This window comes from Physcomitrium patens, chromosome 4 (assembly GCF_059467195.1).
Source record: "Physcomitrium patens ecotype Gransden chromosome 4, ASM5946719v1, whole genome shotgun sequence".
In the NCBI taxonomy this organism is placed as follows: domain Eukaryota; kingdom Viridiplantae; phylum Streptophyta; class Bryopsida; order Funariales; family Funariaceae; genus Physcomitrium; species Physcomitrium patens.
The window spans coordinates 12,555,462-12,617,465 of record NC_143413.1 but is presented as its reverse complement, the minus strand read 5'-3'; the positions used below and the strand labels follow the sequence as shown (position 1 = coordinate 12,617,465).

The window sequence follows — 62,004 nt, the reverse complement described above, 5'->3', positions numbered from 1 at the left end:
ATGTGGTGCCGAGCATAACTTCTGCCAACTACCCCACCTCATAGTGGTTTCTTGGACGAGCATTGAGGGGCAGCAGGTGATGTCGGGTGTGGCTTCTTTTGGCCACCATGCCTTGCCATGGATGGTGATGCCCTTAGGAGGTATTACTAGAAACAACTTTGTTGTAAATAATAATAGAATATTTTAATTGTGAAAAGAAATTGTGGTTGACTTTTAGATATCCAAAATTAGCAAAATATTATTGCATATTGCATTCTTAATCCTATCTCTACTACTTGCTTTGTTTCTTGTAAGTCTTATATATATATATATATATATTTATTTATTTAATTCCAAATATTATATTTTTTGGGCAACAACATTTTTGGATGGTATTTCATATTTTTCCAAAAGTAAATTCTTTTGGTGCCACAAAAGTGGTTTATTAAAGACTCTTCATATAGACCTTATTAATTATATCAACAATATCCAAGTTATTACATAAATAGTTTATATAGGCATTAGTTTACAAACCTTATTAATTATATCAACAACATCCAAGTTATTACATAAATAGTTTATAAACATATGGTATAATTGAAGCTTAGGTTATTATGAATATGGATCCTATTAAAAACATTTAAGCTAATTGAATTCATTCGGTAAATAAAAAAATATTAGTGCTAATTAAATATCATTAATTGATTGCCTAAGAGATTTTTAGTAGTCATTATTATATCAAGTTTTTTATACTTTATCAATATTATTCTTCAAAGGAATGGCGAGTATACTCTTTAAACACTAGTAGAAATGATATTAGTAAAAATCACTAAGTGACATTAAGTATGATAACTAGTTTTAAGAAAAAATCAATAACTATCATCAAAGTAAAATTTGAAGTCAATTTTAAGCCTATAATAGTTACAAATTTAATATTTGCAACAACCACTATCATGCACTAAGTTACTCTTATGTGTACATTTTATTGTTTATTTATTTTCTAAGAATCTACCATTTTTAAGATGAATATTTAAAATATATTTTTTATAGAAAAAAAATGAAAGTTTTAGACTATTAGAATTTCTTTGCCTATCATATAAAAAAGAGATATTTCCATAATTGACAAGGTTTATTAGCAAAGTAATAATACTTATGATTAAAATATTTTTATTAGTAACTGTCATTGATGTAGATTTTTGCAAATAAATTGTACTTGATTAATAAGCTTATCCATCAAATATAAGTAGAATATTAATATTAGAATTATTTATTTTAAATCAAACACTATACTAATAAACATGCAATATCTTATAATATATAAAATTATAATCTTTTAAAATTACAATATCTATTATTTTAATTTTTTAGTATATATATAAGTGTGTGCAAAGACATATTTGTATGTGTATTCATAGAGCTCTAAACAAGAATTATGCATATATATATATATATATATATATAATTTATTAACAAAGTTAAAGAACTTTTTAATATCACAATGTTATTATTATCATATTTGTTTAAAAAAAAACTTTATGCAATTTAGGAATATGGTTTTTGAGATGGATTGATAAAAATAATAAAGGCAAGTGTATACCAAACCAATAAAAATGTGTATATTATTAAAAAATTGTAGATCATTGCTTTATTCTTTAATGGTACTTACTTAAGTTCTTCAAGACTAATGTTGATAATTATTGGTAGAATATAATTGTTATATTGTATAATGATATAGATAAATCATTATTTAGTATGCCAATAGTGCCATCTCTCAAATAGGAAGATGAATCTACTATTTTTAAAAGTCTTGTTTTTAAAGATATAGATTATTGTAGGATTATTATATAATTTAAAATAGTACTATATGTACTAAGAATCTAAGTTTTTGTAAGAAAATAATTAGAAGATTCTCTAATATGCTAAATATTTTATAATTAAAATTGTATGTCAAAGTTGAGAGACCTTTAAAACTAATTATTACTTGAAGAAAGTGATCAACTTGCTTTAAATTCTACAAAACTTTATAAGTATTACAATACTTACTTTTGCTAATTTGTTGTTTTCTATCATTAAAAAACCAAACTGTTAAGATCCATATATTAAACATACAATTATTTTTTAGTTAGAAATAATATATTTTATATTTTTTTTTATCAACAAGTATAGTATTATTTTAATGTGCAAGGTTATGGCTAATAGAATTTGTTTTTGTTAATTATGGTTTTGAAATTTACTTTAAAAATTAATTTTGAAACACATGAGTATGATTTTAAATATTTTTTATGAATGTTTAGATTTAAATCTATTATATTTTTTACATATTTGATTTTTTCAAAATTTTTGAAGAAATTAATAAAAAAATTTAGAATAAAATTTTATATATACAAAATACAGTCTATTCGAGCTGGAAAAAAATTAGAATTTAGTAATTTTCAGTTTTTAAAATACATTATATGACTAAAGTGGAATGTATATTGGTAATATTAAAGATAAAATTAAAACAATATATATTCTTAAAGTTTTGAAGCTTGAAAACAAAGGTAAATTAAACTCTACAAAATTTGGTAATTAATTGAAAATTTATGAAACTGTGAGAAAACTTGTACAGACATTTACTGTACACTAAAAAAAAATAAAAACACAAGCAAATCATACTGTTGTAGAAATGACAACTAAAATGCTACATGTACAACACCTCAACCATGAGTTTTACGGAAGAGCAATGAGTAATGTCATTTATACATGTCAATTATTTTCTCCAAGTAATTCTGTATTGTTGATGTTATAATACATTCAAAGTGATAGGAAAAAAATGCATTTAACATACAACAGTTTTTGAATAGATTACATAAAAAAAAAAAAAATATTAATGAATTTGAATTGAATAGAAAAGAAAGCTTGATACAAAAGACCCAAAGCTTCTGTTTTTTTTAGTTATTGTGAAAAAAACCAGTCCGTATGTGCTGATGTATTTGGAAGCCAAAAAGGTTACCAAGAATCTTATTGCACAGCTTTTGGAAGACTGTGAAAATCTGGGCAGCGATATGTATTGGGTTAGTGTTGTTATTTTTTGGCAGAGAATGTGGGTTAGATTGTACCACACATGGGACAACCTATTTTTTCTTCAGAAAATGGCTATAGTTGGCTTCAAAATGTGTCCTTCCAATACCCTGTATCACTTAATGTTGTCACCAGCCATTCATATATATATACATATATATATATATATATATATATATAAATACATATCCCCAACTCTAGTGGTAGCCAAAAAATTCCACACTCAAACAATTCATTCTTCAGAACAGAAAGAATCCGTCAAGTGATGATTCTATTATTATTATTTTATGAAAGACAATGCGAGGGTAGAAGAGGTACACTCTCAACCGCAGGATCCATTCATTTGTGCATGTATTTTGATGGCTTCAACGTACTATTTTCCTATTGGCAATCTGTCTGTGCTATTTCTCTGAGCTTGTACTGGATAAAGGAAAAGAAAAGAATAGAAATTATCACACAGGTACTTCCTTCCTTCTCCTTCGACACTCATTTATTCATTTACTTATTGGTCATGTGTGTATGTGAGAGCAGTGTATCAGACTCAAATCCCGCATTGTGTGTGGACACAAGGAAGGAATGACACGGAACGGAGAGAGAGGGGGACAGCGTTGTTGTGTAGTAGGTCAACTTATGTAACACCCAACTGAGAGAGATAGAAGAGATAGATAGACATGGATAGATAGATAGATAGACTCATAGATTCTTCCATTGCTTCAACAATCAAGCAGCTGCTGCTGCTGCTGCAGCAGTAGTCTTCTGTGCCCACACTGCACCGCAAAAACAACGTGTCTCAAGGAATACAGCCTCGTACACCTGCCACCACCCCCAAAACCATGACAAACGAAACACACCAAAAACGAACACTGGAGACCCTCTGGGTGCCTTTTGGTGCATCATGACAGCATTCCGAGGCACACGCACCCCGAGGCCACTGCGGAAAGAAGAGGAGAAGACTCTCTGTCTCTCTCATCTGACCCAGCCACACAGACAAAACACATAGAAACAGATAAGGAAGAGATAAAAAAACAGAGCCAGCCGAACCCCAACAGCACCAACGGAGAATACTCTCTTGCTCGCAGCGAGTGACGTGGTCTCTCGGCTGCGCTTGCCATGAGCTCGATCTTCGATACACAGCAGCCAGCTTTCCAAGGCTCTCTGCCAAGCTTGATCTACCCCCTGTCAATCTTCCAAAACATTATCGGGCATGTGTGCAAAAAACCCGGGCCTGCAAGCGCTTCGTGTTTGGTTGCACGACGAACTAACTGCAAGTCCAAGCCCAGTTGCAGGCGAGTGCTCGCACTGGTAGACTCAATCAAGCACGTGCGTCGATGCCTTGGTCAGTCCACTCATTCGACAGGGAAGCTCAGGGAATTCAAAGCCCTAACCCCTGCACCATTCCACCAAGGATGCATGAAATAAATCCATTCTTTCATGCATCCACTCATCAATTGATCGTCGTCCCCCTCCAACTCCCCTGTAAGATTGCCGTGCTTGTGTTGAAGAAGTCTGTCATTAATTCTAGAGCATTCAATGGGATTTCTTCTTCTTCTTCTTCTTCTTCTTTATTTATTTTTTGTTGTGAACTCCAGGCTGGTCCTACTAATAGTGTACCCGCTGCATATATTTTTTGAAATTAATCCAGATCGCAGAGGAGATAATTTTTTTTTTTCTCTTCCCTGCGTAATAGTTGATTTTTCATGATTTTTGGTATAGACATGTATGTAGTTTTATTCTTTTTCTGAAGTTACGATATGGTTAATTTCTTGATCGTATACGGAGGAAGGCTTAGAGAACTCTGCAGAGTTGCATTTAACCCGGTATACGATCAAGAAATTAACAATATCGTTCCTTCAGAACCATAGTTCAGCAGATAAGTCCACTAATAGTTCAGCAGATAAGTCCACTAGATTTTTCAGTACATTTTCGTCCAGACATGTGCTGTTCATACTTCAGACACTGGAGAATGTACATGCTGTCCTGCAGAAGCCAAGATTACCACTGTTGGCTCATACATTGCCTAGGGAAATTTACTCTCCTCGCTGAGATCGTTGTCAGATGGAGTAATGAATGCTGTTCCACCTCCGCAGGTGCACATCTTTCACTATCCTATTTGACTTCAAGTCTCGATTGCAGCTTGAATGAGTGTACACATTTTTGTTGAGGTAGATCTACACTTGAATGCGCCTGTTGATGGATCTGAGATGTCATTTTCCTCAGTATAACTGTAGTTGTGCATGTTTAAGGCATCACCACATTGAAAAACCTAGTGAACCAAATTGCTTCTAATCTCTTTTGCCTAGCTTATTATTGTGTGACTTGGTACCGTCACCCTGGACAGAATCGATGCTACAGAAGGCTAAGCATATTGCCGGTTCGTACGTTCTTCACATTCTGCGGGTCTTTGAGTTCAAATCAGGATCTGATAACTGCCAGTAATACTGTAAGCTAATGTACTTCGCATCATAAATTATCTGCACAAAGTCTTGATTCGTTTTTAATCTAATGTGCATGGAAAAGAGTGCAGTAGTATCATCGTCTTTCTCGCCAGGGAAACATGTTTATCCACAAAGAGCTTTCATTTGGAGACTATTTTAGTGGTGAGAGAGGAAACGGGCGACAATTTTTTCGGAGCTACAGATACCTCGGTAATGAACCTTGATTGTGTGCCTTACTACCCTTTTATGTCAACGCTTTCCGATCTTGATGATATTTGCAGTTCTGTATTCCGCTGCTGGAATGTTACTATCAGAATATACTACGACACTGCAAGGTTTCTGTTTCATTCATGTAAACAATCCTTCACGATGTTCTTCGAGCTAGAAGCCATTGATTGAACATTCAAATGCGTCTATGTTTGGATGTAACCTGCCTGCACGCATGAGTAAGGTCCAGAGCAGGGTGCAAGGATGTTCGAGTGAATCCAAACTTCTATTAGTCACGTCAACGTGACTGGTATTGTTGATGATTGATTCTGCTCTGTAGACTTCATTACAGTGAACGCAGTCCTGCTATTCAAAATTCGTCATCAGTCGCCGATAATTGGGTGTTTGTTATTCTATGATTCTCATGATCCGTATTTGTATTTACAGTTTTCTCTGGCTAGGCAGCCACTTGATTGCATCTTGTTGGAATCCGAGATTGACTTCGCAAAGTCAAGCTTGTTCAGGTGCATCACTGGCGACTTAGACATGCAATTACTGGTTACAATATCATGTGTTCCGACCTTAACCAAGCATTCCACCAAAACTTTGATTCATTACTTCACAGTCAAAAGAAAACAAGTTAGAAAGAAAAGAAAAGAAAAGAAATACAACAACAACAACAACAACAACAACAAGGAACATCAGGGTCAAGGTGAAGCATGCCTATTTGTTTGCTGCAACCAATTTGTAGTGACAAGAATCCTAGTTCTTTTGAAATCTTTCTAATTTTACAAGTTCTTTGAAATCCTGTTTATCTGGGAATTATAGAAATGCGTCAATGTTTTACACGAAAATTCTTTCTGTGTATTCTAATTCAGGGTATCAATAATAATAATAATAAATAAAAACTCATTGAGAAAGGGTCGAGCAAAAATTGACGCATCACTTGGTGCCTTTACTGAACAGCGTTTCTATCCACATCTGCATGCAAACATTCTCCGTATGAACAAACTATGATTAGATGACTGATCAAGGAAAATTATCAAGTGACAAAACATCGGCCATGCTCTGGCAGCATAGCATTCTAAGGAGATGATAGATCACGAAAGTTGTGTAAGCACCCATGTAATTGATGAATACGAAGTTGTTACCTTCCCACCCTAGGTATGGAAAAGATCAAACTAACCGTCAGAATCAGAATGTGCAGGCAGGCTTGTGAAACCGTGAATCGCTAATTTGAAATATTACAAAGCTTACTTCATGATGTATTGAGCGTGATCGTTTACGAACAGTAAATGTCAAGTTGATTATCCGAGCTTGGTCGTCAGAGACTCATCCCTTGACTAAACATTTTGCTTCCTAAGCTCCCACAGCAACAGATTTAATGTTCGATTGATAGAATGCGCTACCGAGTGAATAATCTCCATTGAAAGGCAGTTAGAAATTTTGATAAAATTCTGAATCATGTATATCTTGCGAGTTAATTACATTCTAATGCAGTACTCTAGTTCACGAACATGAAGCACAACGAATCAGGAGATTGAATCCGAACAAGCACGTGACACCATCGCCTTGGTCATTGAAGACTATAATCTTTGATGCTTACTCAGAAAATGGGAACTCGTGTTAAGAGATGGTTTTGCCTCATGACGACCGGTTCGAATATGCTGCCTGAAATATCACATCGTGCTTTTCGTGGACGAAGGAGATGTGTTCTCGTGCGTGCACACTGCTTTGGCGGCGACGTGAGAGGTCATTGATCATGAAAGAACTGTGTAACAAACTACAGTCGTAATGGCTTAGTGCGTGACCCGATGCTGATGTATTTAGTAACTCCTGGTATTGATTTTCACTGGATTGTTCCAGTTTTGGTGAAAGTTTGCTTGTATAGGTCTTGAGTGCAGGCCGATTTGGAGTTACTTCGTTTCTGGCAACCTGTTACCTTTCTCATCATACAATACAAGTCCCGAGAAAGAAAGTGGCTTACAACGTTCACCGCGCAGAATCGGTCTCTGCCACACAGCACCTCCATCATTCGCATTGTCTGAAGTTTCATTGTTCTGCATCGCAATTTTGTGTGATTCAGTAGAATCACATTATCCTGATTTTTGGGCAAAAAGAAGGAATGCTGAAATTCGACAGATCTAGCTTAGCAAACACAAAATATTCGGATATACATTTTGAAAATATAGCAACGTGTAAACTGAGCAAGCCACAATGAATCTACTTCGACGAGACAAATGTTTGCATCGCCACCACTAACATGGGATTGCAGTTCTATTCACTCGCGGTTGATGCCTAGCATCTTTGCAACTTACAGATCTTGAAAACATGGATCTGAGGGAACTTCTCTTGATCAGGAGATTGCTGCTAAACGTCTCCCCAGCATTTCTTAGCTTCAACTTCTCCGCATCTAATTCCGAATCGTCATGAAGTATTTTATGCGGCGCAAATCCGGTGCACAAGCCTATCAAAATGGTAACACATACGACGAAAACAAGCGCACTCACTGCAATGTTGAGAGTCCCTGTCCCTGCGATTGAGTTCTCCATTGCGACTAATGCCCTCGCCATCTTTAGCACGAAGCTCCTGGATGAAATTCAACAAGAATTTCATAGACCGAGATGCGAACTGCACTCTGAACTCCCACAACCAAACACAGACTCTTCTCCTTTTGTCAACACTTGTGCCTCTGCAGATCATCTACATGAACATACGTCATTGAATTGTAAGATTCAATGCAAGAAAGATTCAGGCCACGCTCTCTTACTCCAACACTCATTCACAAAAAGCTTCAACATCAAGAGTCAATTTGCGCCGATTGAACAAGAAGCTTGGAGAGCCTGCCTATGCGCTCCAAGCCAATTACTCTACATGCTGTTGCAGATTCCAGCGCTGCGCTCATTTGAACAGCAATGGGTCAGCGTCTAGTTTTCATGCCTAGTTGGTTCTGAATTTCACATGAGGAAATCCCTCAACGTGGATTCTAGCTGTTGTAAATGCTTATAATGTTACGATGTAATAATAAAAAAATGATTTTATTGCTACGTCATCACTGTTCTTATGCTCATTCAATTGTCTTAATTTTAATTTTTGATTTTATAAAGCCTTACATTTTATGCCGATTGTTAATGACGAAGGAAATTTTGATAGTTACGAGTAGATTATTTTGAAATATTAGAATCATTGCTTCTTAATATCAGTAAGAAATGATAGAATTCTCATAGACAGGATAAAGCAAGAAACTTTATCATAAGCAATAACTGTGTCTTCTAAAAGTGTAATATATGTGTGTGAGTATATATATATATATATATATTTATACATACATGTATAGTTGTTTAAATAAACAGAATATTATTTCATTTTGAAGAGTCCATTCACACCACAGTTTATATATATATATATATATATATTCATTTTTGCAAGGTCATGGAGGTGGTTGTAGACATGTGAAAGTCTCTTGTAGTTTAAAAAGTAATAAAGAATGTTGGTAAGAGGATGTTTCTATTTTTATTCTAATACCATAAATGACCTTGAAGTCATAACCGTTCAATGGTTGGAGGTGGCATTTTCAACTACCAAGAGGGCACATGATGAAACAATATTATTTCAAGTATAAGACACAAGTTAACTGTTCACCTATCTTCGAAAAAGCTAATCAATTGTGTTAATAAATTATATTCATATAATGTGTCGAATATATATAACTATATATATAGGATGTTAATCTGGTACATAATTTGTATGTGGGCAGCATATAATAAGTTGGTGACAAGTAACAATTTCACAAATTTTTGATAATTTAACCAACATTGGTAACAAATATTCTATTTAGGATTATAGACTGATATGCTTTATGTACCATTTTGATAATAATGGTGACATTTAAAAGAATATCAATATAAATATTCAAAAAATAATGGGAATTTGGATTTTTTAAATTTTAAGCTTTTATTATCTTAGAAATGATAATAGTGTTGAAAAATATATCTATGTGTGATAACAAGAGTTTATATAATGACCATTATTACTCAAAAAATAAAATGCATGGAAGTATTTGGCTCATTACCTACATGAATCAATAAAAACACAACTGATTGATAACAACATCAAATCAAAGCACCATCTGGTTACAGTTTTAATATATTATCATTTAGACCTATCTACATGTATTGATATCCTTTCATATGTCACCATTGTTTTTGTTATCTATGTATTGTCACCTATTTTATTTTTGAATTTTCTTTTTTCTAACCGCTGTTATTGATGACATCTTCTGTACATTCCATGAATATGGTACTTGTTTTCATATTCCATTTACTTTTTGAAATTAATCAATCGGAAATTTTCTCAGCTTTTTCTACCAAAATTCCCCCATCTTCAATTCAACAATACATCTCATTCTTCCCCTTGAAATTCATTTATTCTTTCTCAAGTGGAAGTGTCTTTTCAACTGTAATCAGTGCAATCTTTTTTGCATTTTATCAATAAAAAAAATTAAAGGTTTGATGTAGGAGATTTAGTAGAATTCAACTTTTGGTTGTTTATAGGATATAAAACTGGTGACTATGATATATATATATATATATATACATATTATAAAATACTACTAAATTATGTAAGGATGATAATTTGAGCTATTAATAGCATCTACAATGTACAAGTCAATTTCCAACAAAATATTACATATAAAAAATTATATATATATATATATAAGAAAATGTTAAATAGATCAAAGTTTTTACTAAATTGTCTTAACCATCATAAAAAATAATTATGACATCTAGATGTATTTCTCCACTATTATTTGCAACCAATAAAAATAAACCTTATTCATCATGATTATTATATTCTTCATGAAGGGTGGATCTATTTAGTAAAAATGTGAGACTATTTAACAGTCTCTTTTACATATCAAAATTAAACAATAATGATAAGTCTTCTATTTTAATTAGTCATTTTTCAAAAGAATATTATAATATATATTTTTTATATATATAATATTAGAATCTAAAAAAGAAGATTATAGAAAAATTTCCATTAATTACAATAGATATCTTAGTTAAAAAAAAATACAAAATCATATGCATAGGAAAATTAACATATAATAAAGTTATTTTATTCTAATTTGAATAAACTTCCAATTGAGGTTCTATCAAATTGAGCATTAAAATTGCTAAACCTTCTAAAAATAATCAATAAGATATCTTATACATCCATTCAATAGGACATACATTATGTTCTAAGGATATTGTTCCAAATCTTTTTGCATCTTTTAAAATTCTATAGTATGATGGACATACATATTTATATTATAAATTACCTAGATTAGAGGAGTTAATAGAAATAAGTAGAAGTAAATAAATTTGATAATATCTTGTGGATAAGCTTCTTAGAAACTTTATAGATGTGGATTTGACTTTCCGGATATTGATAGGTGATTGATAGATTGAAAACTTGGCCAACAACTTGGCCACATGTTGCACATATTGGCTACTTGTGGTATATATATAAACTTATCTTGCAAGTTAGACATATATTCTACAAGTTGGATATGTATTGGAAGTCTTATAAAAGGTCATCTCATAGATTTAATTACATAGTATATATAGAAGTAAAAATGAGATATTTTTTATTTTTGTCATTTTTTTTATTTTTATTTTTATTTTTTTGAATAGTTTGATTTCAAGAGTCTACATTATTCTTGTCTTTAAAAATAGTCATTTCAATTTCTTCTTAAATATGTATAATTTTTTTTTCACATCTTTATTTTTATTTTTTAAGTTTTTATCTTTTCCATTTTGACAAGAATGCTAATTCACTATACTTGCATTTGTCTTAGAAGTAAATGGATTATTTCACTTCTTTTATTATATTTTAAAGATTACATATTATCTACCTTCAAATTAAATTCTTTGTTTTTTTAATATTGATTTCATAAAAAAGAACAAACTCTATTTATTTTATATTAGAAATCATAGATTATTATATTGTAATTATATTTATGGATTTATTATAATTATTTATTAAAAAAATAGAAGAAAAAAATATGGATGCTACATTTGATAGAAGTAGGAATATATTTGTAATTATTGCAAATCTTCATGAGCTTGTCAGCACTTTTAGGGTGGAAATTTTATATATTACTAATATCAATCATAGAAATATTATTCTTTTGTCTATAGATAAAGTCAACAATGAAGTCTAATGTCTCTGCTAAGAAGTTGTATAATTGAAAAAAATAAATCAACCTCATAAGTGAATTTAAAAAGTTTTTTTACTATAAGATGAGAAAGATAAAGATTAACATGTTAAAATAGTTTTATGGAAAAAGATCAAAATTTAAAAGATTTCTACAATAAGTTAAGTCCTATCTAAAATCACATTCTTTTGAATATCTTGATAGATTCATTCAAGTTGGATTTATAGCCATATTTCTATTTAAAAGTGCTCTCTTCTAGTATGAATCTTTGATTGAAAAAAAATTGCAACTTCTATATGATCTAAATTTCTTCTTTAAAGTGTTTATGGCCACATTTAGAATAAGTGATCAAAAAAGATAGTAAAGATAAAATACTTATTTTTACAATAAGGATTGTAGTTTGTTATTATTTATTCTATCAAATTCTAAAATCTTACTTGTAATGTAGACTAAAATAATAAAGCCTTTGTTAATCAATTTTAATATAGATTTAAAGATAATTCCAAAATATTTTTTTGTTAAAAATATCAAAAATAGTCTCATTGAAATAATTTATTACTAAAGCCATTATATGCAATAATTGATGTTTTAAAATATTTCATAAACAAAGATTTGATTGAAGAAGAATAAGTTAAGATATGATAATAATTCCTAAGTTTTTAGAAACTTACTTATCAAGGCCAAAGCCTATAAAAATTAATATGATATAATTTAAATCTCTCACTAAGTAAGAAAAGGCTCAATATTATTAAAATAGATTTTATTTTTATTATGGAGAATCTAAGTACATTTTTCAACATTGTCTAAAGAAGCAATATAACTACAAAATAAAATACATGGTTGTAAAAGAAGATGATGTATATGAAAACGTATTTTTCAAGCTACTACAAGAATCATACAACAAAAACTTTTTGTAATACCTATTAAAAGTTATATTTTCTTTTCAAAATCCTCACCTCATTTTATAATAGATATTTTTTTAGGACCAAAAAATCAAAAAGTCTTTATATTGTTATATTTAAAAGTCTTGGCTTCTTAATAGATAAAGATTTTATTAAAAAAACATAAAATATTTTTAATAGAAAAAATTAAGCCTATCCATATAGAAGTCATAGATGGACATTTATTATCTTTTGGAGATATTTTCTATTAAATTATTCTTATAAATATAGCAAAAAAAATCTAAAATAATTTAATAATATTTAATGATATTAGATCTATTTCTTATCATATCATCTTAGATTTATATGGTTAAAAAATATATAATTTAAGATTTAATTAAACTTTTTATAATTTTAATTTTTCCAAAAATATAACCAAGACTTTTACTAAGTTAAAAGTCATCATTCTAATACAATAAAATCTTTATTTATAGATACAAGTACTTTCATTTGTAATGTAAAAAGAAGATCATTCTTTATTATTTATGTTGTATATATTGTTAATAAAAAATAGGCTTCAAATAATATTTTTATTTATAACAAAGAATATTAAGACGTTTTAAGAAGAAAAATGCAAATATTGTTCCAAAGCATAGTCTTTGTAATAGCTTGATTGATCTTTAGAAGGAGCTCAACCATCACTTAGACGAATGTATAATTTATTACAAAATAAGTTAGATGTACTTAAAGAATGTATTGATAAGAATTTGGCCAAATATTTTTTATACCATTCAAAGTTTCTAATACAAATATATATTTCATTTATAAAGAAAAAAAAATATTATTATAGATTTATATAGATTATTCAAATTTAACAAGATTATTATAGATGTATGTAGATCATTGAGAATTGAATAAGATCACTATCAAGAATAGGAACCTTTTATCTTTGATATCAAGACTTTTTGATTAATCAAATTGAACAAAAATCTATACCAAAATAGATCTATAAGGAATTTATATTTTGATATACATTAAAGAAAGAGATGAATAAAAGATTATATTTTAAATTAGATATGGGCATTTGAAATATAATGTCATGTCTTCTTGATTCACAAATGTGCCAATTTTTTTTCAACATTTAATGAATGATGTTCTTTAAGAATTTTAAAATTATTTGTTATTTTTTTATCTAGAAAATATTTTAATCTACTATAAAAATAAAAAAGACCATAAATTTCATATTTTTTATGTATTTAAAAACTTTAAAATACAAGATTATATGCCAAGATGAATAAGTATGTAATTTATATGATTTTATTTATTTTTTTATAATACATAATTTTAAATGGAGGCTTTAAGATAGATCCTAAGAAGTTGAAACCATCATAGATTAAAAAATATATGAATAATAAGAAAAATCTAGTATATTTAAAAAATTTCAATTAATATTGGATTTCTATCAATTTTTTTTTTTTTTTTTTTTTTTTTTTTTAAGTTTCAGCTTTGCTCACATGTTTGACTTGCAAAAACAAACTTGATTAGAATAAAAAAGTTGAAGCAATATTTGAAGTGTTGAAGACAACTTTTATAACAACTTTATTTTGTATAGTATTAATTTTGTAAGCCATTTTAAATCCAAATAAATATATTAAATTTAGCTTTAGATGCAATATTATTTCAAATAGAAGCAAATATCAAATTTCATCTGGTAGTTTTTTATTCAATAAAATTTTCAACAACTTAGATCAATTACAAGATTAATGAAAAAGAGCTTTTTTATAAATTTTAATTCCTTTCAAAAATGGCACTATTATTTGAAAGATGCTTTCAGTTATTTAATAATTCATATAGATCTTAAGAACCTCAAGTACTTTATGTTAGCATGCCTTTTAAATTTTTTCCGTCCACTAAAGCATGTCATTATCAAGATCTGTATTTAAAATCACTTATTTACTAAAAAAACAAAAAAATTATCTGATATTATTTATAGACTTTTTTATCTTATCGTCAAAGAAGAAAATTTAATTTTTTATCAACAACAAATTATTTTATTTGAAGCCAAAGCAATTTCAACTTTGAGCATTGAAATCAAATTTGATTGTTGATTTAATATTTTTTAATCAATTTCAATCAAATATATCTTTAGATCTTCTTGTTTATGATATTAAAAATATTTTAAAAAAAATTTATGATATTTTTAAGTTTGAATTCAAAAAGAATCTATTTTATTTTGAAGAATGCTTATATATTCAAAAAAATAAAGTACAATTGTGTATATTTCAACCTTGTCATAAATTTTTGAATTGCAAGATATTTTAAATATAAAATGATCTTAAAATTAATCTTAAGATATTTTGATGGCCTTAAATGTAAAAGAAAGTTAAAGACTTTGTACAATTATGTAATATTTTTTTAAGATAAAAAATTACTTGTCATTATTCATATAGACTTTTTTGATTGGTACTTATATTAGAACAATGATGATTCTTTGTTTCTAGGGATTTCATTATTGATCTTTCAATCTCAAATTTATATGATCTTATATTTCTGATAATAGATTATTTTACCAAAATTATATAATTTGTACCATATACAAAAATTAATACATATAAAGAAACAACTAAATTTTTTTATGACAATATTTATTGATATCATAGAATAGCAAGAAATATTATATTAGATAGAAGAATTCAAATTGTATCAAGGTTTTAGAAAATCTTTTTTAAAATATTGAAGATAGACAAAAAATCATGTTTAGCTTTTTATATCTGAATTTATAAATAAATAGAATAAGGCAATCAAGATTTGGAGCAATATTTGAGATGCACCATAAATTACTATCAAGATGATTGAAAATTTCTTTTGATGTTTGGAATTTTTTTTTATAATAACATAATATATTTTTTTTACTTAGCAATTACATTTCTATATTGATTATTATTATTATTTATATTTTTTTTAACTTCTCAAAATTTAATAACTTTATAAAAGAAAATTTTAAAAATTATTTATTAGAACTACATGCAATAATAAAGGCACAATTAATAGAAATTTAAGAACAAAATAAATATCAATACAAATATTCATTGCAAGAAATAATCTCAATTTCACATTAACAACAAAATATGGTTATTTTGTTGTAATACCAAAACTATTTGCCCTTGTGACAAGTCAAATAACCTTATATTTGAATTATTTTTTAATTGTAAAAAATCAATCTAATTACATATTGATTACATTTATCAAAATTTATTAAGATCAATTATGTATTCCATGTGTCTCTTCTTAAGCCATATATGAAAAAACATATACCAAGAAGAAGATGTGTACTACTTCTTTTTACAGAAATAGATAATAATTAATAATTTAAAATAGAAGATATCTTAAAATTAAAGTAATATCAAAACATATTCAAATATCTTGTATATTTTTCATGGATATGATATTTGTGAATGTACATGAGAGTCATTCAAAAATCTTACAAATATAGCAAAGAAATTCAATATTTTTAATCAATAATATTCATTAAAACTAAGATGAAGAGTCAAGAAATTTTTGCCATAAAGCAAAGTATGTTAAATAAATATTATATTCTATCTTATTATCATTGACATACATATTTATTTGTATAATTATTTAAATAATTTGAATAGGTAAAAATAGATAAAAATATATAAATTTGATAATATCTTATAGAAAAGTTTCTTAGATGCTTCATAGATATGATTTCACATTTATATGTATCTATAGGTCATTGATAGATTAAACACTTGGCTAAAAAATTAGCCATATGTGGTACGTATTGATAGTTTGTAGTATAAGCTAACTATGTAACACATCTACATGAAACTTGCCTTGCAAGTTAAGATACATGTCTCACAAATTAGATACATGTTGGAGGTTCTATAGAATGTTACTACATAGCTCTTAGTTAGATATTATATATGGAGGTAAGAGTGAAGCCTTCTTCACTCCTATCAACTCATTTCTTGCTTCTAGTGTAGTTTCAAGGATTTTTAATTTTCTTATCTTTTGGCAATAACTATTCTATTTTATTATTTTTTGAATATATACACTTTTTATTTTTATTTTTTCATCATTATTTAAGAAAAGTCTCACTTATTTATTTACCTTCATCAAATTCTTATAATTCATAGATTGATATGAGTATATTTATAATACTAAAGTTTTATTTTTTCTACATTAAGAGTGGATTATTTTTCTTTCTTGATGAGACATAAGTATATTAAAAGTTACAAATTACTCACTTTTAAACTAATATTTTTCTTAAAATTTCTTTTGATTTCTAGTCCTTTTTTTTACTTATCTTAAAAGATATTTGGTATTTTTTTTTAGTATTATTATAATAGAGCTTGTTAAAATAAAAAGTGCAATAGGATGAATAAAAAATAAATTGAGAGAGTTAATACTTGCAATACATCAACTCAATTTACTACTACAATGAGAAACAAGATTGGCAAGAAGTGAAGATATAGAAATAATTAGAACTGCCTTAACAACTACACAAAATTGTGTTACTTTTCCTATGGTAGAACATTGTTCAAGCATTAAATAACCAAGAATTTTCTTACTTGAGAAGTTTAATAGCATAAGACTAAAGTTTTCGGAATTCATCAATTAAGTAAGATTAGTGATTAAACTTCAATTCTAAAGGTATCCAACTCTAAGATCACAAGTCAAGTTTATTAAAACACTACTTCCAAGTTTTGCACTATCATAGTTTTTTCTTTTCTTGAATAATGTGATTCTACATTGGATAATTTGGAGGCTTTTTTAACAAAATTTTAATCCATATATAGAAAATATGATATATTTATATTATAATTAAGAAGAATTATATTTTACAATAAAAAAATTGATCTATAATGTTATATATTTTACAATTTTAATAACTTACAATTGATATGAAGTCAGATGATATTACACTCATTAGCCAATTTCTTTACAAATTAAAATTTGAAGTAAAGAAATTAATGCTCAACTTACCTGTTTCTCAAATATTGAGTCAAACAATGGACTTTGCTGTGAGGTATGACAATCAACTTTTGAATTTTAATCTTAGAGTCACACAAATAGGCCTCAACATCTTTAGAATTCAATAGCAACATCATCATCTTTTCAACACATACATTCAAAAATGAAAGACATGAAAATTGATGTAATATGTTTCAAATTTCTTATTGAGCAAGAAAAGATTCATTATTGTAAAGAAGGATTATGCTTGTATAATAGAGAATCTAAGTACACTATTCAAAATTTCTTAAAAAACCAATGCAATCACAAAATTAGAAGTATGGTTATTAAAAAAGAAAATATGTCAAAAAACAAGTTTGTTCAATTACAACAAGAATTGTAAGGTTGAAATCTTATAGAATATCTAATAAAAGTTTTATTCCTTCTTGTAAATCCTCTCCTTATTTTACAATAATGTTTTTTTATGACCTAAACATCACAAGGCTTCTATTTTGTTAGATTTAGGAATCTCAATTTATTTCTTAGATGAAGAATTTGTAAAAAGATACAACATAATTTTAATGAAGAAAACTAAATTTATTCATGTAGAAGTCATAGATGGTTTTCTATTATTTTTTGAAGATTTTACTCATAAAATTCTTCTCATAGAAATTAATGGTCATAATAGCTTTGTAATATTTAATATAATTAGATCTTCTTTTAATTTAATTATTTTAGGTTTATAATAGCTAAAAAAATATAATATTTTAATAGATTGAATTAATTTTAGTCTTATATTTTTTCAAAGTAAAAATAAGAGTTTTATCAATCAAATCAAAAGTCAAAAGTTTAATATATCCAAATCCTTATTTATAAGTGCAAGAGCTTTCTTGCATGTTGCAAATGAAGGATTTTTTTGTGTTAATTATACCACATCTATTCTTAATGGTGGAAAGATTTCGTGTCGTATTTAAAGCTAATATCAAGATTATTAAGTTATCATTGAAAAAAAATATATAAATACTCTTTCAAAATATTATCTTTATAATTGCTCAAAAGAGAGCTCAACTACAATTTTGACCAATTTGTAGTTTATTACAAAATAAATTAGCTAAATTCAAGAATATATTAGAAAAAATCTTATCGAGAATTTCATATGCCATTCAAAATTTTTATCAAGAGCTTCTATCTTATTCATATATAATAAATAAATAAATAAATTATTATTATATATATATATATATATTTAGATTATTGAGAGTTTAAAAAGATTACCGTCAAAAAAAGATGTCTTCTATTTTTTATATCTAAACTTCTTCATCAATTAAATAAAACTAAAATCTACACCAAAATAAATTTACAAGGAGCATATAATTTGGTATGCATCAAAGAAGGAGATGAATGGATTACTATGTTTTGAACTAGATATAGATATTTTGAATACAATGTCATGCCTTTTGAACTTATAAATGTGCCAAAATATTTTTAACATGTAATAAATAATTTCTTTTAAGATTTTTTGAATGATTTTATTATTTGTTATATAAATAATATTTTAATCTACTCTAAAAGCATAGAAGAGTATAAACTTCATATTTGTCACATGTTACAAAAACTTAGAGATGTAGAACTATACACCAAGGTGAAAAAGTATATATTTCATATTATTTAAGTTGACTTTTTAGGATACATCATTTGAAATGATAGTCTTATGATGGATCTTAAGAAAATTTAGACTATTATAGATTAAAATGTCTTTAAAATAGTAGAAAATGTCAAATATTTTTTAAAATTTGCTAATTATTATTGGATCTTCATCAAGAATTTTTAAGTTGTAGCTCTACTATCGTATTATTACACAATTATATAATAAAAATATAATCAAAAATAATTTTTTAATTAATATCTAATCATTTTGATTAAATAATATTTTAATATATTTAAATATTATTTTTATAAAAGCCACTTAATTTAATAGCTAGTAGATTAAAGGTTGGTTAGTAATTTTACCTTTTAGGCTATAGAAATTCTTTTAATACCTTAGAAAGACCATAAATTGATAAAATTAGATTAAAAGAGATAAATAATTAACATGGCTGATACTATGGTGAAGTTTAGGATAGGATTGGGCTAAAAAATCCCTAAGATAAATTAGATTGATATCCAAGGGTCGACCATTTGTGGGACAATGTTGAAATCAGACGTCTAGCTTCTAAAATGATCATTTAGGATAAAATAGGAGATCACTTAAGATAAGCAATTAGGATTTGTGAGCTAGCTTTTAGCTTATTCCAATGGTATAAGGCTTGATTCTTTAGGATTTCAAATGACTTAACAATTATTATTCAAAACCAGGGTTTAAATTAAAGACTTAAGATTTATACAATATAATTAGGGCTAATACTTCTAGCTATTTCGTGTAATTGGTATCACATCTATAGTTTAAAATTTGACAATGCTTGGTTGATTGAATGTGCTAAGTGTGTATAATTTTTTTTTATTAATTTAATAATGTAATTGAGAGATATCTGGGTTTTGGTACAAGAAGATATTAGAAGTTCGTTGTTTGGGGTCAGATAGGATTTCTATGATATCTGAAGATCTATTAGTCAGATTAAAGAGAAATTTGGTATGGTATTAAAAGACTTTAATATCAAGCTACATATCAATTTTGAATTGAAGTTAATTGTTGGAGAAGGAAAAATCGCTACTAGATTATTTACAACAACTTTTAAGTTGATGCCTAAGTAACATTGATGCAATTTTGGGGCTTTAACTCACAATTTGTAAGTTGGATTAGATTGAATTTTTTTGAATATATAGAAGACTTATAGTAGCATTTGTATGCAAAATTTTTTTATCAAATAGATGGTCAAATTAAAAATTACAGCTCACCAAAGCTCACTGATTAGAATTAAAGCTTGCAAAGAGAAATCAAAATTGCCTAATGATAAAAAATAATAAGGCAATTGGGATTTATATATGATTGAAGTTATTAAAAAGAATATTTTTTAATACATTGTACTAGATTTAAGGAATTTTGAATTAAAATTCAAATTGTATTCTTTATATATGGATGAAACCTATTAGGATTTTTTAGATACTTATAAAATACAACTTCATTTTCTACAGTCAGATATCTAATACATTCTTAAACAAGATAATACATATTATGACACTTCTTATAGATTTGACTTATAAAGACAAATTTGAGTAGAACAAAGAAGTGGAAGCAATATTTAAAACTTTAAAGATATCTTTTGTTTTTGCACCAAACTTATATCATATTGACTTCTCTAAGGTATTTTTTTATAGAAACAAATATATTAGACTTTACTTTATATATTTTATAATTAAAAATGGAAATAAACAACAAACTTTATTTAGTAGTTTTTTATTTAAGAAATATTTTAGTAATTAAGATCAACTATAAAATCTACAATAAAAAAAACTTCCTTCAATAAAAGATTTATTTTAAGAATGGCATTATTATCTAGAAGGTACTTCTAGTAGAATCATTGTGTATACAAATTATAAGAATTTTAAGTATTTTATGTTAACACATATTTTAAATTATTGCCAAGCTTGTTAAATCATATTTTTGTTGAGATTCAAATTCAAGATTACTTATCAACCAAGAAAATAATAAGATTTGTCAAATATTTTTTTTAAACAATCTTATCTTATATCAAAAGAAGAAGATATAGCTTTTGATTAACAATGGACTATTTTCTTGAAGCTAAAGCAATTTCATCTATAAGCAATAAAATCAACATAAACTCTTGATTCAATTTTTTTTAAGAAAGTTCAATTAAATATGTCATTTGAATTTTTTTTTTGTCATATTAAGGATAATTCTTCAAAATCTAATGATACTATTAAATTTGAATTTTAAAAAATCTACCCTATTTTGAAGGCTACTTATATGTTCCAAAAGATATAGTACAATTACATGTTCTTTAAGCTTATTATGACTTTAGAGCAAAATGATATTTTGGATACAACAAGACTTTATAACTAATATCAAGAGATTTTTAATGGCCTGAAATGTAGAAGGCAGTCAAAGATTTTGTATAATCATGTGACATTCGTTCAAGATAAAAAAATAAAAAAAAAAATAAAAAAAAAACTCCTCATCATTGATCTTACGAACTTCTTCAACCATTATCTATTCTTGAACAGTGATAATATTTTATTTTTAGATTTTATTATGAATCTTATGGTCTCAAGTTCTTATGAATTTATATTTTTGATAGTATATTATTTTACCAAAATAGCACATTTTGTACCATGTACAAAATCAATTTTAAGTAAAGAAACAACTATATTTTTCTTTGATGATATTTATTACTATTATAGATTATTCAAAATTATTATATTGGATAAAGAAACTTAATTTGTATCAAGATTTTAAAAAAATCTTTTCAAGATTCTAAAGGTGGACATTAAACTATCTTTGGCTTTCAATCTTCAAACGAATGGAAAAATGGAGTATATAAATCAAGTTCTGGACTATTTGTCTTTGTGACAAGTTGGATTACTATAAACTTAGACCATTTCTTATATGTAAATAAATAAATCTAGTTGCTTATTAATTATATCTACCAAAATCTATGGAGACTCATCTTCTATTTCATATGTCTCTTTTTAAGTCATAGAAGGTAGTGAATATCTCAAAAAAAAAAAAAAATGCCACCATCTTTTATAGAAGTAGATAATAATCTTGAGTTTGAGGTGGAAGAAGTCTTAGACTTAAGGTGATACTAAAATAGATTAGAATATCTTGTTTATTGGCATGGATATGATATGAGTGAATATATATAAAAGTCAATTAAGAATCTTGTAAATGTAATAGAGAAGGTCAAAATTTTTTATCAACAACATCTATCAAAACTAAGTTGAAAAATCAAACAATTTCTTAGTATAAAAGAAAAGTTATTCAATAAAGATTACATTCCATGTTTTATTTTTTATTATTTTATTATTTTATATTAATGGTATTAATAAGATAGAGAACCAATAATCAATAAATTCTAATTAAAAATTATTGTTTGCTGACTTATCACATAAGTCATTGTGATTATCACAACCTTCAAGACAATGCAATAGAAATAAAGGCCTTCAAGAATATCATATTCTTTCTTAAATAGATTGTGAAATATAAGACATTCGATATCACAACCTTAAAAGAGACTCCTAGTGATTGATGATTTTATTGGAAGTAAAAACAACTCCTAATAGTATTATAAATGTTTTGTTTGAAAAAAGTTATAAAGTCCTCAATAATGATTAAATAACAAGGTGATCTATCTACCTTAGAATGAGATATTATTAATGGTTGAGAAGACCTATCAACTACATTTAGATAGAATAAAGATTAGAATATGTAATAAATATAATTTTTTACATCTTAAACTTCTTCAATATGTAATCATTACTTCTTGTGGAATTCATTCCTAGAAAAGAGGGATTATGTCATCAATATATATATATATATATATATATATATATATTTTCATAATTATCTATATAATATGAATAGATAGAAGTAGGTAGAATAGATTAATTTAAAAATATCTTATGAAAAGCTTCTTAAATATTTTATAGACATGATATTGTTTTTATACGTATCTATAGGTGATTAATAAGTTGAACACTTGGCAAATAAGCTAACCATATATTCTATGTATTGATAGCTTGTAATATAAGTTAATCATGTGGCGCACATATAAGAAGCTAACCTTATAAGTTAAGATAAGTGTCTCACAAATTAGACATGTGTTGGAGGTCTTATAGAATGTCACCACATAGCTCTTTGTTAGATAATATATGTGAAGGCAAGGATGAAGTCTTTCTCATTCTTGTCAATTCTTTTCTTGCTTCCAATCTGGTTTCAAAGATCTCTAGTTTTTTTGTTTTTTAGCAATAGCCATTCTAATTCCTTTCTAATATATATACTTTTTATTTCCATTTTATCATCTTTCTTTGAGAAAAGTTTCACTTATTTATTTTCCTTCATTGAATTTTTGTTCTTAATACTTATATCCTTCTTTATGGTTCTATATATTTATAGGGCTAAGAAAATAAAAAAATCGCGAGCTAATATATTCAACTTATAAACTATTATTTATTGAGTTATTGGATGAGGTATTGAAATTGTCACAACCTACAAGACGACATAATAGAAGTAAAGATCCTTAAAAATAACATATTCATCTTCCAATACATGGTAAAGTATAAAACGTTTACTATCACAACTTTGAAAAAAACTTCTAATATTATATAATATTAATAGAAATAAAAATCACTTCTAATGGTATTACAAATATTTTATTTGAAGAGAGTTTTTAAAGCATCAATAATAATCAAATAATAAAATAGTCATCTTATTCATATATATAATATTATTAATAGTTAATATGATCCATTAATTAACTTTAAAAAAAACAAAGATCAAAGTATGTAGCAAATACAATTTGTTGCATCTTACACTTTCTCAATATAAGATCATTGCTTCTTATAAAACTCCTCTTTAAAAAGAAAGATAATATCATAAACATATATATTTATATTAAAATTTACTTATATTAGAAGAAAAAATAGAAATAAGTAGAAGTATATAAATTTGATATTATTATAGAAACAATCTTCTTAAAAGTTTTATAGATGTGGATTTGACTTTCTAGATATTGGTAAGTAATTGGTAGCTTAAAGACTTAGTCAATAATTTAGCCATTTGGGACATATATGAAAAACTTGCATTATAAGTGTTATTCAAACTTTAAGCTCTATGAACAAGTGCAAAACAAAATTTTGTAACAACAACAACCAAAAACACGCACTAATCAATAAACAAGCTATTTTATTACCAAAATTCGGAATTATATGGTCTTTGGCTCATTACAACTTCATCTTGAGGTTTTGCTATCCTTGATACATAAAAAGAATTGTTAATTATAAACAAAACTATCAATTAATCTCTCTCTCTCTCTATACATATATATATATATATATATATATATATAAGATACAATTGTAATAGTTTATGAAAAAAATCAAATTAAAAAATTAAAATATTATTTGTAATAACACCTAAGTAAAATAGAATAAGTTTTAGAAAAAAAAAATTGTGTAATACAAGTCAATATAGTATTGATGACAATTTAATTTGTTTTTGTAAAATACTTTAAAATTAACTTTTATATATATATATATATATATATACATTGTTAAATACATATAGTGATGGTAAATTAGATATATATATATATATATTATTTAAGATTTTTAAATTTAATATGTATGTAATCACCAATGGTTTTTTTTTAAATTATAATTTAAACATGGAAGTTGATTAGTATTATATAAATCAGGTTACCATAATGTTATATAATAATAAAAATAAATTAGAAGTGGTTTAAGCAAATTAAATGTACAAAAAAGATACCATAAATAAATCTCTCAATATAAACAACTTTTACCTTTTAAACTACACTTTATTCCTTATAAAAATGTACATTGTATCTCCCAACATTAATTTTCTTGTTTTGATTTATTTTTAGTATTCAAGCTTTAATAAAGTAAAGATATATATTTTTTTTATACACACACACACACACACACACACACATATATATATATATATATATATATACATACATACATACATACATAGATCATTTTTTTAATGATGATTTAGGTATTAATTATTCTGCCATGAGTACTAATTTAGTTAACATTTATAGCTCCATTATATCAAATAATTTAACCAGTTTTTATAGTAGTTGAAGGACTGATTGTATGACAATTATATTGTGGTAGTTTTGCATGGGTTAATCAATTTGCATTGATTTGCATATTAAAAAAAATTAATTTTTTATAGATCTAAGATCATAATTATTACATTATATTTTAAAATAATAAAATTTTATAAAATCAGAGGTTGAATCCAATGCAGCATTTTTTGTTATTTCATAGTGCATCTTGAACTCATAAAAAACAATTGTTGCTGTTTGAGATTTGTAGAATTTTCTTAACAAGGCACTGTGTTTACCAAATTTTAAAAGTGCTTTTTACTATCAAATTTTTTTGTAAGCTTTGAAATTTTATATCCTTGTAATATTTTTAGAAAGAATCTCTGACATGGTCTCAAAAATTGGTTATTATTTCAAAATAATACCTAATTTTTGTATGATACAATTATCTAATTAATAATTTTGAAACTTTAAATTTTATATAATATTTTTTTGACTTAAAAATTCCATATGCTTTCTTTGGTACAAATAAATTAAATTGTATACTGAATGTTTTCTTCCTTTCAGTAAGGTAAAGCAAGGCTTTTTAACAGTTTCTAGAAAATCTCTCTTAAAAAGCTCTATTTGACATTGATAGTTGCTATATTTTTAAAAATTTGCATAAATTAGAATGTGCTTACCTTAAAGTATCAATAGTTTATTATAATGTAAAAAGAATAACATAATTTTTTTTAATGATTTCTAATGTGGAAAACATAGATTAATGATTTATATTCAACAAAATTATTTCCTTTTTATTTTATATTTAGTACATAAACCAATAATCTGACATGGATATGTTTGAAAAGTTAGAATATACATTGAATCTATTTTAAAAAATAATAATAGCAGAAAATCAAAATAATAAGAAATTTTATATGTTACAAGCTAACTCAGACTCTAGAAGAGGTTTAGAAGAATTTGTGTTAAATCAATTTATATTTATTTAAATTATTACTTTTAAATCTTTATAAAAAATACAATATATATTTTTAAAAAAACATGATTATTTTAAAGGGTTTTTAAAAGTAATTACAAGAATGTATTTTTTTTTTAAATTGATTAAGAGTGAATGTGTATAAAAATTGGCAATTTTGCATATCCATCTTATTTTATATGTATTTAGCCTAAAATCATTTTTTATTGTATAAATATATATATATATATATATGTATATATATATGAAATGTCTCATCTAATTATAACATCTTTATAATTTCATCTATTTTTTATAAAAACGTTGTATGTTAATTATCACAATTACAAAACATTATATTAAGAAGAAAAATTAGTATTTATTTTTCAAACGCTTATATCAAAAAAATATCTGATAGTAATTTGATACAATTTGAAGGATATTTTTTTAAAAAACCATGTAAAAGATAGAAAAAACCTCCAATGATAGAATTCAAAATTATGAGGCTATTGTAAATTCAAAACATTCTTATGTTTTTTTTGTCATGATGAAAGGGTCAATTTAGTAAAAGCTTGGTTTACTTAACATTCCTCTATATATTTACACACAAAAAAAGAAGCAAAATAAAGTGGAGAAGGGAGGAATGGGATGAGGAATCAGAAGAAGAAGAAGTCCGGGCTCAGGCAAAACAGATTAAAAGCAGAGGACTGCCATTCTGCTCTTGCATATACATTCTAGGGTTTGCTCTGATGTGGATGGGTGGGTAGGAGGTGCCGACCTGGAAGGAAGGGGGGTGTGGGTTTTGCGGTGGGTGAGCAGGTCGGATGACGGGCAGTTGGGCAGAGAGTCTCCTACGAATTAGGCGAGGAGGAAAGATGGAGGGAGGGATTGGTACTAGGGCCAGGGGACCAGGTAGAAGGTTTGAAGGGCGGTGAGTCCTTCACTAACTCACTCCAATTACAAGTCACACTGTTGACGCTCGCACAACTGACCTCCTCACTCAACATTACCTCCGCAAGAACAATTAATCCCCTTTTTATTTGGTGCACATCTTTCTATGTCATGTTGATGTGATCCATTGCGTTTGTGTAGAGAGATCTTCAATCACTTGAAGTGTTGTTACTTCTGTTATTCTTTGGCTTTGCTTTGCCTAAAAACAAAAAGAGGCATTAAATCATAAATTCTGTGTGCATACAGTTTGTGCTAAAACACGACTTTATAACAACACACTGGAGAATTGACTTGTATACGTACATGTGAGTATTACATCGGAACAAAATCATGCCTGCATTATCCTTCTCATTGATTACTAAAAGACAAAAGTGTAAGTAAGAATACTTGTTTTTATTCTTGTGCGAGTGACAGAGCTTCAGCGAACTGTAGGAAATACTGTCCAGAGAGTGTGTTTACCACATATTTTTTTCCTTTCAGCATTCTAAATTATATCTATACATAAAAGCATCATTTCCAATGAAAAATTATATATTATGTCATTAAAATTCTAATAATAATAAAATAACAACAATTTGGTGCATTAAAATTTTTAAAAATTTTACCCCTCCCACAGATACATAGATATAAAGGAATAATGAGCCTTCACTTTACTTCAATTGTAAAACCTCACACTCCCATGCAAAGAAAATAGTTGAATGGGGGACCTCACGCCCTATTCCTACAGTGTCCATTCCCGCTGGAAACAAAGCTAGCAACCCCCCCCCCCAATGAGCTGGCAGCAAAAAGCGCCGAGCTGGCAACGGCATTTCATCCAATAACACCTCAGCCAGACTCCTGAGGGTAGAGGCAAAATTTGAATGCCACGCCCAGCAAACCCTGACCTTCCCTTCCGTCGCACTCTCCCAGCTCTCCCCCCCCCCCCCCCCCCCCCCCCCGCCCCCGCCCTCTCTCTCGCTCTCGCTCTCTCTCTCTCACAGTACCCACCTTCGCTTTCGCTACTTCCAAGCTTTTTCTGTCACCCTTGCTTCTCGCAAGCGACCAGTATGTAGTCCCCGTGCTTGGTTTGCCTGCATTGCTATCCCTCAGCCTCTACTTTCCTAACATCGGGTCTCTCAGCATCAGAGGCCCTCACATGATGCACTCTGCGGCTATGTGGACAGTCCAGAGCGGTACTGCTGCTGCGAGGCTCTGGCACTCTGCGGTGTCTCCTCTTGCCTGCTCGAAAGTGTCAGTGTCAATTGTTGCTGCCAATTGGGGTGCGGAGTCGAGGACGGCGAGTCTGCCCGTGGAGGCGGCGAGGTGGCACTCTTCTTGGCTCGATCTGAGAAGATGCGAGGAGCGCGTTTAGAAAAAGTGATGGCAATGTTAGTAAGGTGGCTCTAGGGCGGGGAGAAGGCAGGGGAGCAGGTTTGGCGCGTGTGTTCGTTGGCGCAGCTTGGGATATTGAGAGGGATGGAGAGAGAGAGAGAGAGAGAGAGAGAGAGTGTGTGGCGTAATTTTACGGTGATAGGTCTGCGGTGGCACTGAAGAAAAAAACGAAGAGCAAGAAGGAAGAGGCTTTAAGTGTACTGGATTTTATGATTGTTGTCGGTTTTGCTGGTGGAGGAGGTGGTGTTGGTTTGGGCCTTTCACGAACGGGAGTTTGCGCAATGTATTCTGAACTTGATTTGTTTGCTTGAACTGGACCCCGGAAGAGTTCATCTTCCGTGCGCAGAGGATGTCCTTGTGCTGGTTTGGATTCCAGTGCGGTGTCGCCTCGAGCGGTATCGGTTGCGGCACAGCTCGTTAGCTGTTCGTAGGACTGTGGTGAACTCATTCCCATCTCGAGTGGTATTGTAGCTAGGCATGGTGTTATGGCGTTGAAATAGGGCGGTGAACTAGGTTTGGTAGCGATGGGTTCCTTTCTTCCGTATTGGAGCTCATGACGCCCAGATCTTGAGGCGATGGTGAATTTACAGGGATGTAAGGTGGTTTAAGGCGCTGAGAAGCGATGGTACGGATCGTAAGGGTTTCGCGTCAGATATGCTCCGGGCCTGTTATCTATAGACGATGATTATTCCCACGGGGTTCGCAGACTGGAGGCATTTCAGGATTTGTGTGTCGAGCAATCAAACTTTGGCCTCGATCGTGGATCACTTGTTTTAAAGAAGTAGACACATTCGAAATACGTACAGGCATTTCCTGTTGACTGGATAAGGGTGTGGTCGTATTAAGACAATGGACGCCTCGCTGAAGGACAGAGAGAGAGAAAAAGAGAATGCTGATCGGGATCGGGAGCGTGAGAAAGAAAAGGAGAAGGAGAGAGAAGGAGACGTGGAGGCAGCGTTGTATTCTAATTGTCTCCTCCTTGGACTTGACCCTAATGTGCTTGGGCCTGGAGCTGGCATGCGAGCTGGTTTATTCAGGCACTCCAATCCCCGTCTTGGTGAAGCACTTCTCCACTTTCTCATTTGTGCATTAAGGGGTCCAACGCTCTCGGCCAAGGTAGTTTTCTCTTCCTTAAGTCTCATTTCTCTCATATCATGCGTATTTGTTACTCAGCCCTGTAAGTTCTGATATGGTAGGGGTCCTTGCTGCCCCGGTTGTGGATGCTGAATATTCAGCTCGAGTGCTACACTTAAAGGTTGATCGTCAGTAATCCCCTTCAGAAATTCGTGAAGCTGCACAAGACGATCGGGCGTAATGCGTATTGTAGTTCCACTGGAGGAATGTACTGGGAATTACGGGTCTAGATTGCGTGAAGCCTCCGCCGATTAATGAATGATCTCTCCAATTGTCTTTCAAGAGTGATCGTAGCAATTAGCGTTTTGTATCTAGCAATTTGACTTCTTTTGGTTTCTTTGTTTAGACTTTCTTTTTTCGAAATGTTTAGGGTTTTTTAAGTCTCCGCAGTCCAGATAGAAGTAGATGCTATTGTAGTATTGATACACATTCTTTTGATTCTTGTGGGAATATCACTCCCACGCTCTTTAAAGCTGAATGCAAATACCCTCACATCTATTTGCAGACACAGATATAGTTTTAGCTTCGTGAAGAACTGTTGATCTTGTAGCCGACAAGATGCTATCAGTGCCCTGTCACGTCTACAGTTTAAAACGCTTTTGTTTTCTGGTCCCTCGTTTAGAGAAAATGTAAATGTTGGTCCTTCATGTATATTTCGTTTCTCTGAACTCTTCATGTTATTCTAAGTTCACAGTGGGCCTTGGTTACGATCAAACTGGTAATTGAAAAATGATTCTGTGGATGATAATTCCTTTATATGGCTATTTTTCTGATTTCAGAAATGTTCATTGGCAGGACTTTGCTGGAGTTTGGCCTATTTTCGATGCTGCACAATCACGTGATTTTCGAAAAGTAAGATTTCGAATTTTAGCGTTCACCATACCAGCTCGTAATATCCCTCGGTTAAGTACTTTTGATTCTAATTGTTCCGCGTGTTGTGTTTGGTGCTGTTTCTAGAAGTAATGGCTTTTGAAACATTCACTGCGCCTCAGTTATATTTTCCAAATAACCTTCTTCTTCTTCCTCACTTCGTTTTTTTAAAGTGTGTGTGTTCTCTTTTTCGTTGTTATTAATGTTGTGTTACAAGTGGTGAGTTCTTTCTTGATTATTGTCATTTGTTATGTTATGTGGCTTTATTATAGTAGGCTGTTGACGGTAGTGTTCTAATGCAGGTAGTTCAGGGCTTGATTAATGAGCTGGAAAGTCAAGGGGCCTTACCTCGGAGCAACTCTCGTGTGTCTTCTCTAGCGACCTGCTGTGGCCAGAGGTATAGTCTTCTGTCTCTCTTTTTAGACTTCGTTAGCGATTATTAACCTATCTGTATTCCACTCTATATTATGGTAAATGCTAAGTAAGGTGTTGGATGCATCAGATTTGTAGAGCTTTTGTGGCATCTATCAGCACATGCATTGCGAGAAGTTCATCGACGAACATTCCCAGCAGATGTGGCGGCTAATCCATTACCAGCTTCCTTGACTGAGCTTGTTGGTCCAAATACTCGACCAGCTTCTCTGCTCGCTGTCACGAAGGTATTGGAAGGGGATATGCAACTTTAATTGTGTAATAGTACTGCTATCTGTAGACTGAGAGGCAGTTTGCAGTGTGGTGTACACTGGTGTTTAACTTGCTTTCAAGCCACGCAAATCATCTAACATGCTCACCACGTGCTTTGACTACAGGCTCGAATTGCGTTGGAACGCAAGCGATTTATGAAAGGAACAGTACTAGCTGTTCAAAGGCAGACCAGTTGGTCTAGCTTGGCCCATGATATGACAGCTGAACACCGGGCTCTGTGTGCTGAAGAGGTATACGGTTATATTTTAGTTAAAATCTTTTTAAAGTAATGCAAGAAACTGTAATGTTTAAGCTATCTTTCTCATTTTGAAAGTATGGCATTCCTTTGTTAGATAAATGAGAGCTTTTCGCAGAAATGTAGTTGCCCGTCCTGCGTGTTCAGGGTTGACACATAGTCAATTCTATTGTCTTTTTCTGGTTGCTACTTAAACTCATTTTTGTAGGTTACGTCTTCAGTTCTCTTTTTGATTTCTTAAATCACCTCGATCATCGGCTCTTTTTTGACCTAAATTCTTTGTTAGAGCATAGATACCTGGTTAAAATATCTTTTGTATTTCTGTTTTCGTTACAGCATATTTCCTGTCCACTGAATTTGTCTTGGAATCTGCAGGCATTTCAGCATCAAGAACTGGAGAAACTACAAGAATCCAACCATGCTGATTTTTTACATGATGACTGTGTGGGTGACACAGCTCCCGTTGCTAGAGCTTCCCAGTTGTGGAAAGGAATTTTATCACACTCAGGTCTGAACATATTATTTAGTCACAAGTCAGCTAAGCTAGCCATAATCTGCACTCTTTTGTCCCACTCCCACTTGACTCTTCAACTCCTTCAGACAACATTTATCCTTCACTCTTATTTGTACCGGTCTAGATTTTTATTAAGAGCGATGTATGACACCTAGATTTTTGGCAGAGGGATGTCTCTGATACAATATGGCAGCGCATGAATGCTTCTGGTCTTCTAGCGGCTATCTTAGATTAGGATTATCTCTGATCCTAAACCTTACTTATTAAGGACCTTGAAAATGACTCTTAATTCGTCCTATTTCATTTAATGTCTTACAGAAAGAGTAGCAGAGTTAGCATCTGGGCCTATCGAGGATCTTATTGCTCGTCGAGAGCACAGGTACTGAACTGGCGATTTACATGACTATTTGATGAAAGTCCTTCGTTGTCTTATTTATGTCTGGCCTGTTTTCGTCTGTGCTGAAGACATCTATTCGGAAACCTATGCCAGGGAGGTTTTGATGTTTGTTTGAGCATGTTATTTTACATGCTGTGAAATGGTTATAATGGTTCACACAGTTCACTAGTTTTCATTCTTTAGTGGAAAACACAGACTAACTGGAGCACATACATTCTCTGGAATGGAGGATTTGGAAAGCGTCAGGAGGTTTCTTGATTACCTCACGTAGGAGGGTGTTGGATGTTTCATAATTTGACACATTTTGCAGGTACCGAATTGATGGAGCTGTTTTGCGAGCTGCAGTAGACCTTGGATCTGTTAATTTGCCCGTGGAGTCAGCCCATAATTCAAATGTTGAATATGAAAGCCAACGGTCTAGGTTTGACATTGGAGTATCAACAGAGGATGAAAAGTCTACTAAAACTCCACCCCCTGTGGACGTAGGTGAAATTCTGCGTCGCTGGACCCATGCATTGCAAGCAGTTCATAAACAAACTCTTCGCTTGGTAAGAATTGCTTATGCACTTATTTGGTGTTTTTTGTTCTTCCTAAAAAGAAACCGTGGAAGAGTCAACTTGACTTTTCTTCTGTATGCAGTCTATCCTATTTTGATGAAAATATAATCTTATTTGTCTAAATTTGAGACTTAGACAAATAAAAAGCTTTATTTGTCTAACTCATTACAGTTCTGGTTGTGTGACTTGTTCTTGATTTTCTATCAATTTATTTTTAGTTGTTTTTTTATAAATAGTTCTGAGTGCTTGATGGCCGTTGTGTATCTTGTTTGGGTCTTGTAGGCCAGATCAAACAATGGGGCAGGACCTGATCTTATGGTGGAGTACGCGCGTGGGGAAGACAGTGTTCATGCACATACTCTTCGCACAACTCTAGCAGAACACAAACAGCACTGTTGTAACCTCCTGGTGAGCCTTACATTTCTGTCATTATGGATCTATCTCGATTGTAGATTACTTTCGAGTTAGGATGCTCAGAAGGTCTGCAATGAGTGGTCGTAACTTTTTATGAGTAGACTTGTTCTGGTTCACTTTGACAACATGGATCAAAGAATAATATGCAGTTCAATACCTGCCCGTAAGATGATCAGCGTCTTAAGACGGTCTCTCTTGGATCTTATCACCTCATTTCATGGCTGGTAAATCTGCAACAGACTCTCAAGAACCAGCTGGAAGCTTCTATGCCAGGAATGGAGGCAGCAATTACTACTCTGCGGGAACGGGTGGATGGTCCCGATGTAATGGCAGCATCTCGAGCTGCACAAAACTCTCTTATTGGGTTTCCAGAGACTCGACAGCAGACATTAACTCTCAGAGTAATGGGCCTTGCATATCTTCCCTTCTTGTCCATGTTCGTAATGATAATGCAGACGTCATCTCGCTAATTTTTTCCTCTTTTCTTCTAACATTTATGTCTATCTTCTCAGGATGAAGATGCGGAGCAAAGTGTACGCGAATCGGCGAACCCTTCCAATCTGCCTTTAGAGCTTATACCTCCGAGTCCAGCACTGAAACTTCCTTACATGTCTCCAAGCGCTATTGGAGGTTTTACACACTCAAAAGCTGCACTTGCTGGAGTCACATCTATGCGTTCTTTAGATGTGTTACAAGAACAAGAGGGTCTGGAAGGCAATGGTGTACTTTGGAATGGTGGAAATGATCTTGCTGAAGGTATGGCCTGTTTTTCTACTTAGATGTATACTCTACTGTTCTTTGCAGCGAAAAAGATGGAAGGGTTTGCGGCAAGATGAATGTTACATCTAAAGATTTGCATGTCGTTTTGCTTGACCTACACCAGATTCTTTTTTGAGTTACTTCGTATCTATCTAAATTTTCAATTCTTTTTCGAAACGTCCGGAAATTAGTGCTTAAGTTTTTCCCTGCTTCTATACATCAGCTGTGCAACTGGGTTTAATATTTAATTAAGTCTTACATAAGAATTATGGTGTGCAGGTATTACCTCCTTGAGGCAAGCAGTTATTGAGGCTGCTCTTCAAAAGCCTGTTCCTGCTGTTGCAGACACGACACAGCAGCCTACTTTTGCAGAACATTATTTTACTCCAGTGAGTCCCTTTCAAATAAATGCAAAAAGCAACAGGGAAGTGGTCTTTGTGGACATGAACACTAATCAGCCAGCAAGCTACATTGGAAAGGGTTCCATTCGATCCTTTCTCCCTAGTAAACATGTAAAAGATTCGGAGGAGGGGAATGGTTATCAATCAGATCCGCAAAAACTTGTGCAGAGAGGAGAGAGTCCCATGTCTCGCAAAGGTCTCAATGGGAGGCAGCACGCGGAAAATGGAACTAGGGAGAGTTTACAAGATCCGCCTCGAAGATGTCACGTAGAACCACGGATGGAATTACATGTTCCTGATCTGCGTCCGCTATCACCACCCCTACTTTCGGATTACAAAACTTTTGACAGAACGTTTGAAGGAACATTTGACGGAACATATGATGACCTGCTGGGTATGTTTACCTTTATATCTGTTTGAAACGCTAGCGGTCAGGATATGAGCAGCAGATTGAATGCGTATATTTTGCAGCAAAGCATGTTTATTACTGTAGATGATTGTTCTAATTTTTTGATATTTCTATGCAGCACCCATGACAGATCTGGATACTGCTTTTATGAACATCAGTGATCAAAGAGAGAAAAGTTTTCTATGATGGGAGCTTTATTCAAGTTATGGCTACGTGCTGTCGCATTAATTGCCACTCTAATCTGTCTACTACCCATACCCTGTATTGATCTGAATTTCAATACATGATTTGAGGAGGGAGAATGAAGCCGTTGGTTTCCTGTACTCCCTTACAGCACTTCCCTAGTACCATTCTTGTAACAACAATTACTTATCAGTTTCTTAACAGTGGTGCTGGGAAGACGAAGCGTTTGCCATGCTTAGTTACTTGCGACTTATAAGTAAGAGGGAGCTGCATTGAGGAACGCCTGGCTTTGAAAGCGATCGTACATAAGTTTTGCGCTGTTGCAGATCGGTGCCTATCTAATATCGCATGCAGTGGCTTCGTCTAAAAATCAAGCCTTGTAAGTTGCCAGGGAAGCTTATCGCGGATGTCGTTGTGCAGGCAAATTTGCGTACGCTTGTCCATGAGAGGTGTTACCTTGATTTCACCTTAAGGCACATCGCATCTGGATTATTATGGGCAGTCAATGTTGTTGATTTTCGCCGATTCGGTGTACAATTCCTTGTATTGTAAATGACAGGATTACAGATGTCCGAGGTACAGGCATCTCTGAGATTGCAAGGATTGGACAGATTTCAGACAGCCTATCCGAGTTTTGTAGAGCATTGATCAGAATACGTAACTGTCGTATCCTGGTTCAGAAGTTAATATGTAGATGTTAACAACTTATATTCAGTATTCCAGCAATATACATACACAAGATGTATGTAACTGGAAATATTTATTGGTCACTACTTAATCTCTTGTATCTGTTTGAACATCCCCATGTTTACACGTCAAATTTTCAGTCACTGTCACCATATTGAGAAGGCATCACATTTTGCGAGTATTGTCGCCGTTGCTTACAATCTTCTCAGAATTCTCTGAATGATCGAATGCTCGTTCTCATTGAGTAGGGGAGGTAGTAATGGATTATGCTTCAATCCCAGCATCCGCTTCTTCATCAAGGAACGGATAATCCGTATACCCTCTCGCAGTGTAATCACCATAAATCGTACTCGAATTCAGGGTATTCAACTGCGCATCCTTGGCAAATCTCTTGACCAAGTCGGGGTTAGCTATAAACGTCCTCCCATACCCCACAAGGTCCGCATATCCAGAACCGATGGCCTCATTCCCAGTATCGAGAGTATGGCCCCCGCTGACGAGCAAGGGAGTTATCCTCCTTTTAGTGACATGAGCATACTGGGGCGCCCATTTGAAGTTGTCCTTGATGAAACTGAACTCCGGCTCTGTCAAGTGGATGTATGCGAGGCCAAACTTATCAAGCTTGGAGTGTAAGTAGGTGAAGAGGGCTTCGGGGTTCGAGTCTGGCCCTACACTATTGTAAACGCTGAATGGGGAGATCCGAACTGCTGTCTTAGAGGCACCAATTTCGTCGACAACTGCTTGTGTGACCTCCATGAGGAGCTTACAACGGTTCTCTATGGAGCCCCCATAGGCGTCTGTGCGATCGTTAATGGTGTCCTTGATGAATGCGTCCAGGATGTACCCGTGTGCGCCATGGATTTCGCACCCGTCAAAACCTAATTCACATTGACATTGCTTTCAGTTTCCAGTCAAAAGGGTTTCAATGAATTCGACACTGTTCCCATGATGCTTACCATGGTCTTGAAGTGGAAGCCATCCAGTAAGCAGCAATCCAGTGATGTGATGAGGAAATTAATCAAATAGCAAAGAATCTGCATGCTTGCAATGAAACGAAATAAGTCATGAAATTTGCTGTAGAGATTAAAAAGCACATATTTATGGCATGCATCTGGGTAGCAACGAGTTGTAATCATATGCAAGGGAGATACCTGCTTCTCGAGCGTTTTTTGCCCCATTCCTAAAGTACTGAATAATCTGTGGAATTTCGTCAATGTGAAGCGGCCGTGGAGCGGAATACATTTGCTTAGTCGCTTTGCCATCTGCATCTATGAGAGTTACCCTCCACGGCAAGGGTACGGAATTGCTGGTTGGGGAGATTGGGGCAGCATTTCCGGGCTGCAACTCTGCTCCATACACACAAGACTTTTAGATACTGATGACCAGTCTATTTGATAACAGGACCTGCTTTGTGCAGCAGCTGAAAGCTTGTTGAGATGATTTCTAAACTTACCTGTATGTGAAGCTCTGCCAACATGCCATAGCTGGAGGAAAAAAATGGCGCCTCTTTTATGCACTCCTTGGGTGACTGCTTTCCATGACTCAATCTGCTCACTAGTGTAAATCCCCGCAGTGTTCACGAACCTGTTACGGCACAGAAGCGGCGTGAACACGGGATCGATTCAAATAACAAAAACAGCACGCATCACATCACGAAATCATGAAATGCTCATGCTAAGTCAAAGAGTTTACAAAAATGAAAGATTGACATACCCATGGCCATTTGCGGCTACACAAACGCCTTCAGAAATAAGAAGGCCTCCTTCGGTCGCTCTCTGGCAGTAGTACTCGGTCATCAACGGCGTGGCTAATGTATCTCGTGCTCTACACCGCGTCATGGGACACAGTACCATCCTGCAACCTCTCACAAAAATATCTCATGCTTGTCAGCCAGACTTGCTGTTGAGAGTTTTACCCGAGCGCGCGCATTCTGCAGGCTGTGTTGACGTCACGTATCATTATAAGAAGCAATTCAGGGTTATGGACGGGACCCATTTTGATCACCTGTGCTGCAGCTGATGGTCCCCAATTTGAATTGGCTTCATCAGTTCCATGCTCGCTGCTCCCCCATTGACCGCGTCTCCCATAGCTTTCTTTAACTCGTTTCCAGTAACCACTCCTCCCAGCTAAAACGAACGCAAACCACTCAATCAAGAGAGATTGACCTTTTTTCCATCGAATCCATCCATGATGCTACAGTAGTCACTCGCAATTGACGCCCTAGAGGACATCTCAAAATTAAGGCACAGAACCGGCGCTGAGGGAAAGAAAAAACACGAGGCGCCCAAGCAAGTCACGAATTCGTGCCAACTACACCAAACTAACGTCCTTCCCTCAGGACCGCCGTCATCGAGTGCACTTCAACGAAACCTCGGTTCCAACCCGGCTGAACTTCCAAAGCTTAATTGCCATCTCACAAGGGGCAATCTCCAGGCGTTCATAAACTCCAGCTTGATCGCAGGTATAGATCGCAGGTATATTCCCAACCGCCCACGTTTGACACAACGCGACTACATTCACCAAACCCCCTCCTGGCAAGCGTCGAGGTGGTCGATCCGAACAAGCACGTTGCGAAATTGCTCGACGCATACGATGATATTTGTCGGAAGGAAATCCTTTCGCAAGGACCACGAGTAAACCTCGTGCCATTGTGGAGTAATACAGCCTCTCCCCTGTTTGGCGACTGACGACGCCTGGTCCCTACCTCCTGGCCCACTTGCTGCAGAACGAGTAAGTGCTTTATTACTCCAAAACACGCCACAGCCATGGCCAAGTAGCTTTTTGCTTCTGTAGCATCATCGCCTTCCTTCGCAGCCTCGCCGCGTCGCGGTGGATTTCTCTCCCGGCCCCGCCCTGCGGACCCCGCTTCAAAATTGCCCGTACTTTGTACTTGCCACATCTCAGATAGCGACCGTTCCCCGGGTGCGCGCTTCGCGAGCATCGAAGGTGGCGATGGATCGAACGCTTTGAAATATCTGAGCCACGGTCACAGGGTGCCTCGGAGACCGAGCTTGGGATCAGAAAACCAGACACGAGTCATTTAAGGCTCATGCTGTACAAAAAAGATTCCTCATATCGAATATGGACAAACACCACAACAATGATTTTGCAGCATTTGTTCCGACTTGAGCGGCATCTCAGATGAATTGGGTTATTACTTTATGGATTTTTGGATCCGTTAATGTCTGACTTACTACGAGAACCAGTGGTCAGTAGTGTGCAATTTAAAAAATCATAATAGAAAAATCACGTCTAGGATGTTGGTGTGTGTTTGGGTTGCTACTCTATTGGAGTGTGAACAGGGCGACGTGGAAAGCTACCCGAGGGGGATGGGTCCTTTCCACACTGCGAACTTGGCTTTTTTGCGATAATTCATTTCAGCATTATCGGCACGTTGGAATTAAGCATCACTAACATGTGGGTCACATTGGCTAGCAAAAAGGTGCGAGAGTTCCTTTTTCTACTTATTGCGAGCGGGTAGCGTTCACACTGCAAGTATCTAGACTTTTTCGGGTCTTGTGGTTTGGTAATGTGTCCACAACACGGACACAAATTCACTACACCTGGGAAATTTATGTTGAATAGGAAGCACTTCTACTACATTCAAGCTAAAGCACATTGATGATGATTTCGAAAATACCAGTTATTCTACAGAGAAACATTTTGGGTGTTTTGTCAATAAATAAATAAGTAAATAAAAACGATTTTATATACCTTCTAGAGTTGATAAATTGTGTAATCACTGGTTGATAAATATTTTCACACTTTGTATTTTATTACATTTTATTTCTTCTTCTTTTTATTTTTATTTTTTACCATGATATTTCCAATATTTTATCATATGTTGTCGATTTGTATTACACAAAGAGACTTATGTAACATCCTAGCTAATTTTATCCTTGCTATATGTCCATAAAGGATGAACACATGTAATAATGTAAGTAACATTAATAAAGTATGGTTTATTGATTCTTAACTGTATATTATCAGTTAGAATCTATTGAATTTAGAAGTCAGGTCTTACAAACAAAATATGTAACTATTCCATTTTAAATTTAAAAATTCATAAATGTGTATGTTTTTTGACAATTAGGTATTAAAAAAACACCAGTTTTATTATGTTGTGTAATAGATGATGTTTGAGGTGCTGATGTTTAGAAGTTGTTTGCAACTTGAATTGTTTTAGCAAAATGTTTGAATTTAAGGTTTTAAGAAGGGGATTTTAAAATGTGGGCTATTCTTGTGAAATGTTTTGGTAAATTTTGGTGCAAGGATGAAATCAGCAGAAGATGCTGCATTTTACAAGGAAAAAAACAATTGGTTAAAAAAGAATGAGAGAGAGAAAAAAGAAAGAAAGAATAGTTTGAAACTTCTTCTTTTTGTTGTTTGTAGAAAAAGATGATTCAAGCAGTTATAAAGTATCCAAGACAACATACAAGTGCAAGAAAAATACAATAGTAAAGTAAATTTCTAAGCAAAGAGAGGATGAGTAAAAAGACTTTTGTAATGCAAGTATATTACATTTTTGTTGTAATACTACACAAATACATGATGTTATTTATAATAAAAAGTGTATTTACAAGTCTCTCTAGTAGTAATGAGAGCTAGCAAAGTGAAAATAGATGTTCAAAGGCTTCAAACAATTATTTTGTTCTCTACATTATAAATCTATAGATATATATATTATTACTTGAGTTCTTGGGATAACAAAAAAATATGAGATAAAACTCTATAATATGTCTAGAACTAGTAGCACATACACCATTTCACTAATGAACTTTGTTTATTGCATATACTTCAAAAATACATGGCATCTGCCTTAACACTATTTCATCTCGAGTTTGATTATATTCACTACCATCATACTTTCTATACTAGTTCACAACTGCCTAATGTAGAGACTATCCAATCTTTAAGTAGTCTACCTTCATGGCTTGAACTCAAGTTATGCCTCTTGATTTAGTAGCAACAATGAGAGTGTCTTTCTTATCTACTTCTGATCATTACTCTTGAATCTTTAGTTGATATCATGCTGTTGGACTTTTTATTTTTGGCAAGTAACTTATATCTATAAATATAAAGATTTATAGTTGAGATTTATATATGTAGGTTTGTAATATATATATATATATATATATATATATATATATATTGTAATGTTAAGGCATTGTTATATTACATAGAATAATGTAGAAGTTGAATGACTTACAAAGATAAGTTGGTCTACTTTACATTGCCTTTTTTGTTATGTTGTAGAAATAATAGAAATTAGATGGCACATTTGTTTTGTTATTAGATTATAAGAGGTGTCTTAAAAGATATTTGAAAATTTGGATGCAATTATAATTAAGTTTGTTTCTATGCCTTGATTGTTAGAGGGATATTGGAAGAAATCATCTAAGATCAATGTCAAATAAGGTCTATGCTGAATTTATATATATATATATATATATATATAAATAGATAGGTTTATTTTTTTGAATAAAATATAGAATATATATTAAGAACTTTACATTATTATTTTTATTTTATTGTTAAATTTTTTGTGGCAATGTACCATCAATTCCTTGGACTAATAATTGTTTCTTTTAATATTTAATATTTTATAATTTTTGATATCATAAATAAAATTACTATATTAAGATATATATTTTTTTATTATTAAAAAGTCTTAATACTACTAATATTTTTTATTTAATCTAAAAATTGTGATTTTTTGGCTAGAATATGACTATTGGGTTTTATAAGTACATAGCTATGGTCTAATAACATGCCTAGAATGAGGACCTTTATAAATTTATTTTTTAAATTAAATAAATTATTTAAAAACATAATCATTAAAAACTTAGCTTCTACATATCTTTCTATTGCTATAGATATATTTTATTTTTTGTTTAATAATGTTTACATCTATTTGAATGAAAGGCTTTTAGTTATAAATAATAAACCTTTAAAGTTGTAAGAGTTTCTTAAAAGAAGTGTCTTAATAAACTTTGTTTTTTTTTTAAAGTTGGTACTATTGAAAAAAGTCATATTTTTCCTTCTTACACATTGATCTTTATTGTTTTGTATTAATTATTGTAATTTCTTCTTTTTTATTCTACATTAATGAATATGAAGGCCAATCCATTATACAAGTTGTGATTTAAATTCTTTTTTTTAATATCTTATACCCAAAAAATTAGCTTATATACATATAGTTTGACTTGTCTTGTGCTGAGCTTGCATATGCATAAATATATAGTGGAATTAAGAATATATTAGTTGAATTATAAATTAGTCAAAGAGTTACAACATGCATACAATAAATCTTAAATAAAATAGGTATTCTGCTATAGTTCACAATCTCTTAATAAGAGGCTCTAGAATTTAATATATTTTTTTAAATAAAATTAAACTTAAAATTTTTCATTTATTTAAAAAAAATTTTAAAAAAATCCTAAAATCAATCAACAAAAAAACATAGTCTACAAAATTATCATATATGGACGTTAAGTCTGATGCAAAGTCCTATTTTAAGTGAACATCTTTTTATTTCTTCTGCAAACTAAAAATTATAAAAACTTATTAATATAATCAAGATATTAAAACATAAATATACAATCTTAGATTTAAACCTAAAAAATGGTGCTAGCTTCAAATTTTACCATGTGGGCTATCTTCCTTATGATATTCTCACTAACTTTCTTTTGAACTTGGCTACTCTTCAAGGCTTAGAAATGAGCATGGTCGCCATGGTCACGGAGTTTCGAACTCCATCTCGTTTAGTGCTGTCTAGGAATTCCACTGTATCATTGTGCGTAGTTGCTTCATTATATACACTAGTAAGAGCGTTGGAGAGCTATTTGGAGGGACACTGATTATTTAAGTTTTGTGAATTCTTCAAAATGCAATTCTTGTTTCAAGTTTCGGAGATGAATGTCTCTACATTCTGCAATCTGACGCAGGAATTAGCTTGGAAGAGCTGCACCTGGTGAAGCCTTCCTTGACAACCGTTTGTACAAACTGCGAGTGCCTGGTGCTCAGTGTCTTGGAAATTATGCAGTGCATTACGTATTCTCTACTGTTTTCTTTTCTGTTCATGTCAGCTGCACCTCATCGTCTGTGGTAGACTGGGGATGTGGACAAAATTCCAGGTGCAGAGTGAGCACATCAACTGTAATCGATGAACAGAGAGAGCTGGCAGGTGGTGTATGATCTAGCACAAACTACCAAATCAAAACTGATCCTGTAGAAGGAAAACCGAACGCTCGATTTAAATTTGGAGTACATGCAGGAAAACTACAGACAAAGCAGCAGCTACCGGCTTAATTATCTAATGAAGAGCACCACAGCCGGTTCAGCTCAAATTTGTTCCTGGTCCTTCATCGTGATAACCAATCTTAACCGTCTAGTGATTCAACGGTGTTGCCAATGTTCAGTACTCTAAAACTCGAAGAGCCGTGGCTCACCATCTCTCTGATCATGAGAGCGGCCTCGAACTTGGAAAAAGGCCTGAAAGCGGATTCCTGTCATTCCTCAAAGTCGACGACATTAAGAGCAGCGTCGAGTATTCAAGGTATATTCACATAAATTACCACATAACCTACAATTATGAGCATGTGCTTGGCAGACGTCCGTCAAGAGGTCACAACAATGATGCCACCAGATTTCTAATGGATTTGCCCTTGTCAGAAACCAGACATTTTGCGGGTCCTTCCGAAACCAGCATTGCAAAAGCGAGTTATGTGAAACATATTGGAAAAATACGTCTCTGTGGTGATCTACCTGCAATGTTTGTGCACCGTAAAGTATAGACTATATGGACATTTTGTGGTGTATCTTTGTTGATTGTAAAATCTATCAAATAATTTAAATTTACTGTAAATTCCGATTGACAATGCAATTTCTGCACAATCTGTTTGTATAAAAGTCCTTCAACTTGATAAAAATTCTGATAAAAGGAAACGTCTTTCGATACATACACACACACACACATGAAAGGATACATATAAAAGAATACAAAAACCATGTTAAATCAAATTTGATTTAACACTTCAAAATGTAAATTTATGTCAAAAAAATGTTTCGTTCATTAGTATTCTTATTTTTTGAGATTTTGAGATTTTGAAAAAATGAGAGAAAGGCTGTTTGAAGATGTTAACTAGTTGAAATTAAGTAATATTTTTGTTTCATTCTTCTTGAAAAATAATTCTGTGAATGAATACACAAGAATTGTGAAAGCTTGTCATGTAAATGTATATTGCCACACACTTGCTAGACTTTACATGGCCTTATAACCCAAATCAGAATACTTTATCACATGTAGTCAAACAAATTGTTTACAGACTCCTAATTCATTTTTAAAATTAGAAAAGTCGCTTTGCAAATTTTCTAGCTTTAAGGAAATAGTACTAATATTTATAATATGTATCTATATATAGATATATAGACACACATATATGCATACATAAAAATTGTAGTAGATTTTTCATTCAGGGTTATTCGAACTTTTTACTTAAATAAATAAATGATTGGTTTCTATAAATATTTATTTATAAATGAAGTATTTAAAACATAAATAAATGTATCACAAACAAGTCATTCATCTATTGGTGCTAAGGTATGAGAAAACTCACTTTTGTTTAGTAGTAACTAGAAAAAATTATTCCATCAGAAGCTTATACTTTTCAAAGTATAAAATCGTAATTTATCATTTTTACCTTTTGAAAAAAATCCTCTAAAAAAAGTATACACTATTTTTAGTATCCAAAATAATTTATAATCTAAGTAATAAGTTAGTAACGGTAAACTTTCATTTTACAGAATTGAAGGAATTCAAAGGTTGTAATTTCAATTTTTTAAAAATCAAATTATACTTATTTTTAAGTATGCATTCAAGAACTTAAAAATATTTACTCTAAAGACATACCTAGAAATCAAATTTAACCTTTCTAAGAATCAATTAAAGTATTTCAAAGTTTTGTTATGCAGTAGATAATAAAAAATTTGTATTTATTACCAATCATTTATTTATACGTTTGTAGAGTATTATAAAAACCAATCATTTATTTATATTTAAATAAATGATTGGTTTCTATAAATGTTTATTTATTTGAACTTAATTGTTATAAGTTTGTAAAATATTTGGGTTATTATGGTTTTGTAGGAACTTTATAGGTCTAATCTAGTGAAGTGTTATTACAGTGTATACTCTAATAATAGAAATAAATAAATTTAAATGGAAATCTTTATATTATATTAGCAACTGGGTTGTTTTGCTCACATCATGTCATGGCCCAAACGTGAACAACCGGAGTGCATACATCAAAGCACTCACACACTCTGTAAATGCTACGTTTCCATTGTCCATCTTGTTTTGTGATGATTCGAAACAGTTGCCTCTTAAAGTAACCAGCAAAGCAGAGTGGTACTGCATTGTTCACAACATGAAAATTGCATCTCCAGTTAAAATATTTCATGTGAATCAAGAGGTCCTTGCACATGCTAACAGTTACTAAACAAAATAATAATAATAATAATAATAAAAAAATAATAAAGTGGGTTTTAGTTATGGAGTTGTGAGACAAATGCTGAATGAATCAGGAGTACGACCACATTCTTTAACCGTGAAAACATACATAAAATGAGAAATATTAACTTATTAGAAACGCAATACAATAAGATTCTTAAGAAAAATTTCGAAGTCAAGCAAGCTTTTACTACAGATTTTGAAGTCCTAGCCGGAAAGCGTAGGGTTTTGGGTACATACTTTTGCATATTTATCCGCAAGCGCTGCCTCCAATACCTCCTTGTAACCAGGAAGTTTATCAGAGTGATCTATCAGCGTAGATCCTTTCGGTGTGTAGTATATTGTTTTAACCACCTTGCTCTGAGTCCAACACATACAAATATCAGTATCCAAATATGGCAGTATGCTAAAGGTTCAGTACCTTAATGCACATGAACCATCATGCATTTTAAATCCAAACATCTAGCATGTATTGTTTGGAGGGTTCGCTTATCCAAGTATATTTAAGTTGTTTTATTAATCAACTAAAGTATTGATGTTAGTATACTGTACACATCTACTATGGAAAGGAAATGTTCTCTGCAAAGGACTGCTGCGACTTTCATGAAATGCCTTTTCAAGTGTTGGAGGATAGAGAGGCTCAGGAATCTCTTGAATGCGCAAGAGAATTGCTTTAGAATCTTTTGTTTTGTTCAAGGGGCTGCTTGCAAGAGTGAATGCAGGGATAGCTAGTGCAGCATCTCGGCAAACTTGAAGCTCCAACTCAGCATCCTAGCAATCACCAGGTACACGTTTAAGTCACATAATTTGTGTTATCAATCAATCACACAATCAGCTTCATCTGCATTAACAGCATGATTCAACATGAGCCAAGAAGTAATTTTTCCTGAGAGCGGGAGAGAATATAGGTCAACATAAGTAATTGGCACTGAGTCCAATTTAAATGTGTAAAACATAACAACCTTTATTTTGACAGCAGAATATTGAGCATCATCATCTTCTGGCATCAATTGCAATCCACAGTTTGACAGTTGCTGTTAATTCGATCAATTGAAGTGTTAATGAAACCAGTTCAAGTCTTCAAGAAATTGAAGATGTTTATTTATTTATTGATTCATTTATAATCATCACTAACTAGATTGATTCAACTTACTTAAAATTATTAATTGTTGATAATCTGATCAAGTACAACGTTACCTGAAGTAAAACTTTAGGAGGAAGCTGCAGACTCAAAATGTGTTTAAGCATTGGCATTTTAGGCTCCAGAAGTTGACACCATCCATCACCAACATTGAAGATAACATTTGATTTTGCTGTCTTCAGTGTGAGTACTCCTGTCTTTTCTGAGGTGGGCCGGATATTCCATGACTTGTAAGGATACTCTCTCACCCGACTCTATAAGCACAGAACAGCTGAAGATTATTATTCAAATAAAAGTCAGCTTTTCAGGAGCCTAGAGGAGTTATGAATCATGAGCATTGACAGTGCAAGGTTTGTTCTTCAGCAAACATTCTTTGAGTCTCACATATCATTTTTGTAATAACTTTTTCCTCTAATTTTGTTATAACATCCAGCTACAACTTGTAAACGTTGATCTGAACTAAAGCAAGAACCAACCTGAACAATAGCATGTGGTTTGGCCTTGGTAGTATGAAACAGAAGTTTGAAATTTTCTGGAGTATATTCAATTTCTGACACACCCTCTGTTTGCCACGTCTCGGTTACCTGCCCTTCAGTAATACATCATGAAAAACTCATGCATTCAGAAGAACATTTCAGAAAGAATCTGACAACATATAGCTTACTTACTGCTGGAATAATCACACAATATGCTACAGACACATCATTGATACTCAATTTTATGATGAATGATAGTACCGAATCCCACCATCCAATCTCTGGGTTGGGCTCCCAATGTATGATGAACTTTGGAATAATGATGTCAATCTCAAATGGAAGCACATTTAGTAGCTGTTGTGGACTAGGAGCTGATTGTCCAACTGCTGGAATTGGGTATCCCAGATACTGAAGCTGTGTTGATGTTGCCACTTTCTCACAAACACCAGTAGACATGTGTTAAGTTTGACATGTACAAGTAGATACACTCCAACATGCTGAACTCAAAGTTGCATATAAAGCATGTATACTCTTCCTAACAGTCAAGATGCACATAACTGAAGTTATCCGGACTGGAAAACATTTTCCCTGTAAAGTTATAAAGACTTAAATCCTGATAAAGCTCTTTCTTTACAAGAAGAAAATCTTCTACGGACACACATTAAGAGTTTTAACATCTACCTCTAACCTCTTCTTCATTTAAATTCTTTGCTAAAATGCTCACACTGATAGGAACAGTTCTGTAAGCCATTAACAACTTGTAATACAGTGTTATTACACCATGCACTATTGCACAAGAAGATTTTAGGTTGAGAGAAAATATTACAAAACAAATGCAGAAATGATGCCTCAATCAGACTAAGGAATTATCAAATCTAATATGGGGATAAAGAAAAAGTACAGTTTTCCAAGGTCCACTGCTTGACGAGTTTGGATTCCACTGGAATACCCAGCACATCAATGACAAACACACCGCCCTGCAAAGAATGGTAGTTTTAATCATAAATATGGTTACATCATTACATCCTTAAAGTTGAAGTTCTCACATTCTGTTAGTAAAGTCAGTTGTTGAGAATGAAGCAAAAATACCTGTACAAAGGACAATCTTACCAGTGGCATGTAAGCATTTTTGGACTTGTAAAGAGGGTTCACTGTCTGATGGTATATCCGAATGGCTGCATTAGCCAGGGCAAAAGACTTGGGAAGCTTGATATAGATATCAAGTTCTGGGAGCTCAAGCAGTCGGTGTCGTGGATTCTTAACATGATTAATCCATAGGGCTAGCTTCCAGTCTCCAATTCTTTCAGTCACAATACTCTTCTCCGTATCTCTGTATACAGCATATGATTTCTGCAACTCATAATTGGCAGTTTTTTTAGCATGAATTCTATCACCAAGATTGGAATTTCCAAATAGAGTCGGGGGATTTTACTTTTTATCCAAAATTGTACATGATTTTAGAATCAGATAACAGCCATCCTAAATTTATTTATTTATGTTTCAACACCAGATTTCAAGGGTTGATAGAGCACCATTTACTTGGAGAAGATAATTGGTGGTCTGATCCATTCGAAATTTCCCCATTTTTTCCAGTTTCAGCATAAAGCCTCTGTACCTGCGTAAACACAGCCAGTATTCTTCAACAGCATACAATTTATTATCATTGTCGCCTTGAAAAGCTTCATGGCTTGAAGTTCAAGCATGATTCGCTCTCTATTTTTCTAAAACCTATGAGACACTTGCACTATGTAATTTAGACCAAGTTTTTTTTAAAAAAAATCGTCGCTGATTGAGCCACCTGCATAGTGTTGAACGTGTTCTCCCATTTGAAAAAAATAGGGTACAATCGTTTTATAAACCATTTCAGCCTCTAATGATATCAAGGATACATGAGTTGCCAAGACGAGACGATTACTTGGTAGCCTCATTGACATTTCCTTTCTGATCCTCTTGTAAGGCCAGCTCCACAGCTTCATTAGAGATCTACGACACACAATCAAAACTGTGTCTACATTGACACTTTCATCATTTTCAATTAATCTCTTCATTGAAGAGAATATTCTGAACTTTCTGTACAGAAGATACGTACTCACAAAAGTAGAACCCCTCAAAGCGTTAAAATGAAAAGATATATTAAAGACTTAAAACAAGGTCCTCTAGCAATAGCGAATCAACGACAAGTCGTCATACTCCAGAAAATTTGGGCTTTGACCCTACTGTATCTTGCAGCGGTGGCTTTTGCAAGACCAGGTTAGGTGCTGCATACCTTATAAATGTTGACTAATGACTTCAATACTTCATTGTAGTCAAGATCTAGACTCTGATATCCATTTTCCAAATACGTATTAAGAGTAGCTTCCTTAGCAGCTTGCGGTAACCCAGACGTATCCATGAAGAGCTCCCACTGCTTTTCAGATCCTCCTCAACACATGATCAGTATTATGAGCAATAAATTTAATAGTTTAATGAGTGACTACCATATATGAAGGCATGACATAATATCCAACTGATAGGTAGGCGAAACTCCTGTGATGTCGACAACCTCCTGCTAAGTCATCTCCTCAGGCAATTGTCGAGCAATGCTCCACAAACATACCTCTTTCTTTGCTGTAGCAGCTGCTTCAATCTTCTCACGAGTTTCTTCTTGCCGTTTATAATACGGTATAATGCTATCAGCTTCAGCTGCAAGTCGCTCCCTCTCTGCCTCAAGCCATCTTTGGTCAGCCTCATATGCAAGCTTTTCTTCCAGTTCTTTCCTTACAATTTGCAGTGCTTCTTTGATCAGCCGCTCTGCATTCACACTTTCGTCAGAAACTCTTGCATAAGATAACGGTAACACGATTCTACTTCATAGATCAGAATGTCTTAAATTAATGAAGTTCTGCACTCAGAGTCTTGTAGATCTGCATATTGTCACCTATTCTAAGGTGTTACCGAACTTTAAGTGCACTTTTGAGTTAAAAGAACCTCAGGTCTTATTCAGAAAGCAGTTTTCGTCACTGGGGTTAATCGCAGGGTCTAATTGATAATCCAAATTATTCTCGAATTGGGCAAGTAAGGCTACAGAGGAGTTCCAAATCTATCTGAGGAAATAAGGCATGTATGTTCCTAGATGACCTAATCAGGGGTCCACCTCGCCTACACACAATGCTTCGTGAGAAATGAGATACTGACCTTGCTCCATCCTCCTTGCAATTTCCTCAAATTGAGCTGCACAACAAGGCCACTCATGATAGATCAAAATTAATCGCCAACCTGAGGAATGGTTCCTATATAATGACATGAAAATGGCAGCTATAAGTTTCTGGAGCAAGTAAATCTCCAAATCGTAATTCTCATGTTGTATGATGGCTCCAAACACCCGCGAGTAATGCTTGAAAACCAAATCATCCATCACAAGCCTCCACTTATAGAAATCGGACAACAATGGTTTGAGTGGCACATACCCCTTTCAGCTTTCTTAGCAGCAGCCCTTTCCTTTGGGGTCAACTTCGGAGGCATGTCTGCAAATTCCCTCTCAGAAGGCAACGAATACTACTTGGGTCAGCACCAATCCTACTTCAGGTATCGCCCACGATGTGCACTAAGATAAAATGCACGTCTACAGCATCAAAGGCCCAAACGAGATTTGCAGAATAACAACTGGAGCAAGGTCACCCATGTTAATCCAAACCACGGTGCCCTAATATTTCGTTTCAGCTGGCAACCTAGTCAGAAAAAGACTAACTACCAAACGGTCCAACTCTGACAACCAGCTCACAATGTACGCTTCCTGTCTTCGTATCTGGGCTGGGGTGTAACTTGGCGCTCATTCGCACTGTTGAATTGCAGAAGCTTCGCTGGGATGGGAGAAAGGTGAAAAACCTGGAAAGGTAGCCAACCCATTCTCTACCACCCCCCATTTCCGACCTATGTTGGGGTATTTTAGTGAGTATGGTGACATATTGTTGACCAGGTTTGATATTCTTTGGTTGGGGGTGGTTAAAATGATGTTATGTTGTGAGTAATAAATAAAATTCATTGTACTTAGAATGGGTATACATGAATTCAATTTCCATTGTGGATGTTATCAATTGTTGTGAGATGAGTTCTACAATGAATCTTGAAATGCCAAAATATAGTGATGTGTTACTATTTGTTGCATAAAAAAAGAGACTTCACCAATCAACTCATAATATAATTGTAATAGAAAATTTAACAACTTTGGCCCCAACCAAATAAGTTTATTGTATGATTGTCTACCCCACTTGTATTGATTAATTTTATACACATTGGCTTTGTAGTCACCTCTATTTTGTTCATTTTATTCATGAACAATTATACAAAGCACAATAAAAACTTCAAATGAATTGGCTACTATGTAAGAATGTTCTATAAGAATTAGATTAAAGGTTGAAGATATGTAAATGTGGGGATGGTATTAATATATTAATTTTATAATGTAACAATGTATAAAAGCCAAAACTTTGTTTTCAAATATTCACAAATATTAGCATGACAACAAATATTGTAATTCACAAACATCCATCTTCAAGAACATAAAATTCAATTAAAAAGTTATTTGTATATATGCCCATAAAAACTTGTCCTAGTAGAATTTGACTATTTTTCTAATCGTCACTTTTTTATTGGTGCTATGTATAATTTTCAAGGGGTTTTATAATCCCTTTGTTATTCTTTTTCTTTGTTTTTCAATTTTACACATTCTCATCTCAATTTCCACATACACATCATCAAATCCATTTCTTGCTGTTTTATAGCTTTGAAGATTCTTACTCCATGAATCCTATCAATTTTTTTACAAATTAAAATAATATTTTTAATTATAATTTTTAAATATAATTTCAGTTCTTGTTCTAAGTATAAGTATGGTACACCACTATTTTGCCAAACTATTGCATGGTGACTGAAAGCAAGAAAATCTCTTTAGACCTCGGAATATTTTGTCTATTCTCTGCATGAGAGTTTTCACATGATTAATCACTAGTATTTAAACAAAAATAGTCACAAAAATCAAAGGAGAAGCAATACCATCAAGGTTTTTGAAAAGATATAGAACAAACCATGGAAATGTAATTTGTTGCATTTCAAATCTAATTCATAGACCTAAGTGATCATCTACTTTTGTTGAAGAAAGTATTCTCCATTAGCTTTAAAATTGGCAACAGAGCACTTGTCTAGCATCTTTTATAGGAAAAGTAAACACATTCAATCAAATGATTGAATGCAAACTACAGTTTAGAAACTTACATTATTGTGCACTTGAAATTGAGTGAATTATATACAAGTTAGCCACTTATTGGCTTGATCCTAAAGATCTAGTAGAAAAAGCATAAAGTGTTCCTAAAGATATGGCAGTACCACTACTTAATTAAATGATGGCTGCAACCTTGTTCAATTTGGTGTTTTTAAATATTGTAATGTAAAAAGGGCTCTAGTGTGGAATGATTCCAACACACTCTCTCACACAAGAGACCCTGATTACTTTTTGTCTATACATTCATATCATTGTTCAATGAAGTTAAGAGGTTGCTTTCATGATAGATCTTTTGCTTGAATCTAAGGATAATGAATCATAATTTTTTGTCACTTATTTCTTACATTAGTGGCTTGCCTCGAGTTGCTGCTAAGTATTGATGATGGCTGCTATTCAATATAGATTCTTAGGTTGCCTAACAAGATTGTTTACAAGTGTGTGTGGCCAAGGATTAGGAATTCAAGAGACCTATTCATTCTCTTTGAACTCAAGAGTATAAATAAGAAGTAGTACAAGAAGGTTGGCCAAACTATCAACTAGATTGCAGTTGAATTTATAAGGCTTGACACAACGAGATATCTGTAGAATATGAAGAATAAGAGTCTGAAGCCAAAGCCAATTCACCTTTGTTATTGCAAGGACCTTGCTTCTTTCAAGGTAGTGATTGCTGAGGATATGAGCGCTTTGGCAGAGAAGGAACTTTGGCATGGATATTACAATTTTGATGTGTATAGCGGTGTTGTAGTATAATACAATTAATAGGTGAAAGAGTGTGGAAATTATTATAATGTAGGAGATTTTAGTTCAAAGTATTAGAGCAAATTATCTTAAAAATATAGTTAATAATCAAAAGGGTAGTAAAACTAAAAGGTACCAATGGTGCCTTTTTAGAAAGGTGACTTCTACTTACTTTGTAGGACCATAAATAAGGCAAAAAAAGTAGATTGGAAAAATAAATGATATAGGCATTTTAAGAAGGAAGTTAAGAGTAAATTCTAATAAAATTTACTTAAAAAAACTAGATATTGATACCCGGAGAGTCTAGGTTACGAAGCCACCAAATATGTCATAATATATGAAGTCTTGCTTGAGAATGCTCTGGGCACCTGGATGTGGAAGGTAGAATGGAAATTGCAACAATAAAATCTTAACTCTAATAGAATACTAATTAAATTCTAATTAGACCATAATAATATTAAGCAAGCTTTAATCAAATTCAAAGAAATCTCCAAGGAATTACAAAGAAACAATAAGAAATCTTAAAGAAATATTAGAATGATCACAAATATATCTCAAATACATCTCAATTCAATCTTAATTTAATCCTAGTTAAAATCCTATTGCACTTCATTCAAACTTTAGGCCAAAAACTAACTAAATCTTAAAACCTAAACAAATCCTAATAAAATTCTAAATCCTAAACCAAATCCTAATCAAATCCTAAATCAAACCCTAACCAAACCTTAAATCCTAAACCAAACCTTAAATCCTAAACCAAATCCTAAATCCTAAATCAAATCCTAAATCCTAAACCAAACCCTAACCAAAGCCTAAATCTAAATCAAGCCCTAACCAAATCAAAACCCTAAATCAAATCCTAACCAAACCCTAAATTCTAAACCAAATCCTAACCAAACCTTAAATCTTAAACCAAATCCTAACCAAATCCTAGTAATTTTTATAACAAATTAAAACCTCAATAACTAATGAATGAACCATTGATCTTAACTCAAAATTTGCATACTTCTTAAAAACTAAATTGAAAAAAAACACAAAAAATTTGAAAAGAATCGGAATTACCAAATAGATTATAACTTCAAAAACATGCTCAAGTATTGGCTAACCTCTTTCTCCAACCTTGATGCCAATCTCTCAAAGCCAATATCTCTCCTTTTCACCATTCGATTGATCTCAAAATTCTCATACACATAGAAAAACAAGTCTAATATCCTCTCATATAAATGTCACTCCAATCCAATTGGTAGATTGCAAGAAATCTTAAAAACCCTCACTAGACCTAAAATTCTACTTTCTGAGACCTTGACCCTTTTAAACCTCAATAATCCTCAATTCAACTATTAGATCAAGCTAAGATTTATAACACATATTAAGCACAATTATGACCATTAATTCACAAAATTTTACGTGTAGATATGTTACAAAACTCTTGAAATCACTAGAAACGTCAACCCTATTTTATTTCACAAAACCCAAGTCATCCAAAAATAATCTTGACTTTGTAAAGCTCTTACAAAGTTATTGCAACTCCAAATCACCCAAATCTAATGCTTATAAAAACCTCATTCAATTTTCTATTAAATTGCACTCTCCGATCTATAAAAGAATCCTCAAGTCATGGTCGAGACTCAGTTTTGTGCCTCAAGGTCTGATTTCAACCCTAGTTCATAACTGACCCTCTTTGGATATCAATATCTAGTTTTTCTAAGTAAATTTTATTAGAATTTACTCTTAACTTCCTTCTTAAAATACCTATATCATTTATTTTTCCAATCTACTTTTTTTGCCTTATTTATGGTCCTACAAAGTAAGTAGAAGTCACCTTTCTAAAAAGGCACCATTGGTACTTTTTAGTTTTACTACCCTTTTTACTATTAACTATATTTCTAAGATAATTTGCTCTAATACTTTGAACTAAAATCTCCTACATTATAATAATTTCTACACTCTTTCATCTATTAATTGTATTACATCACAACAGCCGATTGACATTGTTGTGTAGCTTTGAGATTGTGAGTGCTTTAGTTCAAGAAGCTCACTTATAAAAGGAGGTTACTTTGATTAAGCTCCCTTGTTGTCTTAAGTGATATCCAAGAGCCCCATTTATTCCAAAATGCAATTGAATTTTACATAGCCTATGAGCTTTGTCGATAAATCTGCTCTTTTGTCAATTATTGGTATTTGAGTTACTGTGATTTCTTTTGCCACAGCCTTCTCTCAAATGAAGTAATGTTGTAGCTCTATATATTTTGTTAGAGCATGGAAGACTGAATTCTTAACTAGTTGAATTGCTCCTATGTTATCGCAATAGATGGATGTGGACTTGTCTTTGATATGCTTGAGTTTGCAAAGAAGTACTCTTATCCAAACTGCTTCTTTTGCAACATTGATGAAGACTCTATGTTCAGCCTTTGGAGTAGATAGGACAACTATAGGTTGCAATTTACTCTTCCAAGATATTGGTGCTTCTTCAAATATAAATAAAAAAACTAATAGTCGAGCAACAATCGTTGAGATTGCAGCCTCAATCAAAGTCTGCATATTCTATGAGTATCATGGTTGTTTTCAATAGAAAGAAGATCCCTTATCTGATTGTGCCGTGAATGTAATGTAGTACTTCCTTTGCCACATCTATGTATGCTTATAAAGATTTTGTTATAAATCTGCTAAACACGCCAACAAAATAAGCTAGGTTAGATTGGATGTTTGTGTAGAAGATAAGACTTCCAACAAGGCATTGGTATGCTTCTTGATTGGCACAATTTGATTCTGTAGAATTTTGTGGCCTAAGTCCTTCTTCTATAGGAGTGTTGTTGGGATTACATTTGACCATGCCAAACTTGGCAAAGAGGGCTTTGATGTAGTGAGATTGGAGCAAGGCAATGTTGTGTTTGAGGTACACAAACTGCATTGCAACATACAGTTGAATATTTTTTTGGTTAGACATTTTGCAGTGTTGTTCTATGGAGAACATGAGAAAAAGAAGCTTCATTGCATTGTTGTCCGTCAATAAAATGTTGTCAACATATAATACTAAAATTGTATAGTTGCTGGACGGGGAGATAAAGAAGTAAAGGTTGTGATTGGATGTGTTGCGGACTGGTCCTTGTTTTTGAAGAAATGAATTGATATTTGTATACCAAGCTCTGTCAGATTGCCTTAATCTGTAAATGGATTTATGTAGCTTGCAAAAGTAGCATGTAGACTTCTTCTTATAAAATACCATTTAGATAAGCTAATTTCACGTCTAAGTGCCCAATAGGCCATGTTTTAGCAGCAGCCATGGCTAATATTATTCTGATAATTACCCGTTTGACGATAGGAGAGAAAGTCTTTTTGAAATCTACGCCTGAACGTTGTTGGAACCTCCTAGCTACTAATCGCGCCTTCAATTTTTCTAATTTTCCATCTGGTGCAATTTTTGTTCTGAATGATTATGAGAGTCTTGTCGGGTAGAAGTTCTACTAACTTCCACTTGTGGTTGGAGGTAAGCGATGCAAGTTCTTGAATAGCCTTCAAAGTCTTGTGGAGCGTCGCTGTGAAGGCAGACTAGATTTATCTATGATGAGGCGCGAGGTGCGTGATTGCTCTATTTTGATGGATTCTTTGACCCGCCTGGAGAGGTTGTCACAAACGATCCGCAAAGGTCCGCGTGCAGTAACTCAAGAAAATGGCTAGCGGATGTCGAGCTTTGTTTTGGGGCTACAGTCTTGGTTTGTTTGGCCATGACACATTCTTTGCAAAATGTGTGTATTGTTGCCAGGTAAGAAAAGCCCCGTATGCTCATTGAATTGGAGAGGTTGTGAAAGGTGCGGTAGTTTTTATGGCCCATTCATTTGTGCCACAATTCGGCTTCTGCTGATAAGAAAAGTGATAGTGCTTGTATAATCAATGGATGCTGTGGAAGCGTCAGGATATGTTGTGAGGTGCGGCCAATTGGAGTGAGTCTGTAGAGACCATTGATTTTGTCTCGCACTCCCTCCGCTATAATCCTTGCTGGGAATGTGTTTGTTAGAATCCAAAAGCCATTGTTGGTGAAGAGAACGATGCAGCCTTTGTCGGCTAACATCCCTACGCTCAATAAGTTCTTTTTAGTCCCTAGAACGTGTAGTGTGTTTTGGACTTGTTGTACTTCGCATGCGTGATGTAGCATTATGCTACCTTCTTCGTATACCTCATGTGTGTTTCGTGTGATTAAATGCACACTAGTTGCTGTATAGAGTGTTGTGAAGTTTGGGAAATGAGACAAGTTACCTGTCACGTGAACTGAAGCGCCGCTATTGAGGTATCAAGCCTAGTTATCCTTGTCAAAATTGAGTGCAAGCATAGATACGTTAAAAAATTGGATTTCTTCTTCTTCTTCTTCAAGTGTTTCTTTGTGCTTATTCTTATTGTCTGTTGTCAATGCAAAAAACGCCATTGGTTTTTGATGTGGCGGTTTTCTCTAATGCTGGGGGCGGGGACACTCTCGTGCCTAGTGTCTTCATTCTCCACAATTATTACATCAACCATTTCTTTTGGGTCGGGATTTGTTACTAGAGTTGCTTGAATCTAGTGAGTTCGAGTTGTAGTGCACTCGCGATGATTCTGATCTAGTGCTGTATCGCCGTTGCAAGTGCCCTCCTTTGCCGTAGAACATCATGGCCTCTCCATGCTAGCAGGGCCTTATGGTGCGACATTTTTCTTCAATCAACAGACTGCTGGAGAGTTTTTCAAACGACGGTAGGTTATTTTGGCCCATAAGACCTTAGATGAAGGCTTTGTAATTAGATGGTAAGCCATTAAGCATAGTGTGCACTATGCGGTCCTTTGAGAGGGTCTCGCCAATGTCTTGGAGTTGTGAGGTCAGCTCCCTTGTGCAGCGGATATAGTCTGTCATCGATTGTAACTCCTCGAGCCGTAAAGACTGTAATTGGTCAAACAAGTACATAGTCTGTGCCATATTTTTGCTCTCATAGAGCTCATAGAAGGTATGGCAGCAGTCGGCAGGGTCCATTTTTAAAGCGATATGATAGATTACATTGTCTTTAACCGAATTGAATAGCATGGAAAGGACTTTCAACTTATCTTGTTTGACTACGTCTGATGGCATCGAAGGAGTAGCATCAACAACTTTTGAGCTATCTTGGTGAGGCGCACTAGTCTGGATTCGCTTGTCAACGACATATCATATTCCTTTACTAATGAAGGCTATGCGCATTCAAATCTTTCAAGTTATGAAGTTCGAATCTCCTTCGAGCTCATTAGACTTTACAATGGAAAAAATGCCCTCATGACTCATTATTGTTGAGACTGCATACATGCTTAGCTTCCGTCGAAGGTTTTAGTTGATGGTTGATATTCTTGCTTAGCTTGAGATCTGCTCCCTCAACCCTTTGTAGGGTGGGATTGTTGCCGTGCTGCAGGTGGTGAATCCTTATGTTTCTCCGCTCTTCGGTGCAGATGGATTGTTGCCATGCTGCATATTTAGTTTTGGGGTTGAATTGACTCCCCAGACCTTGTACTCCCCATTTGGGATCGCAAAGTCTACTTGTTGTAGACAGCATCTGCTCCTGGCAATAGAAGGTGACATAATTGTGCTACCTGTGTGGCATAAAGAGACAACGTTCCTACAAGGCGCTCTACTACCATATAGGAAAAGTTAACGCATTCAATCAAGTGTCTGAATGCGGAACGCAGTTTGGAAACTGACATTATTGTGGACTCGAGATCGAGTGAATTATATCCAAGTTAGCCACTTGTTGGCTTGATCCTAAAAATGTAGTAATAAAAGCATAAACTGTTCCTAAAGATATGGCAGCACCGCTACGTGGCTGAATGATGACTGCATCGTTGTTCAATTTGGTGTGTTCAAGTATTGTAATGTGAAAAGGGCTCTAGTGTGGAATGATTCCAACACCTTTCACCCAGCAATGCTTTAAAATTGGCTAATACACCATGTGCACGTAGAGAGCAAACGAGTGTTTAGTTCCACAAGTCTCAATTCGGCTTCATTTGCTCTCAAATAAAACTTCTAAGAAAGGCTAGAGAGAAATACCTGGATCTTTATGCCGACCCAAATATTCAGAAAAATCTCGTCGCTGCTCAAGCTATCATTTGCAACCATATCATACTTATTGACATTGTTCTTACTCATTCCCTTGAATAGTCCACCAGTAAACCTAGTGAGCCGTACACCGAATTCACAGCTCACCGGCAACTGCCAACTCCAGGCGTTTCAGATCTCACTAGCGACTGCGAACCCCACACCGCAAGCCCCACACGCTGTAGATCTCACCAGCGACCATTAGTGGGAAAACACGAGCATCATGTCCCTCGCCAGAGAACTACGCATTCATAACTCCATTGCAAACCCCACGAATCAAAAACTTCACCGTAAGTCCCACTTATCATCGACTTCCAGATTTATATGTTGCTAGCAACCGCAAACTCCACGCATTGGTGGCAAACCACCAGCATTGAACATCGAAGCATCAAGCATACAACATTTCACAGGACAACCAATCTTCGGAAAATTCATTGGACCATCGCTGAACAAAAGCGGAACCCCAAGCATCGCCCCGGTCACAACACTGCATACAACCTGAAAATTGCATTGGACCATCCAGGAGCGACGCCGAACACAACCTCTTGTATGAACCTGGGAACTACACCGGACCATCCAGCACCGGCTTCTCATGCAAAGGATAGAGAATTTAATTCTTAGATGTTAATAAGCAGCAGAGAGTGATATCATAGCACAATGATGAAGATTTGAAGGACGTAGGGAATTCATGAATCGTGAGGACGTTTTCAGGTAAAATATCTTTGTTCACAAGCATCTGTGGGATCTGAAAAACGGACCAAGAAGATGAATCTGTTCATAAACTGAGACTCACAGTTGCGATATGTGGTCGTCTTTCTACGCAGCATTTGTCACTCTGATACATCAACAACAAACATCGGCATGCTGAAGAGAATCAAAAAAATTAACACAAGTTGACGTAGCAATCAATGACGTCATCAACGATCAGTTTTTAGCATAAATTCAATCAACTCAAGTTTGCCATGGCATCAAGACTTTATCTTTAAAAGAAACAAAACAAAACTCCGGTACATCTGAGTTACGAACTTGCAGCAGAACACCTCACAAATCTCAACAGACAATTTTCTGAAGGCTGTGAGAGTTGAATAGATAACATATCCCTGAGAATTGAAGCTGAAACATCTATACAGGTGATAATTTCAAGGTTATTTCTTGCTTCCAGATGACTGCCGGCAATCCTATCTAATTCTCGAATGCTTCACTAGGACCTACAGCTCTAAAGAGTGGAAAGAGCGAAAGAAGACAAGGCGGCCCCAATTAACCATATTTAGAACTTGTAGACTTGCTCCGAAGTGTAGCCAAGTTCCTTAAGCAAACCAACCAACTGCACAAATCCCAACAATAGAAGTGCGTAAATAGTTCCTAGAAGTCTGTCTAGTAACCATACATGTAAAAAGTAAAAATTTGATATGCAAATAGTAAAAGACACCTAGTATATCTAATAGTGTTATCATACTTAAGAGCATCTCTTGCACCCCCCTGCATACAGCATCTATACATAGATTTAATGATAGTGTATTGTTCCATTATAAAGTGGAACATGTCCACAAATGAACCTGTGTATGCAAGCCATGTACAGAGGAACGCAGGTGATGGACTCAAGGAGGGTGAAAACTGATTTTTTAAGGAAGCTCTAATAAAATTCGTTTCCATGAAACCAACCGATGTAGGTATGCATTGCAAGGATTATTGAAGGTTAAAGGACATGATTAGTAAATCGTTTTCGGAACTTCAACACAAAGTAAAGATTACCTCTCCCTGAGACCTGTCTGGGGCTTTATCTCCCGAAATAAGGTTCATCAGTCCTGGAGGTCCACACACCTGTAACATTAACAAGCACAAAAATTAATGTGCAGTGAAGTTTCCCGAAGTCCTCAGGTTTAGACGCTTGTTATTTGTGCACTACGGCCAACCATTGTCACTGATGTGGTGTTGGATAAAGGCATGCATATTGATAGGTCCTTAAAAAAGTATTCAGAACAGGAAATTTAAGTAGAAATCCTAGAAATAAACGATGGAGATAGGTCGGAGACACAAATTACCAAGATGAGAGTATCATCGGAGGGTGATGGCAGTCCTTTTAGAAGAACATCCTTGTTAATGTACCCTTTACCGCCTTTCCAGTCATTCGTGGGAGAATCTACAACATAATATACCTGCCACAAGAGGTGCGTGAAAGGCTGTTAGATTGGATTCTGAGGCGAGTGAAGAATTTCTCGGATAAGCACTACCGCATTTTGTTAAATATCTCCAGACAAAAGTTTCAGGCCGTTAGATAAGCAACTCCAAAATTTACATAACGACACTAAGAAAGAAGGAATAAAAACTCAATTGGATGATAAAATCCTAAGCATTGCAATTTCGAGTTTACTTCTAGACACGTACCTTGAAATTAGGATGGGCAAACGAGAGAGCATCCAACTTCGATTTCAACAGAATGTCGGCAGGTGTTGTGTTCGCGAAAACGAGAGAGACCTGATTTTAACATTTCAAAGTTATAATCCAAAAACTGGAAGAACTAGAAACTCTCTTGTCGTTTACCTCATTATCGAAAAGGGTTCCCTCCTAGCCGCTATGTCTGATGCGAAAATAAAAACTCCCGAATCTCTGCGATTCCATGACGAACGAAAAGAAACAACCTACTCGGAAAATAAAAGTTCAGTTAAAAGACCTGTGTGTTGTCCTCGGGATTGGAAACGATGGCATCAATGACCTGCAACATTGGAGTGATTCCTGTGCCTCCAGCAATCTGTAAA

At 33.1% G+C, this 62,004-nt stretch overlaps 6 protein-coding genes across 13 annotated transcripts in view; 2 read left to right on the top strand and 4 right to left on the bottom strand.

Annotated features, from left to right (window-relative positions):
- The first annotated feature begins 3,219 nt into the window (after positions 1-3,219).
- LOC149989404 (uncharacterized) lies at positions 3,220-6,626 on the top strand. 2 transcript variants are annotated; one of them, XR_016502641.1, is made up of 4 exons: positions 3,220-5,126; positions 5,378-5,410; positions 5,564-5,684; positions 6,129-6,626. XR_016502641.1 is itself a non-coding variant. In XM_090249807.1 (4 exons), the coding sequence occupies exons 1-4, from the start codon at positions 4,973-4,975 to the stop codon at positions 6,465-6,467; spliced, it is 654 nt and encodes a 217-aa protein (XP_090105933.1). In that variant the 5' UTR covers positions 3,220-4,972; the 3' UTR covers positions 6,468-6,626. The 2 variants fall into 2 exon arrangements, 1 of the variants encoding a protein (XP_090105933.1); XM_090249807.1 differs by having other exon boundaries at positions 5,557-5,684.
- Positions 6,627-6,916: 290 nt separating this feature from the next.
- On the bottom strand, positions 6,917-8,692 carry LOC112281777 (uncharacterized). Its single transcript, XM_024518653.3, has 2 exons — positions 8,000-8,692; positions 6,917-7,741 (listed from the first exon to the last, which is right to left on the bottom strand). The coding sequence occupies exons 1-2, from the start codon at positions 8,252-8,254 to the stop codon at positions 7,598-7,600; spliced, it is 399 nt and encodes a 132-aa protein (XP_024374421.1). The 5' UTR covers positions 8,255-8,692; the 3' UTR covers positions 6,917-7,597.
- Positions 8,693-28,904: 20,212 nt separating this feature from the next.
- On the top strand, positions 28,905-36,123 carry LOC112280999 (AUGMIN subunit 6). The gene is made up of 13 exons (XM_024517034.3): positions 28,905-29,891; positions 30,705-30,761; positions 31,082-31,176; positions 31,282-31,438; positions 31,589-31,714; positions 32,095-32,227; positions 32,552-32,612; positions 32,941-33,178; positions 33,470-33,595; positions 33,841-34,002; positions 34,114-34,357; positions 34,640-35,155; positions 35,289-36,123. The coding sequence occupies exons 1-13, from the start codon at positions 29,625-29,627 to the stop codon at positions 35,354-35,356; spliced, it is 2,250 nt and encodes a 749-aa protein (XP_024372802.1). The 5' UTR covers positions 28,905-29,624; the 3' UTR covers positions 35,357-36,123.
- On the bottom strand, positions 36,045-38,443 carry LOC112281000 (putative 12-oxophytodienoate reductase 11). Its single transcript, XM_024517035.3, has 5 exons — positions 38,045-38,443; positions 37,754-37,894; positions 37,494-37,624; positions 37,192-37,386; positions 36,045-36,918 (listed from the first exon to the last, which is right to left on the bottom strand). Exons 1-5 carry the CDS (start codon positions 38,125-38,127, stop codon positions 36,305-36,307), a joined length of 1,164 nt encoding a protein of 387 aa, XP_024372803.1. The 5' UTR covers positions 38,128-38,443; the 3' UTR covers positions 36,045-36,304.
- A 4,830-nt stretch (positions 38,444-43,273) lies between these two features.
- On the bottom strand, positions 43,274-50,981 carry LOC112281102 (uncharacterized). 7 transcript variants are annotated; one of them, XM_073533295.2, is made up of 16 exons: positions 50,615-50,981; positions 50,343-50,378; positions 49,765-49,958; positions 49,435-49,575; positions 49,084-49,151; positions 48,708-48,783; positions 48,279-48,518; positions 48,070-48,145; positions 47,430-47,599; positions 47,169-47,276; positions 46,749-46,946; positions 46,514-46,585; positions 46,104-46,322; positions 45,792-45,911; positions 45,306-45,452; positions 43,274-43,548 (listed from the first exon to the last, which is right to left on the bottom strand). In XM_073533295.2, exons 1-15 carry the CDS (start codon positions 50,667-50,669, stop codon positions 45,312-45,314), a joined length of 1,914 nt encoding a protein of 637 aa, XP_073389396.1. In that variant the 5' UTR covers positions 50,670-50,981; the 3' UTR covers positions 43,274-43,548; positions 45,306-45,311. The 7 variants fall into 7 exon arrangements, with proteins under 7 accessions (XP_073389396.1, XP_090105930.1, XP_090105932.1 ...); XM_090249804.1 differs by lacking the exon at positions 43,274-43,548 and having other exon boundaries at positions 45,242-45,452; positions 50,615-50,979; XM_090249806.1 differs by lacking the exon at positions 43,274-43,548 and having other exon boundaries at positions 45,242-45,452; positions 49,435-49,572; positions 49,765-49,969; positions 50,615-50,977.
- A 9,223-nt stretch (positions 50,982-60,204) lies between these two features.
- The window catches only part of LOC112281400 (NADH-cytochrome b5 reductase-like protein), a 4,601-nt gene continuing 2,801 nt past the window's right edge, over positions 60,205-62,004 (bottom strand). The window contains exons 9-13 of the mRNA XM_024517876.3: positions 61,920-61,997; positions 61,634-61,723; positions 61,291-61,404; positions 61,001-61,069; positions 60,205-60,572 (exon numbers count right to left, since the gene is read on the bottom strand). Coding sequence (XP_024373644.1) covers positions 60,516-60,572; positions 61,001-61,069; positions 61,291-61,404; positions 61,634-61,723; positions 61,920-61,997 — 408 coding nt within the window. The 3' untranslated portion in view covers positions 60,205-60,515. The remainder of the gene's footprint in view (positions 60,573-61,000; positions 61,070-61,290; positions 61,405-61,633; positions 61,724-61,919; positions 61,998-62,004) is intronic.

Bases quoted from the DNA above. Each gene is read 5' to 3' on its own strand.
- LOC112281102 (XM_073533295.2), bottom strand. From the start codon at position 50,669: ATGCCTCCGAAGTTGACCCCAAAGGAAAGGGCTGCTGCTAAGAAAGCT. The intron at 49,959-50,342 runs GTCAGTATCTCA...GTGTGAATGCAG, and splicing joins TGCAAGGAGGATGGAGCAAG to AGCGGCTGATCAAAGAAGCA. The intron at 45,912-46,103 runs GTACAGTATACT...TGTTGGACTCAG, and splicing joins TTCCTTTCCATAGTAGATGT to AGCAAGGTGGTTAAAACAAT.
- LOC149989404 (XM_090249807.1), top strand. From the start codon at position 4,973: ATGTGCTGTTCATACTTCAGACACTGGAGAATGTACATGCTGTCCTGC. The intron at 5,127-5,377 runs GTGCACATCTTT...CACCCTGGACAG, and splicing joins ATGCTGTTCCACCTCCGCAG to AATCGATGCTACAGAAGGCT. The intron at 5,685-6,128 runs GTAATGAACCTT...TTGTATTTACAG, and splicing joins TCGGAGCTACAGATACCTCG to TTTTCTCTGGCTAGGCAGCC.
- LOC112281000 (XM_024517035.3), bottom strand. From the start codon at position 38,127: ATGGGAGACGCGGTCAATGGGGGAGCAGCGAGCATGGAACTGATGAAG. The intron at 37,625-37,753 runs GTATGTCAATCT...GTGCCGTAACAG, and splicing joins GTAGCCGCAAATGGCCATGG to GTTCGTGAACACTGCGGGGA. The intron at 36,919-37,191 runs GTATCTCCCTTG...AATGTGAATTAG, and splicing joins AAAAAACGCTCGAGAAGCAG to GTTTTGACGGGTGCGAAATC.
- LOC112280999 (XM_024517034.3), top strand. From the start codon at position 29,625: ATGGACGCCTCGCTGAAGGACAGAGAGAGAGAAAAAGAGAATGCTGAT. The intron at 33,596-33,840 runs GTGAGCCTTACA...AATCTGCAACAG, and splicing joins AGCACTGTTGTAACCTCCTG to ACTCTCAAGAACCAGCTGGA. The intron at 35,156-35,288 runs GTATGTTTACCT...ATTTCTATGCAG, and splicing joins AACATATGATGACCTGCTGG to CACCCATGACAGATCTGGAT.
- LOC112281777 (XM_024518653.3), bottom strand. From the start codon at position 8,254: ATGGCGAGGGCATTAGTCGCAATGGAGAACTCAATCGCAGGGACAGGG. The intron at 7,742-7,999 runs GTAAGTTGCAAA...ATTGCGATGCAG, and splicing joins GATCCATGTTTTCAAGATCT to AACAATGAAACTTCAGACAA.